Raw genomic sequence first — 71,130 nt, 5'->3', positions numbered from 1 at the left:
TGGACAGGACCCACTGCTCTGAGAAGGTGTCAAGGAAGACAGTGAATGCTACTGAAGGGAAACCATGGTCATTCTGCTTATTTTCTTATCTGTACTTAACTTACTTATTTTACTTTCATATCTCTACTAAAACGACACTTCTAATATGCATTATCTTACTCTTCTAGATACTCTGGATTTTCTTCATACACAACAAGTCTCAGAAACTGCTCCACTAAGAACCTTTTCTGGTGTTGGTTTGTTCCCGTGGGCTCTTACAACTGTCACTGCACCAAACTCTTTCATCCACTGACAGAGAAGGGAGGAATTCACCTGGTTTTGAGAAATCGATGCTCACCAGAATGTATCTATTAAAAGCTCTTCCTTTCCTACGTATACATGCAAATATAATATTACTATTATTTTAGTATACAGTTCCACCCCCAAGTTTCTGATTGGATGGTGGAGGAGAATGACATCTGAATGAACTATGTGTTTGGTTAGCATTTTCCTTTAGAAACATTGCACTAGTGAGGTAGTTTAGCTCCTCCACAGAGAATAGGTGGTTTGCTCTGAAGAGAGACAACTGGAGACAGGTATCAGATGGGACCTCCAGAGGAAAAAAAACAGGAAGGAAATTAAAAGAAACAAAGTAATCAAGAAGTAGATAGTAGCAAGTTCCAGTGGGAGCAGGAGCAATAGAATTAAAGGGTGTCTACACTTCGAGCTGGAGGGTGATTCCCAGCTTGAGGACACATATTTATGCTAGCTCTGATCAAGCTAATGCACTAAAGAGAGTGTAGTTATGGCAGCATGAAGGGCTAACCACACAGAGTACATGCCTGTCAGAGAAACCAGGTATGTACTTGTGGTGGTTAGCTCATCCCGCCGCTCACGTTGCCATGGCTACATTCTGTTTTTAGCACACTACACTTGGAGTTCACTAAGAGCTAGCCCAAGTATGTCTCCTTAAGCTAGGAATCACACCCCCAGCTCAACATCCATGTAGACATACTCAAATGTGAGCAGCCACACAGCAAAGTCAGACATACCTGAGCTAATGTGTCCTCACTGGTGCTGCACTCACCCCTGGGTCCTTAGGCGTTTGGGGGACATATCCCATGGTTCTTGGTACTGCTCTTCCCAGTAAATTGTGGAAAAACTTGTCTGTCCTTCTAGGCAATGGGGCGGGGAACATGAAGTACAGTACTTCTGCACTATAAACTGGGAGGGTTACCAGGCCAAGTAAAAGTGGCACCTGAGCTCTAACACCCAGCTAAACTGGGTTTAAAGCATCACTAAACTCAGGTCAGAGTATTTTGAAGGGGGGGGGACTTGAGGGTGAGATTATGGGCAACAGCTGATTAAGAGCCTGAGTTAACTCTGCAGGGACAACAAAAGTTGAAAAATGAACTGCATTTTAACCCTGTCAAAGGAGTAGGTTTTATAGTTATTTGTGCCAGATGTCACAGGGATAGGTGCTGCAGTAACACCTACAAATAAACCATGATTATCTGAAGGCTAATTATCCAAATTTGAGTTGTCTGGACTTTGTTTCTGTCTCCCATTTCTGCACAGTGAAATTAATCAGAAATACTGATTTTGTGAACTTTTTGAATGTTTGCTAAAATCTTTGAAAAGTAAGAGTTACCTATATAAATGTAAAACCATGTATAAGAGTGTAGTTGGGCCCTTAAAGCACATAGGAAGAGACAAGTCTTTGCCCAGGTCTCCACTAACCACAGCTTTGTTTGGGAATGATTGGGTATTCCCCATTTCAGGTCTTTCCAGGGTGGTTTGTTTCATTGACATTGAGGGCAGGGGAGCACAGCACAGAAGAAATATCTGCTTTTTATCTAAGCTATGTAGAGTGTGTCTAGATGCCACAGTTGGTCAGGAATTCTTGTGATAAAAATAATTAATTAAAATTAAAATAGCAAACTAGGTGTAAACTTAGCTCATTGCATGCAACCTTCCTTGTCCCTTCTCCAGTCCCCAGCCTAGCTCCTGTCTCTTGGGAAAAGCATATCTAGCTAATCTCAACATTGCTGGGTGAAACCACCACCAAATAGCAACTCTGTGCTTAGCAGTAAAGGAACACCTGGCTCTGAGGGCACGCTGAGTATGGCTTTGCTTACCTTTATGTCAGGGTTTACATGTGATGGGCAGGGGTTACACTGGGGGCCATGTGCATGCGTCTGTTTGTGGGTAACGTGTGTGATGGACCATGACCATTTGTCACCGGGCGTCACTGGTAGGGTGACCAGACAGCAAGTGTGAAAAATTGGGATGCGGGTGGGGGGTAATAGGAGCCTATATAAGAAAAAGACCCAAAAATCGGAACTGTCCCTATAAAATCGGGACATCCTGTCATCCTAGTCACTGGGGTGACACTGGTCCCTGGGGGAGCTGGCCCGGGGCTTGCCCTGTGTGGGACTCGCCGCCTGCAGGTCCCTTGCTCGGGTCAGGCCCGGCTTTGCTGAACCGAGGGCGCCCCCTAGCGGCCGCTCGCAGCCCGGCTTTCCGGGAGAGACGCCGCTTGGCCGCCCCCGGACCGGCTCAGGCGAAGCGGCCGGGAGCCGGCCATGAAATCGGCCTTTGTCACCGTGGGGACGACCAGCTTCGAGGAGCTGATCGCCGCGGTGACCGCCCCGGAGACTCTCCAGGTGAGGCCGAGGCGCCCTTCCCGCAGGCGGCGGGGCCTAGTGCGACCCTGGGCCTGCCGCGGCTCCCGGCTCGCGCCGCAGGCCCCAGCCGGCCTGGCTGCTCCCTGCCCGGGGGGGGGTGTGTGTCTGCTGGGTCCCGGAGCGTTCCCCTCACCCGGCGCCGGCTCGGCGCGGTGCTGGCCCCCGGGCCGGCCCAACCCAGCCCGCCTCGTCCCCGGGCCAGGAGGCGCAGAGCCCAGGGCGATGTAACCTCCCCCCCCCCCGTCTCGCTGTAGGTCTTGCGGAGCCTCGGCTACGGCCGACTCGTCCTGCAGGTTGGCAGAGGGGCGGCGGCCCCGGCCCCGTTCCGCACGGCGGCGTTTACACTGGAGGTGTTCCGGTTCAAGGAGTCGCTGGCTGAGGAGCTTGAGAGAGCGGATCTGGTGATCAGCCACGCAGGTAAGGCGGCTCCGTGGGGGGCGTTTGAGCGTCTGGCGGAGGCAGGTGCGCGGGGTCAGGGAGGCGAGCTCTGCTCTCTGCTGCGGAGAGGCTGCCTGCTTTGGGCCAGAGCGGGGCCACTCTGGTGAGCTGAGGTGCTGGGTTTGCTCTGGGGCAGGGGTCAGGAAAACTGACACAGCCTGAGGGGCCACTGCCAAGTTTTAGAGCTTTTAGCTTTGTCACTGTGATGAAGTGGGGATTGTCTGTAATAGTTTCATGACACCGGTGCGTGCCTCGGTTTCCCCTATATGCTGCATTGTTACCCAAGGGGTGGAAAAGGGCTCTTTGCTCTCAGGGCAGGCTAACGGTCATCGGTATGAATATCACCTGGCTGTCTGAGCTTCAGTGGGGCATTGGAAAAGGACTGGCAGAGGCTGACCCCATGTCAATGGAGAATTTGAGAAGATAGTGGCAAATCCAATCACCGGGATAGTGACAACTAACAGCCAATGACCCAGAAGGAGAGAGATTTCCCCACCTCTGCAGGGTAGCTCAGCAACATATCAGCTCAAGGACAAAGGATGGGAAAGCTGTGAGGTGGGGGATAAGAATTGATGGCTGAAAGGAGACATCTCTTAGCTGGGAACTGACTAAGGAGGTTAGAGAGAGAGAGAGAGCTTGAACCCTGTGGGTCACTACAGCTTGGCTGGACTCTGAGTTCACTAGAATGGTGTGTGCCATGGTTTAAGCTTCATTTCTCTATGCTGACCTAAAAACGTCCGATGCTGTGTTCCAGTTGACTAATAAACCCTAATGTTTTGACAATGCAGTTGGAGTATGTCTGCAAATGCTTGATGAGGTGCATTAATTCCCGAAGAGTGGACAAGTCCCCACCAGGACTCTAGCTCAGTTGGACTCACTGAACAGAGCTCACAGTGTGAAACGGGAGTGCTGGAGCCCCAGAGGTCGTGTCTAAGGAGGTGGTGAGGCCACAAGGCCCACCCTGTGCGGGAAGAGTGAGACCCCTTGGGGGGACTGGCATGCTGAAGGTGTTCCTCCTAGAGAGTTTTCCAAAGCTAGAGGCAGAGCACCAATTCTAGGGATCCGTGACAGTCTCCCAGTTAAAAATTTGTAAAATTTTAGTTAAAACTCTCATTCAAACCAAATGACAGTGGAATCATACAGCATAATGGGAGTATGACCTGAGTAAATACTTCAGGGTTAATTATGTTTTACTGCAAGAGTGTAAGGTGAAACTTGGATGCATATGTGCAAATACTGTTCATGTTACTGATTTCTTCTGTAGGTGCAGGCACTTGTTTGGAGACACTGGAAAAAGGAAAACCACTCTTGGTGGTGGTAAATGAAAAGTTGATGAACAATCATCAGCTAGAATTAGCCAGGCAACTATACAGAGATGGACACCTCTTTTACTGTACTTGTAGGTATGGCACATATTTTCATATCATTTGTGTCTCCTCCTAAGGGTACAGCCAATTGTTCTCACTTTGTTCCCTTAGAAGAAATTGACAGCAGCCATCCTGACTGAACGAGTATTATTATTAATAGTATTAAGGTAGTGCATAGGAGCCCTAGTCGTGGCCCAGGACCCCATTGTGCTAGACATAGTTTTCACAGTTTTATTTTACAGTGTCACAACACATAGATTTATTGGGGGGTGGGAGGGATCTCTTCTCTGCAACTGTACATCAAAGGCAAAAATCAGTAACTCTTCCTCAAACAGACAATGACTAGATTGGGCATAGCTCCCTCCAGAGCTAGTCTACCACTGCTACATATTTTTCCCAAGGTAGATTACTACTAGAGTTACGCTTGGTGCTACTTTCACCAAACGGTTGAAAATCTGGTTCCAAGGTTATCATTTTTAAGGGCACTACTGATTCCGATTAAATGACAAACACTCTAAACAGAGCAAAAGTGAAGGGGTTTGAGTTATAGTTATTCAAACTGTTCAGAAAAAAAAACCCCAAACAAATCCAAACCTCTGAAGTTGGTAGAAAGCAGTACTGGCCAATAGATCTAAGTAACGTACCTTGTAAGGTAAATTTAATAAAAGGCCCTGTCTCTTCAGAAGCTTCTATTTGAACTTATTTAGGTCTTCATGTTGAATACAGCCTTAAAACAACATCAGAGGTTTGGGTTGATCAACCACTATCCTACCCAGAAAGAGAGTTGTTGAATAACCATTTAGATCTGACACAAGCTCTCTTGTCTTGCACACTGATTGCTCCTGCTGTCAACTTAATTCTAACACCTGGTCAAGACTCTATATGGCTGTCTGTAGTCAGGAGATCTTAGGAAGGTAAAAAGAGGATACAGATTGGATAATGTGAAATGCATTCACAAGTGTCTTAAATTTAAGTAATCTTATTACTTATATAGTGCATGGTACTATTAATGAATAAAATAAGATGAAGTCCCTCCCTCAAGGATCTTAAACTTAATATATACACAGATAACACAATGAATATTATTGTCCTTCAGAAGTGAAAATCATTCAGGAAAAATTAAGAAGGGAGAGTGGGAAGGCTTTAGGATACATGTTGCATGTTTTATGATTCATGTTTGGGAACTTTGGGTTATCATAGTAATTTCTTATGTTTTGGTAAATTTAAAAGTACTTCATGAGACATAAATAACCAAATGTTTAGTGGAAGAAGAATTTTGAGAAGGGATCTGAAGGGCAGACAAAAAAGGGAGTGTACGGTGGCTTTTGACCTGGGACAGCACCTAACCCACTTTGAATCTGGGTCCACATTGAAAGGAAAAATCATTGGTCATGTTACTCCTGGGGGAATTCGGCAACAAAAAAAATCCAAAATTCTGCATATTTTATTTGTCAAAATAATGCAATATAAACACACCAGTTTCATTTATTTTGGTAATTTATTTAAACTACCATACAGGAAAAAAAAATCACAATAACTGTTCAGCATTTCCTAAACACATGAAAGTTCAGTCACAACTACTTGGTAGCCAAGACCCTGCATGCCAGTTATAATCCTGGATTTTCATTTACATTACTTTTATTTTGGTGTTCTGTAAAGTAGACTGCCACTTTAAATTGCTCAGACTTTCACACATGAGAGTCATACAGTTTGCTAATCATTGTTCTGCATTTATTTTAAATGGATAAGTAAAGTAGATCCTGAGCTGTAATCTAACCCCATTGTGCCTCTCTGGCATAGGAAAAAAAGGGAGAAAGCCCATAGACCTTCCTAGCTGAGGAGTCCGTTACTGTCATTTACAATAAGGCTCCTTTACATCACTCTGACAAGGTAAAAGACAATGGAAACATTAGCAGCCTGCCTGTTTAGTTGATACATTTCTGCTCTGCCTCAGGGACGGAGCTTGCTTCACACTGCCCTATGCCAGTCCAAGCCCAGGATGCAGCAATAGCGATGAGAGGGACAGAGTGAGTCTCTCTCACTCATTTGCACCACCTTACTCTCTTTCCACGGACACACACATACACACACACACACACGCATATCCAGCCTCCCTTCCCTCCCCTCAACCTCCCATGGTGATCTGCTCTCTGCTGCCGGCTGTTCCCAGCGGATGCGCCCGGGCTGCTGCAGAAGGGGCATGTGTTCCCCGCAGATTTCTTTGCTCCCCCATTTTTCTGCGGGGGAGTCAATAAATCTGCGGAGGGTATGAATTCTGCTCCCCCCACACGGCACAGAATTCCCCCAGGAGTATTGCTGAAATAGTATCATTTTCATTTTGCTAATTCTCTTTCCACCTATGGTGTCTCTTTTCCCTCTAATGTGTGTTCTTGTTCCTAATCTAATGCCAAAGGGACTCATGTGCATGCATGCTTTAAGGTAGGATTAGAAAAAATAGTGAAAGACAAAATACCCCCATGTGAAGTATTTAATCGTTCATGTTGCCTTTGGTTTTGCTTTGTTTTTATAGCACGCTTTTGGAGTCATTGAAGTCAATCAATTTGTCAACACTGAAACCCTTTCCTCCTGGACAGCCAGAAAAGTTTGCTGCATTCTTGGACAGAGTTATTGGATTTGAATAACTAATCCAGAAAAATGAAAACGTTAGTATGTGATCAAATTCTTCTAATGTCACTTCATTAATAGGAAAATCCACTTATTCGAACCAACACTTTTTGTATCAACTGAACATAAATATGCCTGTTCAATTTCAACTGACATTAAATATTTTCCCATTTAATGCCAATTTAAAATCTACTGGCATCATGCTTCAAGTAACACAGTAGAGGTATAGGGTTATTTTTTGTTTGACAACTCTATCTAAAGGACTTATCTAGCAAGAGCCAAGGAGAGCCAGAAACTAAAGACCCACAACTTGACTCTTGCAGACAAGGTCCAGATGGCAAATCCAGCTAACAGACAAAAAGATGTTTCCTTGCAATTTTCAGTCTCAACTGTGTGTAAGATCTTAAAGAGAAAGAGAGAAATCCTAAACGAGTAGCACAATAGTTCAAACTACAATCAAAAATGGCAATGGGTGGGGAAAAAGAACGGGGTAGAGGAGGCAATTCTGCGCTGGTTTGTTCATTCACATCATCAGAACACATCAATTACAGGCGAGTTACTGATCAGAAAAGCATAAAACATTGGAACAGAAATGGGACTTGAAAATTTTGAACCAGTCAACAGGTGGCTTTACTGGCAGAAAGCATGAACTAACATTGTATTTAAATGGAGCCACGGTGAGAGAGATACTGGTATCTGAACTCAAGCACTGGACAACAGATGTCCTACCTTCAGTCTTGGCCAAATTCTCTTTGGAGGACATTTATTGCTGATTTACTTTACAGCAATCCCAGAGGAAATTCTGGTCTTTAAAAAGTCATAATTAGCAGCAAAATAGCAAAGGAAAGAGTCACTGTTCTTGTGTGTGAAAGCCAAACAGGCAAAGATAAAATGAAAATTCTTGTGATTGAAAAAAGGAAAATGCCATGTTGTTTTCCTGGTGTCCCCTCCCTGTCTACGATCTATAAAGCAAACAGGAATGCATAAATGATTGTCATCAGAGTCACTGAATGGCTTATGAACATTGACCAAGAGATGAGGGGAAAACAAAGGGAAAATTGCAGTGATTCTCAATTGTTCAGCCCATCCTATACCGGAATTTACAAATGTGAAACTGAACTTTCTGCTGCCCTGTACAATTTCTCTACACCAGACTACAACTGAAGGGGTCATTCACAATTTAAAGCTCCATTATAGAAAGATCATGGTGCATAAAATCTTCATGCAAACTGATGGTGGCACAGCAAATGTGAGAAAGTCCACAAAAGATCTTGGTGTTTTGGATGGTGTTTATGTTGCATAGTACCAGGCTGGAGGTAACAACTTTGTCAGTTGTAACTGAAAAGTTGGTTTTGCAGCTGACATCAAGGAAATCACACTCTTATCTTGGAGGACTTTTCAGCTGAACTTGGTGAGACTTATGTCCTTGGCTGATTTACATGAATACTCTAATACAGATGCTGACCTTGAATGCTTAAGTCAGATGACATAATTAAGATCTTTGTAGATCAGTTTTGGAGCCTACTGAAGTGAACAAAACTGGGGAGGAAGATGCAGTCCTAAAACTAACCAAAGAAGCTGTTTTTAGAACAAGCTTTTGGTTGTAGTGAAGTGAATAAAATTATTACTAAATCCATTCTACAGTTTGATAAAGCCCCAGTCTCTGTCAGCATCATCTGATCCCATCTACAAGGCCAAATAGTGTTTTAACCATATTGGGAATTAATGTGAAACCAGGCCCTCCACCACAGCAGCTTCTTTTATAATATAGCCTGGTCCACACTTGGAACAGAACTGTACTAGTTACACTTATGTTGATACATAGTTTTTATCAAAGTTCTAACCACTTCTCCCAGATCACTGCAGTGTGGTTGGGTTTTGTTTTATACTAACAGTCACACGCAGTGGTACGCTGCTAAAAAGTTAGTCTTTGACAAAATTCACTAGCACAATTTTCAGGAGAAAAAGAATCCCTGTCCACACTGACTGACACCCTGCTAGTTACACCCATATCAACAACCATGTTTTAGTGTGGTTCTGATCACTGTAAGTAGGATACAAGCCAACCGAAGCCTAAATTAATGTGCTCTTCCTCTAAATGCTCTTTAAATGTGTTTGTATGTGAAAGCTGACAGTGATGCGGTTCCAAATGTCACAGTATATGTGAACACAAACGATTGAAACAAATTAATTTTATTTCATTAATGCCTATTGAGCTAGGCAGCATACATACTTAATAAAAAGACAGTCCCTCCTCCTAAACGTTTATAATTTGTTTTGATATTTTCCCCCAAATTTAGCTGTGTGATTTTGGACATGCAACAAATATGTGAAAGGGACAGAGCAGAACGGAAGCTTTTGTTTGGAGTATTAAAGAGCTGAAAAGAGGAAAATTGGCTCAACTTAATAATTTCCTAAAAAAAGTATGAACACACACTGTGCAACAGATTTCAGAATTCTTAATTTCAATTATGTACCTTCTGCTGACATCTTTATGTCAACAAATGTTTTTTTTTACATGTCATAGCATCAAAAAAGCAAGGCAAGGAATCTGATGTATTTATTCACAAAAATGTACAGTGAAGTAAGGTTTGTATTAGGGCTGTCAAGCAATTAAAAAAATTAATTGTGATTAATCGCATTAATAAAATACCATTTATTTTAAATATTTTTGGATGTTTACTACATTTTCAAATACATTAATTTAAATTACAATACAGAATACAAAGTGTGCAGTGCTCACTTTAGTTTTTATGACCTTTTTTTTACAGTGCAAATATTTGTATTTTTCAGTTCACCTTATATAAGTACTGTAGTGCAATCTCTTTATCATGAAAGTTGAACTTACAAATGTAGAATTATGTACCAAAAAAACTGCATTCAAAAATAAAACAATGTAAAACTTTAGAGCCTACAAGTCCACTCAGTCCTACTTCTTGGTCAGCCAATCACTCAGACAGAATAAGGTTGGTTACAATTTGCAGGAGATAATGCTGCCTGCTTCTTGTTTACAATGTCACCTGAAAGTGAGAACAGGTATTTGCATGGCACTGTTGTAGCAGGCGTTGCAAGAGATTTACGTGCCAGATACGATAAAGATTCATATGTCCCTTCATGCTTCAACCACCATTCCAGAATACATGCTTCCATGCTGATGACGGGTTCTGCTTGATAACGATCCAAAGCAGTGCAGACTGACACATGTTCATTTTAATCATCTGAGGCAGATGCCACTAGCAGAAGGTTGATTTTCTTTTTTGGTGGTTTGGTTCTGTAGTTTCCGCATCAGAGTGTTGCTCTTTTAAGACTTCTAAAAGCATGCTCCACACCTCATCCTCTCAGATTTTGGATGGCATTTCAACATCCCCAACAGTAATTTTCTGGCCTGGGAAGTAAGTCCTTTCTTGCAGCTGTTCGAACAGCCTGGAGTTCCTAAAGATACGAGCGTCATGCACCTTTCCCGGCCATCCCACATTAATGTTGGTGAAACGTCCCTTGTGATCTGCCAGTGCCTGCAGCACCATTGAGAAATACCCCTTGCAGTTTATGTACTGGTTGGCAAGATGGTCCAGTGCCAAGATATGGATATGCATCCCGTCTATTGCCCCACCACAGTTAGGGAACCCCATTGCAGCAGCCATCCACTATGGCCTGCACATTTCCCAGAGTCACTACCCTTGCTAGCAGAAGGTTAGTGATTGCCTTGGCTACTTGGATCATAGTAGCCCCCACAGTAGATTTACCCACTCCAAATTGATTCCCGACTAACTGGTAGCAGTCAGGCATTGCAAGCTTCCAGAGGGCTATCGCCACTCGCTTCTCAACTGTCAGGGCAGCTCTCATCTTGGTATTCCTGCGCGTCAGGGTGGGGGAAAGCAACTCAGAAAGTTCCAGGAAAGTGGTCTTCTGCATGTGAAAGTTTCACAGCCACTGGGAATCATCCCATACCTGCAACACTATGCGGTCCCACCAGTCTGTGCTTGTGTGCTGGGCCCAGAATCGGCCTTCCACTGTATCAACCTGCCCCACTGCTGCCATGATGTCCCAATTGCCACATCCTGTGCTTTCAGGAACGTCTGTGTCCATGTCCTCCTCACAATCGTCCTCGTGCTGGTGGCTCCTAGCCAGGTTCTGCACATACTGCAGGATAATGCGCAAGGGGTTTACTATGCTCACAACAGCAGCGGTGAGCTGAGTGGGCTCCATGCTTGCCCTGCTATGGCATCTGCACGGGTAACCCAGGAAAAAAGGCACAAAATGATTGTCTGCCGTTGCTTTCACGGAGGGAGGGAGGGAAGACTTGACGACATGTACCCAAAACCACCCACGACAATGTTTTTGCCCCATAAGGCATTGGGAGCTTAACCCAGAATTCCAATGGGCAGCAGAGACTGCGGGGACTGTCGGATAGCTATCCACAGTGCCCAGCTCCGTGAGTTGAAGCTAGCCATGGTATTGAGGATGCACTCCACCGACTTAATGCACTTAGTGGGGACATACACGATCGACTGTATAAAATCACTTTCTAAAGATCGACTTCTATAAAATCGGCATAATTTCATAGTGTAGACATACCCTTAAACTCCTGTTTTTCTACTCCAGACATAGCCTAAATGTTTTCTAGACTCCAGGTTTGATTTATTTATACAGCTGCAAGTCCGTGTCAGAGTTCATGCAGGTTGAAATGTAAAAGTGCCAATAATTCCACCAAACTGAGAACAGAAAGTACACCTATATCAAATAAATAAAACATTGTTTTGAGAGTATCAGCATAATGTATACATATGCACACATATACACAAAGCACCAATGAAATGCAGCATCCTCTAAGGTGGGAGTGTGGTAACCAACTAGTATACCGCACAGTGCACAACAGCTAAGGATGGAAATTTTAGTCCAAGCACACCAGGAAAAATCACTGCTATTTCAAGAAGTGTAATTGGTTATTTAATGTCTATGGAGAGAAAACAGGACTTCGTTTAAAAAAAAAGTTTAATTTATAATAAGCTATATTTTAAAATAATTTTAACCAGGGCTAAACAAGTTTTGTTAAACTCTTGGTCTCATATTCACAGACACCAGCATTGTTAGATGTGATCAAACCCAGCACTAAAAGAAGCTATCACTTGTACTAAGGCAGGCTGCCTCTAGTCTAAGGACTTGGCTTCCCTGCAGAGTTAACCTGAGTTATAACTTCAGTGTTGCCCTCAGATCAAATCCCATCCACACACAAAAACTATTAACTCAAGCATGGTAGTTCTTTTAACTTGATTTGGCTGTCCAGTCAATGGAGCTCAAGTGAACACAACTCAGCTGGCAATTCAATCACTACAATCTGAATGTTATTTTACAATGTGGCTGCTCTCATTTGAGTTAGGCTAATTTGAGGCTTTAACTGCAGTGAAAACCTGGGTTAGAAATTAACAGACTGTACAGTCACTGTGGCCAGCCAGTAGGGGTGGACAGGTGAAGTAGGCTCTCTTATTACTAGAGCTAGGTGGGAAATGGTTTTCCCATCCCATGAAAGTTTTAAAGATTTTGAAATTTATCCTGCCACAAATTGTGACAAATTATAAATCTCATATTTTTATGAACTGAACCTGAATTTTTTTTTTTTGGATTAGGTAAAATGAAATGTTTCCTTTTGATCATTCCAAAACTTATTATTTTTATTTCAACCTTTTTTAACCTTTCTTTTTGGAGATTATAAATTAACAGAAATTTTCAAAACAAAAAGTTGTTTCAAACCAAAAATGAAACTTTTTGTTTAGAAAATGTTGAAACAGAACATTTTGACAATTTGAAACCATTTTTTAAAATAAAAAATTCAGTTTGGGAAATTTGTCAAAGCCAACCCTTTCCCAGAGTTTCAGTTTTGACAAATAAGCATTTTCCAGTGAAAAATATTTAGTTGGAAAACTCAGATCATCTCTACTTATTACTTAGTTGTTCAAATGTCACAAAAAAGAAAAATATTGTTTGTATATCATTCTAATATACTGTATCATATATTCTCCTCCTTGCTCTGACCTGAGCTTTAGGTTGGGATGGAGACGGAAAAGATTTGAGATGATTCATTAACACTTTATAAAAAATGAAGTTATGTGCTTTACAATGTTTTTAGTACCTACTCCCCAAAAATTGTTCAGGTCTTTAACTGCTGGGACACTGTTCATATTTCATCCTGGATCATCTAAAGACTCGTAACCTTCTGATTTCCTATTATATGAATCTCTGTACAAGTCGCCATTTCTCTTCTATTGATCAGACACTCTAGTCATTTCTGAGCACTAGTATTTTTATGTCCAGGTCATGGCATTTTCATCATTTTTAGTTAAAGGAACAGTCTTTGATAAGTTTTTACAGTACTAATATTAATGTTTTTCATTTTTTTAGGTAAAAGGACTGGTTTGCTTTCTCATTGTAGGATTCTGGTAATCTTTTTGTAGTGTTTTCTACTAAACCATCAGAGGCCTCTACATTTGGGGGGAATCATGGCTTGTGGGATCTGGAAGTGCATTTAGTTTGCCAGTTCAAATCCAGCCCAAATCAATAGTAAACAAAAGTTTCAAAGAGGGTTATTTACTTTAAAGAAAAACAAAACCAGCAGAATAAAAGCATGTCCATCCAGGCTCTAGGTGATCTTAACAACAATTAAAAGCACAATCCAAAAATAATTACAAAGAAAATAACCAAATCAAAGTTCCATCCTGCAAGTTGCTCCCAGTGCAAGTTGCTCCCAAGCCTCCTATGCCTCTGTGGAGCAGCTGGCAAAATCAGCCCATAGCAGCCATCAGTCAGCAAAATTATTAAAGTTCCTACTCTACCCTTTCTCTTCAAATGAATCTCACTCCTCCTCAGATGTCTTCTCAGACAGGCTTTGCAATATACCTATTGCAAAGGAGTTTTTAGTCCACAACAGGAAGAGGGGCCCTCAGAGAACATATTAAAAATCCCCATTCAAATTGGTAGTATCAACATGGAGACCAAGGATAGAATAGGCATGCACACTAATGTTCTTCCACTGGTGAAAGTGCATTGTTAGTGTGGTGTAAGGCTTGCACTTCCATTGCCCCTGCAGTATTTGTTCTACAAATAAATAGAAGTCTTCAGCACTCTCACCATAGGCACTTACAGGAGCATGGAAAAAGAGAGTAAGAATGACAAAAATGCCAGCAAGAGGGCTTCTAGAAGGGTTTTCCCCAAAGGCAGGGGAGAGGGATTGGCAATACCACCCATCAATTACACGATACTACTCTGCCATTATTTTGTCCTGTAAATGTCAAGCAGATACAATTAAACCTGCCCCATTTTTTAAGTAAGAGTTGTAAGCCTTGACAATAGCCACATAGACTATTTTGTTTCTACTACTAAATAATGAAGTAATTGTGCAATTGGTATTAAATGTCACTCCTTTAAATACTGTTTTGCCTAAAATAAGTTGGTTTTTTTTTAAAGTTCTGCATGTAGTTGTTTGATGTCGTTACATCCCTTAACACCTGATAAACACAAATGACAGCTGTCTTCATAATCAAACAATTTGTATTCAAATACTGTACTGTAACCAGTTTATCTGGTGTCCAATGGCACAACAGTGAATTTTTCTAATCCCAAAAATTTTCTTCAACGAGATTTTCACTTCCTAAATTGGAACAGGAAACACTGTTTGGTTACCACTTTAGGCCCAACTCTTGCAATACCTAGTTCACAGAATCCCTATGAAACTACTTAACAGTTTTGGCTGAGTAGAGACTGAAGGATTTAACCCCTAGTTTGCCACATGCTATTTATAGTCATATACAGGCACATCAGAAAAAAACCTCTAAATAATCAATATGAACTCGGCCTAACAAGAAATCCCTTCTCTTCCTGGGGTGGGATGAAGAACTAGACAGTATCTCTTGTCAGTATTTTATTAATTTTAGTCAAAGAACAATCAATTTTAAGAAAAAAAAACTGAGATACACACATGGACCCTGAACCTGCATATGAGTAATTTTACATGGGAACAGTCCCACTGAGTTCAAGGATTTGCAGGATTGGGGCCTACAAATATAAACAAGAAAGACAAATGCTTATTACTAACTTACTCTACATCTAAAGGAGTCTAGTAAAACAGATAAATTTTCATGTTCTCCTCTCTGATGCCTCATTGGTTAATTGTCACTAGCTCTGTGTATTAGGCACCTGTTTTTGAAAAGGAGTAGAAGAGCCTTTGCACCTGCCAAGAAACCACCCAAATCTGAAGGGGGGGGGCGGCACAGAAAGGGCAATATAACCTACGAAAGACAAACCAGAGCAACTAATAGTGGAATTCCAAGGAAATAAAGTCTTTCTCTGTATTTTAAACTTTATTACATTTTGATGCATTACAAAAGACAAGTTAGACCACATATGCAAATCAGTCCTACATTATCTTCTATTATAGGCATATAATACAATACTACTTCACGCATAAGCTAAACAGCATGCATTTTAACACTACTAACAGTCCCCTGGAGTAGAAACAGCTACAAGGAAACACATTTACGGAAACACAGGACCATCCCCCAGAATCAACAGCGATTCTTTGTGTAGCTTTGGATTCGAAGCCTGTCCTTGGGGGCTGGTTCGGTTTTTAAACACTTGTGATTGTTTTCCCTCCCTTAGGATGTTATGCATGGCGAAGAGGAGTGAGCAGTCCCCAGGCCCGGACGCCAGTTCCGTAACTTTTACACTTTGCTCCTATGAGCAGCGCCATGGGGCTTGAGGCACCGATTGATTCCCTGGCCCGCTGCCCCCCCCCCCCCCGGGCCGGCTCGCTTTGCTATATGAGGCACGAGACCAGGGCCGATCACCAAAACGGGTGCAGGAGCATGGCCAGCCGGGCTCATTGGCCGCAGCTGGGCTTCCAGCAAGCGACGCCACGCGCAGCCCCGTGCGCCCAGGGGACTGCTGCGCTCAGCGGCGCTGCCGCGCGCCCCCTCCCCACTCAGCGCATCCCCGCCCCACCGCCGTCTCCCCTGCAGCCTCCCCAGCGAGCCCCTCCTCCTTCCCCCCAGCCCCACGGCTCCAAAGCCCCCGGGGCCACAATGCTGCTGTCCTCCCACCAGCCTGGTGCCTGCGCCTAGTCCTCAGGCTGGACCCGGGGCTCTTGCCTCGCAGAAGTAGGAGTTCCCCCTTCGCCCCAACCCGCCCCCGGTCGGAAGATGCAGAAAGGCTGGAAGAAATACTTCGGCCAGAAATCCCTCAGCGAGGTCACCATGGATGAGTATCTGGCCAGCCTGGGGCTGTACCGCAAGCTCACAGCCAAAGACGCCTCTTGTCTCTTTCGGGCTATTTCCGAGCAGGTAAAAGGAGTTTCATTCCCACCCCCGCCTCCCCAGGGGGGTGAAGTTGGGGGGCTCCAGGGGCTGCCCCTCAAGGCTCCTCGAGGGCTGAGCTTGTTCCCCTCATAGGCCTGACCTGGTCGTTTTCCCACCACCTCCTAGCTCTACTAGCTGCAGTTAAATACAATTTATGCCTTTGGGGAGATAATTTCACCTCTCCCTTCCCCCAGTTTTCCCGTCCCTTCTCTCCTAAAAAGAGCCAGATGAGCTTGTAAGTGGGGTTTGACTTGTTTTCTTTTGGGGGCAGAGGGTGGATGGGGTTGGCTGAGGTAAGGTATCATTTGCTAAAGTTATATTTTTGGCTTTGAAGTATCTGTGTTGAAGAAGTATCTTCATCTTTCTCTCCGTTCCCAAAGCTGGAGCAGCAGGAGTTGGATAAAAGTTTCTAGTTCTGCTCTGTCCCTTACACAATTGTGGGTTAGTTCTAGTTTTGCAAAATGAGCTGTGGCTGGGGTCTAGTTTACCTTTTATCCCAGCTGCCAAAGGTTGGGTTAAAGGTTCTCGTTTGGACTAATATTCTATCAATGGTTACCTAATTAACAATCCTTTATTTTCCTTTAGCATCTTCAAATTCTTCCACTTTAAAATGTATGGGCAAATAATATAAGGCACAGATGTGCTGCCAAAAAGGATCATGCTATATATTGAGGTTCTATTTGAGTAGCTTATAAAGAGTTTTATTAAATGACTAATCATTTTCTATACGCTGTTAGTCCAATGGGTCTAGAGGTTAATTACGACTATCTATCACCTAATGGTGTGCTTATAATTACCTATCGTATGTGGTGTTCAGGTCTGTAACGTGCTTATAATATAATCACCTTGTAATGTAAACCAGGGGTTCTCAACCTTTTTCTTTCAGAGCCATCCCTCCTCTCCCCTCCCCTGCCCCCAACATGATATAAAAACTTCATGGCCCACCTGTGCCACAACAACTGATTTTCTGCATATAAAAGCCAGGGCCAGCGTTAGGGGGTAGCAAGCAGGGCAGTTGCCTGGGGCCCTATGCCATAGGGCCCCCGCAAAGCTAAGTTGCTCAGGCTTTGGCTTCAATCCCAGGTGGCTGGGTTCAGGGCCCTAGGCTTCAGCCCCAGGCAGTGAGCCTTCGGCTTTCTGCCCTGGGCCCCAGCGAATCTAATGCTGGCCCTGCTTGGTGGACCCCCTGAAACCTGCTCATGGCCCCCTAGGGGGCCCCGGACCGCTGGTTAAGAACCACTGATGTAAACTATATGTAAAGGGAGCCTTAGAGTAAAGTGTAATTTAAAATTAGCTGCAAACCTTTCATTTCAGTGCTTTTAAACACCTTTTTTATTTTCTAGCTGTTTTCTTGTCAGATTCATCATACGGAAGTCAGGAAGGCTTGTGTTTCATTTATGAGGGAAAACCAACATAACTTTGAGTCTGTAAGTAGACTTGTGTATTTATGATATACAAAGTTTTATGTGTACACTTAGGAAATAACGGTGGTGTTTATACATAAACATATTATTTATGTAGATCTGTGCACTGAAAACCTACATCTCACTGTGCTTTGTTTTGTTTTTAGTTTATAAGTTTTGACCAAGCACAGGTTTAAAATAGTACTAAACAAGATGAGAAGTTGAGGGTAAAATGCTTGCTCATTTGCCTTACTCTGTATACTGTCCATTAGTTTCTAGTCAACTTTAGATTTGTTTCTAAACCTTGGAAATATATTTATATGGCACAACATTTTTATTTGTAAAAGGTAATACACATTTATTCTAAACATCTGATCTCTCATCTTAAGTAACTGTGATTACAGTACCATATAGACATTAATAAGCTATCTTTGTGAAACTGAAACTTCTTGTGTCTGTGAAACTATACATTTTGAAGTAAAACATGCATCTCTAAGGACCGTGGAATACTGCATGGCTCTTTAACCATGGTTTTATACGTGCTTTAATGTCACTGTACACTTTCAGTGGATGACTTCAACAACTGTAGAAGCCTGCTATTTTCACCCAGTGAAGACTCTACTTTAACTGAAGCGATAGAGGTCTGTGGTTTTCATTCAGAAGATCACAAATTCAATCCCTGCCGACAACTGCAGTGTCTTTATATACCTAGCCTCAAGTTTGTTACAATACTGCTGAATATTAGGAAATGTACTTGTTGCTGATGATGTACAATGGATCAGTGGTTGTCAGAAACAGGTAAACTTACCAGTATAGACAGGTCCTGTGACTGCTTTGAAACAACTTGGTCCTGGAAGAGCATTCTGAATATTCTACTGGCTGTTTGAACTCTAATTCACAAATGGCTTTCCCTGCATCCTAAGGGAACAATTCTAAATGTTTTATCCACAAAATAGATAGCAATAAACTAGCTTCTTTTAGTATTATAATACAGTCTTTCACATCAAGTGATATTTAAGTGCTTTGTACACTGTGTACATACCCCCACTTAAATGCAGCTACCATTGGGGTGGAGGGAGACATCCAGCTGGCTCAGAACATGCTGCATAATAGTGAGATAAGAGACTTTTTTTTGGTGACAGGCACTTGCACAAGTTACTACTCACAATTATTGCTGTGGTATTTTAACTTCCATACAGAGCAGCCAAGATTTTTACTGTCTCTCTCTTTTATTGGATAAGGCAAACAACATGACATTTAACATATTGGGCTCAGGAGGAAGGGCTGGGGTGAGCAATACTAGTATTTGCATTCATGTAGGATATCTACCTTTTCCCAACCTTAAGCTGTCCTTTTTCAACTAGAGGAGTAGATATAAAATTTGATGATAGCTAAAATTGTTACCTTGCAATTTAAAAACAAACATGCTTGAAAATCACTTCTGCAATGCACTGAATGGGAGCAGGTGGGGCAAACTGTTAAAATTAAACTATTTTCAGATTCAAGTATTAGACCCAGATATAACCAAATTGTACATTTAGTTGTGCATGTGCATGACATATCTGGACCTTCCAGGCCTTCTATATGATACAAGACATTCCCACATGCTTCCTTATATGTTTGAAGAAACACTGCTATAATTCTGACTGGGGGGGGAGTTATTTTTCTGTTTGATCTACTGCGTATAGATTAAAATAGCTTTTCAGCAAGAAGTTACCTCCTTTACTAAGCACATACATATGCAATTGTTCCTCAATGTAGGGGAGAGGGAGAAATCATTCATGATCAGGAAGGCTACTTGTCTTATGAACACGAAGGCTGTTGTGCTAAGACCACTGCTTATATGCTGACCAATATGGTTTCATTGTTTCCTTGTTGTCCTCCTGTCCCCAATTGTCTATATCTATCTGTTGTCTTACTTAGATTGTAAGCTCCTTGGAGCAGGGACCATCTGTTGTTTGTACATCACCTAGCACAATGTGGTCCTGATCCATGACTTGGTTCCTAGGCACTATGGTAATACAAATAAGAGAAACATTTTCAGTTTTTCCTCTACATTCTTTAAATACAAAGAACAAATTCTGACTCTTAATGTTTCCAGCAGATTTAGTAATGATATGCAACTGATTAAATCAATTATATCTTCTTTTTAAGTATGTGGAAGGTTCTTTTGAAAAATATCTGGAACGGCTGGGAGATCCAAAGGTAAGGCTAGATTCATATTCCTGAGGCTGAGCCCAAAAAGCTCATGATGTTTGCTGGAATGTGAGTTTGAATGTTGTTTCTGTTCTCCCTGCTAACTTTTACCTCAGTCCTGCTGTCAGATCCACATAGGCGGACCCTTGCACCTGAACAGAGCCCTGTTGATTTCAATAGGACTTTGTGTGGGTGCAGTAGGACTCTGGATCTGATGGCAGGATCAGACCTTGGTTCTTGCTTGTGGGTAAAAAAGGGGCAATGTCAAACCACAACAATGTAATTTAAGCTGAGGGAACCAAAGGTTGGTCCTGTCAGCCTGGACCTTTAAAAGGCTGTTACAAAACCGGGTGCATAATTCATAGCAAATGTTTGATAAATTTTGCATTTTTTCCCCCAGATTTGGGAAAAAACCCTGCTTTCTTTCTTAAACTTACCGTTTCTTGGAAGATTTTTAACTAGTGAACATGAGCAGGATACAAGAGTATCTAAAGCACATTTAGTATGTTTATCAAAGAAATATTTTGAGACTGCTACAGGTCTAGCTATTAGAGCTTAGCTGCAACTTTGCCCAGGATCATTGGGCCAAAAATTGAATACTTCATTGTCCCGTGTCAGTGATCTTCTCTTCAGGAATCCTCATGTCTTACAAATTTCCAGATGCAGAAGGAATCAGAATTTTGCAAAAGATGGAACTGAAGTATTTGAGGAGTACATCATCACTTCACTTTGATTCTCTTTCCTTCCTTCCCCCCCACCCCCCCCCTCTCTCTGCGCGGATTTTCTTTAGTGCCCACATAAATATTTTTAAGGCAGTCTCTGAGGGGTTTTACAGTTACCACTAACTTTTAAGGATTGAGGAGTAGACCCTTCTTCTCCTTGTCCATATAAAACAGTTATTGCAGAGGGCGGTATATTCAGATGTACTCCTTTATAGAGCTTGGTTTGAGACTTTTAGAGCTTTGAAGATAGGGGCTAAGAATTTTACCCAGTAGTTAGAGCTAGTCAACTTTTTTTTTTTTTTTTTTTTAAAAGCATTTTCTGAACAGCTCTATTAATGGTATAGTGAGAGCCAGTATAGAGTTCCAAGTACTGCAGTGCAGGCTCAGTGGTCAGCTCCATTACAGGTTTGATGAAGAACAGTTATTTTCGTACCTTCTAACATGATATCAAAATATTTTTATACACTTAGGAAAGTGCTGGCCAATTGGAAATAAGCGCTCTATCATTAATCTATAAGTAAGTCTCTTCCTTTTTTTTTTTTTAATTAAAATCTAATTTTGTAATATGCTGTGAATGGTTAAGTGTGCCAACTGTGTGGCCCAGAATCTCTTGATTAATAGATTTTTAAGGTTAGAAGGGACCATGATCATCTAGTTTTGATGCCAGCTTGGCTTAGGAGTGACTGCCTGTCAAGGCTGTATCCCCACTTTGAACTTTAGGGTACAAATGTAGGGGCCTGCATGAAAACTTCTAAGCTTAAATACCAGCTTAGGTCTGGTCCACTGCCACCATCCCAATGGATTCCCTCCCCTGGGAAGCCTTGAGAGACCTTCACCAATTCCCTGGTGAATACAGATCCAACCCCCTTGGATCTAAAACAAGGAGAAATTAACCATTCCCCCTCCGTTCTCCCATCAACTCCTGGTGAATACAGATCCAACCCCCTTGGATCTAAAACAAGGAGAAATTAACCATTCCCCCTCCGTTCTCCCATCAACTCCTGGTGAATACAGATCCAACCCCCTTGGATCTAAAACAAGGAGAAATCAATCAGGTTCTTAAAAAGAAGGTTTTTAATTAAAGAAAAAGGTAAAAATAATCTCTGTAAAATCAGTATGGAAAATAACTTTACAGGGTAATCAAACTTAAAGAGCTCAGAGGACTCCCCTCTAGTCTTAGGTTCAAAGTACAGCAAACAAAGATAAACACTCTAGTAAAAGGTACATTTACAAGTTGAGAAAACAAAGTAAAACTAACACGCCTTGCCTGGCTATTTACTTACAAGTTTGAAATAGGAGAGACTTGTTCAGAAAGATGTGGAGAACCTGGATTGATGTCTGGTCCCTCTCAGTCCCAAGAGCGAACGCACACCCAAACAAAGAGCACAAACAAAAGCCCTTCCCCCCACCCCCAAGATTTGAAAGTATCTTGTCCCCTTATTGGTCCTTTGGGTCAGATGCCAGCCAGGTTACCTGAGCTTCTTAACCCTTTACAGGGAAAAGGATTTTGGAGTCTCTGGCCAGGAGGGATTTTATAGTACTGTACACAGGACAGCTGTTACCCTTCCCTTTATAGTTATGACACTGCCATTCAATGTTTATTACATGAATGGGTGGCTGCAGACCAGTTCCAGGTAAAGAGGATCCCATATCCTGAAATGTACTGAATTGGCATCCTTGTTAAGTCTCACAAGAGGACAAAGACCTGGTGGCCATGGAGATTGAGCTAACCCTGACTACTGGAGGTTTCATTGCTGCTGCCCAGGCAGTACTGGCTCTGTGAATTATCAGAGGGCTTCAGTCTCTAGTGATGTCTATTTGGCATTTTGCATAACTATTAAAATCTTTATTTAAAAAAAAAAAGTTTACAGTGAGAGACGAAGTGATGTGGAGTTGTGTGCACTGGAAACATCTGATGCTAGCTATAAAAGTTAACTGCCAACACACAAGTAAAACTGTGCTCACTATATGGAGTGTCCTTAAAAATTCAGGAAGTGAGAAGTGCTGCTCGCAGTGTAAGTCTGGAAATGCATTTAAAATAAATTATAATTTCAATTGACATTTGAATCTACTGCAAGCACTGTCTGTCTTGCTTAAAAAAACCCTGCCACTTCTGAACAAACAGTTTAGGAGCCTAATGGCAGAGACACTAAAACACTTTGCATCCTGTTCCAGTCCAAAATGAACAATTAGACTTCTACAAGGTTCTAATGGCACCCTGTACTGAGATTTTAACCCTTTCGGAACTACTTCATTTAGGGTTAATTGCCTCACTATCTGAGCAATCTGTCTTGAGATCAGAAATACCTGACCTAATAAGATGCATCTTTTTATTATCTGAAACCAGACATAGTAGGTTTTACCAAATATTTCTTATTTCAAGTAGATGGTTCCACTTTGTGAATTTAGTTATTGCTTAAATTTTATATTGACATTCACTTGTTAGGAAAAATATTCTGCTCCCATTCTCTGTTAACCAACAGTGGATTCTTCAAACGTCTTCATAACAAGTATTTGCATTAAACGCGTGCTCTTTCAATTCTCTTGATTTTTTTCCTCTTCTTGCCTAGTCGAGACTTTATTCTGTACCGGTACCCTGGAAAGCCACCTACCTATGCTACAAACAATGGCTTTGAAGACAAGGTAAGGAGATGTGAGCCAATTTTCTACCCTCCCACTCTTAGATAACTCTAATTTCACGCAGTTCTAATGAGCTTGTCACTTCAGTTTTGCTCTTGTAACTCCAGTGAAGTCTCTGCACATTTGGCACACTTAAAAAACAAAACCAAAGCTAACTTCAACAAGGCTAATGCTCCACAAATGAATTATTTCACAGTTGAATACTCTCATTGCACAGTAGTTAACCTTTTGCTAGACTAAGTTCCTGTTAGCTGCAGGAGTTATAATATTACAGCCCAGGAATCTTCCCATTTGATCAACTTGAGCTTTTCTGGGGTGAGGGTGCTCGAATACAGTTCCCGGTGGCTATTTTTTAATCTCACTAGCTAGAATGAGACACTTGGATTGAGTTGCTAATGAGTAAAGGGAAGGTGGCAAAATTAGACAAATATATGGTGAAGAAAGGGCACTCTTCTCCCACCCCTAAAAGAGAGCAGACAAGATTTGGGGGTCTTTTGGGGTTTTTTTTTTCCCTCCTGGATATAAATTAATTAGCTTGATTTTTGTGGGTTGTGCATTGTTATGTAAAGCAGTAGATAGTCTAAACCCACTTGAGATTTTGATGCAATTAAAGGGTGTAGGGAAAGTTCTGTATTTAGCTTTTTCTTGTGAAATAGCTTTTCCTCTAGTTTGATACTAGCGGGCCAATAAGTTCTTGCTGTTTGGGGATTCTAAATGTAAGAGTGATTGGCATTTAACTTCTAGACCATTAGTTGTTCATTAGGTAGCTGACTCACAGTAAAGTCTCTCATATTTCACCTTCAGCAGTTCATGAGATGACTAAACAGTGTCCATGTGGGTAATAGGCAAATTTATTTGTACACTTGCTACAATCCCTTTTATAGGGATCAACTCTGTTTCTAACACTGTTTGTGTTTATACTAAGCATACCCATTGTTTGGACAGCGAGTTAAAGCATTGGCCTTACAATAAGTAAAGGATTTGTAGTCTCGAGCTAGAACATCAAATAGAAAACGTTTGGTTTTCTTTCATTTTTTTCCTCAAAGCTTTTTGTTGTTTTTTGTTTTTTCAAGATCTTGCTGTGTTGTTCCAGTAACGGCCATTACGACTCTGTGTATACAAAACAATTTCAGGCAGATGCTGCTGTTTGCCAGGGTAAATTAACTGTTACTTCAAATACACTATTTTTAATAGAGTACCGTATATACTCGTTCATAAGCTGAATTTTTTTAGTAAAAAAGGGAAGCACCAGAGAAGGGGGTCGGCTTATGAACAGGTATAGAGAGGGAGAGGTGGGACACAGCCACTCCCCCCAACAGAGGGAGAAAGGAGAGGCAGCACAGCCAGAAGGGAAGAGGCGGGGCCAGAGACTCTCTGCTTCTGGCCATGCTGCTCTCCCCCCAGCCTCCAAAGCAGGCTGCGGCCGCGCCGCCCGGTCTGGCCCGCCGGCCCTCCCCAGATAAGGTGGGAAGGGATGGGATGGGGAGAGTGTGGGGGTCCTGGGCTAGGGGTGGGGTCATGGGGGGTGGTCACAGGGGTTACTCCCCTGACCCCCAGTTTCTCCCCCCTACCCCCCCCCCAAAATTTCCCCACCAGTTGCTGTCCCGGCCCGTCAGGGACACTTTGTTTACTTAGGTTTACCTCCGTGCCTGCGGACACTCAAGGTAAACAAACCATCTCGGCCGGCAGCAGCTTATCCTGATGGCCTGTGAGCCAGAGTTTGCTGACCCCTGAATTATAGGGTTGGCTTATGAACGGGTCAGAAAAAATTTCCATTTTTACTTATCCATCTTTGGGGGGTTGACTTATAAACAAACCGGCTTATGATGAAGTATATATGGTACTTATCAACGACGTCTCTTTTTTGGGAGGAGAGCGGAAAGCTCATTAACCATTATTAATGGAGTTTAGTGTAATTGGTATGTTGTGAAAGTCTACAATGTGCACATCTGCTACTCTAAGGTCACCTGTCTCACACCAAGTCAAAACCATTGGATTCTGTGTGCTTTGTTTGCCCAGCTGTCTTGTACGAGATCCTATACAAAGATGTGTTTGACATGGACGAGGAGGAATTGAGAACTGCAGTTGAGATGTTTCGAAGTGGGGCCAAAAAGAACAGAAACAGTGTCTCTGTTGGAAGTGAGGATGCAAGCTTTGATTGCCTTCCTGAGAAAGTGTCCAAAACTTCATCAGAAAGGAGGTATTAGATTAAAAACAAAATATCCTGTGAATGGTAACTGATCACTTAAAGGTGTTGGAGGGACTAGCCTATTAGTTGTGTTCTGAGCTGCCACGTGGAACATCTGTGTCCATTCTCCAATGTCATGGTACTGAGCCAGTGTGAGCATATTGTGGAAAAGGCAGCGTGCTTTCCCTGGGACTAGGAAGTGAGGTGGCTGAGCAGCAACCTCTCCCACTGGCTATAGTCAACTGATACTATCAGATGGCACATTCTTACTGAACAAATCATGAGTAATCAGAATCATTGGCTTACTTTGGTGAGAAACTATTATACTTTAATTCCGATTAGTATGGCAGCAGCAATGCTGCTATGAGAAAATGAGCTGGATTCTATTCTGGCTTGTATATCGTTAACAAAACTATGCCCTAAGTTTAGGACCAAACCCTACCATCAGTCGCAGTGCCACTGTGTAGCCCTTTTGTTTCTGATGGGGTAGTAACCAATGGGATTGTACAGATGAGAGGACAACATTTGACCTTATCAATGGTGATGAAGTGCAAGCCAGAAAGAATCCAACTTAAGTTGCTGGCTCTGGCAGTTCTTAAACACTTGTAAATTAGACACACTTGTTAAGGAGTCCTTGAGCTTTTTAAAAAAAAAAAAAAAAAAAGTGTGGGGGGGAACTCCATAATGCCCATGAGTGGAGCAACTGAAGGAGTGTTTAAGTTTGCAGAATGGAACTGGGCTGACCCTTCCTTAAACATAAAACAATGTTAGCTGCCTCTGCATGGAAGACCTGAAATTGAAGGGATTGGGGGGAGAGAGCATTTTATTTACAATCAGGAAAAAGTTTAGTGTGCTTGAGTGCCGCACGTGCAAAACTTCATATTTGTACTACATTATAATAGTGTTAGGTTCTGGCTTGTATCTCATCACTTGATGGCGCCATGGTTCTTCTATAAGTCATTCAACCAGTTTGATCTTGTTGATTTCAGTGCTGGCCAGAAATCTTGCACTGTATTTTATAATCCTATTTTTAAATTGCTTAGAGTGGAAGACTGGGAAGGCAATGATACTGACAACCCACCTGAAGATAAACTCAAACAAGGCACTGAAGAAGCGAAGGTTTGACAATTAAGGGAGAATCCTTTAATTCTTTCCCATTCCTGTTCACGATACTGTGATTAAGGTTGAATCAGCCCTTCCTATTTTAAATGCTGCTGTTGGGGATTTACACCTTTTTATTTCCTCAGTCTTACATGTGCATGTTTAGTTTTTAGCCCTGGTATTCTTTATCTCTTCTAAATTAATTGTTGAGCCTTTTATCATATAAAAAGCTTATTTCTGAGACTCTTGTTCTCTAGCTAGCTTTAAAAAAAAACAAGTTTTAAAAACAATATTTGGCAAACAGTCCCTGATCTGGACTCTTACCTAGAAACCATCTAATTTATCTTATTTAATCTACTTTTATTTTAGACACATGAACATTGCTGTTGTTCTATTTTACCAGACCTGGCTCAAAACACTGCTCTAACTAACATTCAAGGAGCCGGTGAGGAGAGGGGGGGCGCATGGCTACATTTGCAGATTTGGAGCGCAGTAGGGAAAGCGCTGCAATCTGACCTAAAGACTTGTTCATATTCTTCTTAGATTCTGAACTTGAAACAAACTAATTACATGTCATAGTGGAACTGAAAGAGGCAGGGAAGACACAGTGTATATGCTTGTTTAAAATAATTAGAACCACTGCAAGGAAAGAAAAGTGTGCCATATATTTACAACCCTTTTAATTGTAGTCCATTTTAACTGTTTTAGCCTCCAGAAAATCCGTCAAAGATGCCTTTTCCCTATAAAGTGCTAAAAGCCCTGGACCCTGAGATCTATCGAAATGTAGAGTTTGATGTTTGGTTGGACAGCAGAAAAGGTACCTTAAAAAAACCCTTTGTATATTTTGTAAATTCCTGGCTGAAAGTAAAAGTTTTATTGAGGCTCAATGATTTTATTTTATAGACTGATTTACAAGTATGTTGGACCTGCACAGGGGCTTGAGCAAATAGACATGTACCTGAAACTTAAAGGGTATTGTCTAATCCAGCAAACATATATCTGTGGAGCATACATCCTGTTACCAGGCAGAAACTTCTTATTCTCATCTCTAAGCAACCAGTAGAGTACTTCCAATCTTATATGATGTCTGTCCATACTCCTGAAATCTGTTCTGTTGAGAAAAATATATTTGGTTCTGGACTAGAAAATGTGTGGTTTCAGGAAAGCTAAGTGCAATAGCAGAATATCGTCTTATAATGCTATTTTCAGATAGTGCTCAAATGTAAAATGGGGGCTTTATTATTATTTTTTTTTTTTTACTTTATGGTAGTGTCTGCACAAAGGCTCGTGTTCCATAAATGCGTTTGGGTTCAAAGTAATAGTAAAGGATGGGGGTCACTTAGCAGTTAGTGTGCACTCTGAACTGCCAAACGAGACAAGTGGTCCCTTCCTCTCCAGCTCTCCAGGGGCTTGAGCACAAGGGAAATGTTAAACTCTCCCCACATTTCATCTTGCCTGCCAAAGAATCCCAAATTGTGAGTGCAACAATGGGTTCACTTCACTGATCACTGAAATTCAGTCCAGTCCTTTCTGGGACTAAACAGAGCAGCCGGTTCCCAGTGTGCAGCAGCACTATACAGAAATTTAGGAGTGATAAAGGGAGAATAATTCTTCAGAATTTTCCTGTCAGGGAGATTTAAGTAGATTACAATTATCCAGATACATCCTGTCTTACAAAATGATCACAATTGGTCAGCATTTGGTGTTTTCATCTCTTCCATCAGCACAGCAACCCCTAATGCCCGGCTGGGCTTTTGACTCTCAATATAGCTACACTGCATGCGCCTTTTGGATCTCTACTTGCACAAGCAGTGCCTCTCCGGTCTACAATGGTGCCCTTCTTCCCCCTCCCCCCCCCCCCCACAACTCTGGGAGCCTTTCTGTGCTGCAAGGGCCTGCCAGAGCCTTTCCTCACAGCAAGGAAAGGCTCTGGCAGGAAGGAAGTAGTAGAGAGAAACTCTGGCAATTCCCCACTGCCAAGCCTTTTCCCCACTGCCTCCCCCCTGCCAGAGCCTTTCATTGATGCATGTAGCTACACACCAGTGTGGATGCAGCCTGCTTTTCATTGTGATGTGTAGCTACACATACCCTACACGCCACTGCAAGTGGTATGCAGTGTAGACATAGCCTCAGTGCTGAACCAGAGGAAAGGGACATTCTTTGTTTCTGGCCCAAAATTTCTATATAGTATTGCTGCACACTGGTCCCAGAAAGGACTGAATTTAAGTGATGAGCAAAGTGATCCTGTTGTTGCATATGTATTTTGTAAAGTGTTTTGGGATTCTTTGGCATGCAAGCCAATCTGGGAGGCACAATCTTCCTCCAGAGCCCAGCTGCCGTCAGTCATATGAGACTTGTCACTATTTGTGGCATCCCAAGTTGTGGGGAGAGTGCAATGTATCCTTAGCGCTCAAGCCTTGGAATGGACTACTTGTCTCATTTGGTAGTTCAGAGTGCTCACATAATGATGTCCAGGAAAATACAGGAGATAATTCACTCATTTCAGCCTATAATATTTACCCAGAATTGCACTCAAGGGAACTAATAGGTAAAAATGAAGAACAGTACCTAGCTTAAACTTTCACTTTGATCTCTTGTAGAACTTCAAAAAACTGATTACATGGTGTTTGCTGGGAGACAGTACTATTTAGGAGACAAATGTCAGGTTAGTACTCGAAGCCGATTCAGTAATGATGAATTATTAAAGTTGCTTTAAATAAGTTTTATGACTTAATATACATCTGAACTCATAGGTTCTTCAGAGATTTCTTCTCTCATTCTAGCTATTAAATATGATGATGGGGTCATCTGAATTTTTTTTTTATTATAACTTTCTGTAAATTTAAAACAAGCACAGGATAATACATGGGAAAGGGTGCTTGAAAGCGGACCATGAACCAGTGCTATAAATCCTGAAAGTAGAGGAGTTTAAGACTGAACTCTTCAAATACACAGACGCCACAGTGACTGGCACTGTACATGAACCTCAGCAGAACGGCGATGAAAGAGGGACAATAAGAGATGTTTTGTGTGGTTTTTGTTCTGTGTTTTGCAGTGCCTAGCGCAGTGGGTCCTGTTTAGTTTATTTGTTGAATCATACAAGGCAGTTTTGGTTCTGACCTGTCCCCTCCCTGCCTTTCTTCCATCCATGAGGCCTTCTCTTGTTCATTTTTCTCGTTGTTTGTATCTGTTCCTGCAGTGTCTCTCCCTCTGCTGCCCACTCTTCTACTGTCTCTGTTGGGTAGGGCAGGGAGTGCTGGGCTGAGGCATTCCAAGACTCTCAAGCTAACTCAGTGGTATGTGAGCAGCATGAAAACAGCTCCTATGTTACCAGCTATTGCGGGGGGAACCAGAGCACCATTAACGCGTTACCATGTGTGTTTACCTACTTCCCCCTTTATTTCCTCAGGTACGTCTGGAGTCTGGGGGTAAGTACTACAATGCTCATATCCAGGAAGTTGGACATGATGGCAACATGGTGACAGTGTTCATTGAAGAGCTGGCAGAAAAGTAAGCAAGCTGGAGACAGCCTTAGACCTGTGTCTCTTATTTGCTGAAATCCTCCTTTTTGTTGAGTCTGCACATACACACCTCTCTCCCAACAGATGTTTAAATTGTGGCTGTCAGAATGTTTTGAAACCCTGGGTTCAGTTTCTTTTCAGAATATAAAATAAAAAAGAACCCAGTTCTTTACCAGTTTAACAGCTTGGCAGTAGCTACCATTCCACCAGTAGCAGATGGCAGGAGTCACACCTCTTGGGTTTTCACTGAAAACATTCCAGGTATAATCTAACTACCATGCGGATAGAAAACAGAAGTCTCCTGCTGGTTGGGCTGAGTTCATGGTGAACAATGAGTCTACACAACTGGCTTCTAGAACTTCTTAGGCGTGGGACTTGCATCGCAGCTAAATAACGGGTTGCTTTTAGTCCTTGAAGTTTGTGCTGACAACTCTTATTCAAATTCTCTCCTTGTCCCTCCCCCTTAATTTTGGGAGTTTTGTAAATGCCTTAAGATAAGTCATACATCTAGCAAAAATGCAACTTGTTGGCACATCCCAAATTTACCTCTGATCTGTCTGTATTGTTCTCTGTAAGATTAAAAAATGCAATTCTGGTGCTGTGTGCATGTTATAAGTAACAGGTATTGCAGCGTACCCTTGAGTTAAACAGTGTACAAGAGTTAGACTGGATTAAAGATAAATTAAAAACAATTCTCAGAGTAGCTAGCTAGTCTCTGAAAACCAAGACAATGCTGGGATCCAAAAAAATTTAACAAAGGAAAAAAAAAACATTGACTAGTGTACAAATTTTACATTAGTATGCATGTTACCAGTGCTGTTACAGGGATGATTCTGCCTGTGACACTGGGTCTGTCTCTAAAGGATGAAGTTGCCATTGATGCAAGTTACATACCTATAGCAGAGGGAGTCTTGTTTCGCCCTCATCTATCTCTGAAAAATCTCAAAGTAGGATTACTATACGCATGGATTAGAATGATAAAAAGCTATATTTTAACTGTCCCCTGGTTTTGGCTAACACAGATGTACATAAACTTCTAAACTCTTTGTTTTTATATGCTTCTTATTTAAAAAAAATCTGTTCAGGAAGATCTGCTCATACTTGATGGCAGTCATTTTTATCTAATGTGGCACTGTCGGGGTTCCTTCCCCACTCTGAACTCTGGGGTACAGATTTGGGGACGTGCATGAAAGACCCCCTAAGCTTATTTTTACCAGCTTAGGTTAAAAACTTTCCCAAGGCACAAATTCCACCTTGCCTCGAACAGTATCCTGCCACCACCAAGTGATTTAGACAAAGAATCAGGGAAAGGACCACTTGGAGTCCTATTTCCCCAAACCCTGCACCCCCCTTTCCTGGGGAAGGCTTGAGAATAATATAGTCATCAATTGGTACAGGTGAACACAGACCCAAACCCTTGGATCTTAAGAACAATGAAAAATCAATCGGGTTCTTAAAAGAAGAATTTTAATTAAAGAAAAGGTAAAAGAATCACCTTTGTAAAATCAGGATGGTAAGTACTTTACAGAATAACAAAAGACTCAAAAACACAGAGGATTTCCCCTCTAGGCAAAACTTTAAAGTTACAAAAACAGGGATGAACCTCCCTCTTAGCACAGGGAAAATTCACAAGCTAAAACAAAAGGTAATCTAACGCATTTCTTTGTCCCAGTCTAAATACTTACTATTTTTGCAAGATTATATGATTAGTTCAGATATGGTTTAGGAAGATGTATTTTCCCTTCCCTGTTTCCTTGTTGACTCTGGGAGACACAGACAAAAAACCTTCCCCCACAGATTTGAAAGTATCTTCTCCCCTTATTGGTCCTTTTGGTCAGGTGCCACCCAGGTTATCTGAGCTTCTTAACCCTTTACAGGTAAAAGAGGAATGAACCCTTTACAGGGTAAAGAGGGATTTTATGCTACCCTTAGTTGTATGTTTATGACAGTCACTGCCTTGCATTAGCATGCATTCCTGTGGCACTACTTACACTAGTATTTTTCATGTAGACATATTGTTCCATTGGCAAACTTAAAACCAGTGACACAAGTGACACCTGTCCCTGCGTGGAATGTGGTTCCCAATCGAAAAGGAGGAAACTATCAGAAAATAACAGGCGGCTATGTTTCAGAAATAGGTTTGTACACGGTTTCAATGAGAATCTTTCCCTTTTTTGTTGTTGTTGTTTGTTTTTGTTTAGGGGAATGAAGGAGGTTTGTAGCAGTCTTCAGATATTGCATATGATTGAATTCAGTTGGTAATATAAAGCTCACTTTAAGGGGGAAGGATTGAGGAAAACTCTTTGAAGAGGGGATGAATGGAAGTAGTTGAACTTCTGATGGGTATTTTGCTGGGGCACTTACAAATAGCAAATCCATTTAGAATGTTTTGTTTTAAAGTTAGTATTTAAAACTTCACAGACAATGTAGAAAGGCCAGGTCCCTTCACCAAAGAGATTATCTAATTCTGTTATAAGAATGATGGTAACAGCAGAGAGGGAATGAAGTGAGCAGGGGCAGGGCTACAACGATACAGTTCCATAGTAAAGCAGTGTAGACTTGTGTGCCTCTTGATTCAATAAAGGGTTTTATCATTGACTTGTTCCCTATGGGAACCACAAAGTAAGGTCTTCAGGGTGGGGGGTTGAATGATGAGTACTGGCTTGGCCTAGCCAAAACTGGGAGGCCATCCTGTGCATAGGAAGCTTATTAAAGATTCTGCTCATCTACCTCTAAAGGCTTAAATTAGTACTTTAATAAGCTCACACATTTGGCTGCACTTTTATGGGTGGATGAGTGTGGTGGTGGGTTTTTTTGTTTTGTTGTTTCCCCCCCATACTCCATATCCAAATATTAATTTACAGAATTTCTCATATAAAATTGTCTACCACTACTTTATAATCTGAATGTACCTCTGGAGTTTACCTTAAATAGAGAAATAAGACAGTCCTGTAGATCCATACAGATGTTTAACTGATCTAACTCCTCTTTTCCACTCTCACCCCCGTGTGTTTTTGTGCTGCTTTGAAATTGCAGAAATGGATATGAAATCACGGAAGAGACTGTTTAAGAAAGTTCGGGGGAAGGAAGTTTACATGACAGTGGCTTATAGTAGGGGTCAGCCAGTTCTTCCACCCCGGCTACAGCACAATGTTCCTTCAGGTCGCTCTTCTCCAATTAATTGCTCTCAAAGTTGTGGGAATATGGCATCCTATGATCACTACCGTCCTCAGAATTCTCCTCAGAGGCATGGCAGGGGATATGGAATGCCCAGGTATGAAGCCTTGGAACCCTGACAAAGACTAGTATTCATTCCCTGCCACAGTTCTGGCCCTAGTTAATCTTCAGGTATTTAATAGATGACACTACAGGTGAGTTTCATCTGAGAGACTCTGTAGGCACTTCTTGGTAACTGGATTTTTTTTTTTTAACCCTTTAAACTTAGGGGATCTGCCCGATTTATAAACAGGAACAACATGGTTGGCCCTCAAATAGCATTCTATCCGGGTCCAGGGAAGAGATGTTATCAGAGCTATGACAATTTCTCCTATAGGTCCCGGTAAGTGAGTATAAATTTCTTTACAAAACATTGTACTACAAATAAGGGGAAAATAAGCTTTTTAAAATGGCATGATACTGAACAATGGGTAAATAGCACTTCTGCCAACGTATGTAAGGGCATTTCCAAAAGAAGTATAATTAAAACTTAATAATGGAAATATACTTAAACCTGTGTGTGTGTGTGTGTGTGTGTGTGTGTGTGTGTGTGTGTGTCTTGATTTTTCTCTAAAGTTCATATAGCCGTAGTCGTCGGCAAATGCAGTGTGTCAATAAGGAATGTCAGTATGGATTTGTACCAGAGACTGGGGAGGAGCCTCAGGGTTTGGAAGAGACCATAACTTTCTATGAAATTGAAGAAGGAGATGAGGCTGCTTTTCCTGCTTTACCAGTAAGTCATGAGCTAGAAGTTCATTTAGAAATGTTTGCCGAATGAAAAGGAAATCCTGTACAAATGTGCAATGTTGGGGTGGGTAGTTAAAACACACAGCTCATATTTCCTGCAATAGGCTTTTCAGACTTGGATGTGCAGCATTGAAAGATGTGGAAGGGAGCTCTCCTCTTGTTTGCCATGCTATAGTTAGAATCTCTTAGTTAAATAACTATGAAAGCTGTAAAGAGATATGGTAGAGATTCAACTCTTATGAATTTCCTACAACTTTCTACAGAAAGTCTTGCCACTCACCTGTTGCATCAACATCTGCATTTATGCGTGGTATTAGGTGACAAATGGTTGTGATATTAGAGAACAACACACTAACACTCAGAAGCTACTTTCTTCTGCAAAAGAAAATAGCAACAACCTCCAAACTGACTTTTTCCTGAACTCCTCTTTGCACAGCAAGTGTCTATAAAATGAAACATACTACAGTATGTGAATCCCATTGTAGGCACAAAGCGACAGAGTCCTGTGGCACCTTATAGACTAACAGACATATTGGAGTATAAGCTTTCGTGGGTGAATATTCACTTCGTCAGATGCATGTAAGCACAGTTATTCCCCATATGAAGACCAATCCAAAATGAAAAGTTTTAAATTCTGCAAGTAAAATGGAAGAATTGAGCATCCAGTCTAAGTTGTGAAGCCTAGCCCCTTTGGTGTCTACTCTTTAGAAATAACCCTTTTATCAGTCTACTTGCTTTTCCAAATCCTGTTGTAGGTTTAAACTAAACCAAAGTGAGTGTGCTAAAAAGTCAGTCAGTATTTAGCTCTCTGGGCTGGAGTTGAGGCATAAAACTACTTAAATGCTGACAATTGTGAATTCAGCCGTCCTGTCTTCCAGAATTTTTTTGCCACTGCTATTTTGATATAATGAATTTCACAAACATAGATTTGGAGTATAAATTGGTATCTTCAGTGTTTACATGCCAGAAGAGAAGGAAAAAACTCAGGATTATGTTTCAGCAGCCATACTTTAGTCCCTTCTTCTGTTCTGGGCTCAACCTATGACCTTTTGCTCAGCGTTCTTGGAAGAAAACATTCGTTAGCAACTTAGGCTGGGTCTACACTACCCGCCTGAATTGGCGGGTAGAAATCGACCTCTCGGGGATCGATTTATCGCGTCCCATGGGGACGCGACAATCGATTCCCGAATCGGCGCTCTTACTCCACCAGCGGAGGTGGGAGTAAGCGCCGTCGACGGGAAGCCGCAGAGGTCGATTTTTGCCGCCGTCCTCACAGCGGGGTAAGTCGGCTGCGATACGTCGAATTCAGCTACGCTATTCACGTAGCTGAATTTGCGTATCTTAAATCGACTCCCCCCTGTAGTGTAGATGTAGCCTTAGACACACTATTCTACAACTTCCCTTTCAGATTCAGTAGCGTTTAGCAGAAGTGTGTGCATCCCATTTTCCCATCCTCCCTGTATGTTTGCCTGTAGCTATTATTGGATTATTTCTCATGTTCAGCCATCTATTTTGTATTACTTTTTCTTTCATATTTCTTTTCTCTTCACTTGAAGTACTTAACGGCAGTGCTGCAGCACTTCAGTGTAGACACTGCTTTACACCGACTCTCAGTGTAGGTAGTCAGTCTCCCCGAGAGGTGGTAGCTAAGTCGATGGAAGAATTCTTCTATCGTGCTGTTTACGGTAGTGGGGGTAGGTCATCTTAACTATGCTGCTCAGAGGGTGTGGATTTTTCACACCCCAGCGTGAAGCAGTTAAGCCGACTTAATTTTCTAGTGTAGACCAGGCCTCATTCTCCAGCCCAAATGTACACAGCTGCCTGCTAAGACAGGGAGAATAGAGATCAGAGGGACGTGCTCCTCCCTGGACAGAGAGGAAGAGGAAGGCCTTAACTTCAGACACTCCCACCAGACTCGTTTCTGTGTCTCTCACCAGAAACGTGTGTCACTCCTGCTCCTCTCTCCCCAGAGTCCTTTTAATTACTTACTGTCCCTTGAATCTCTAGGCTCCAAGCCTTGGCAAAACAGTGGTGTAACTTGGGCTGGAACCTGGAAGTGTGCCGTTGTCTTGGAATTGCCCCCCAAGTGTGTGTTTGGAAGGTTGTTTTATCATGGTGTTGCTTTTCTGCTTTTTTCCCCCAACAGCCCCCTATTGAGTTTAGACAGTACATTCATATGTTAAAGTCTAATTGCCCTATATGTGGTGACTTTATCTCACTGACCATGTCCCATACAGTATTCTATAAAGTTTTATTACATTGCAGCTCCATGTCTGCCACGGGAAGCTAAAGCCCAATTGCCATCGGAAAGCTGCTGACTCTCTTGTTTACTATGCAGTAGTAGTGTTTGCAGATTCAGGGTAATGAAGAACCACTTCTGCCCAAGCCAGGGTTAATATAAATTTGTAAATCTGGAATTCAGCAAAACTTTTTCTGTGAGCAGTGTGGCCTGTTCCAGGCCTCTTGTTCTGAGTCCCAGGCTAGTGCCCAGACCACTGACCATCATTCCTCTGATCAGTAACCAGGCAGTATTGAAAGGGGTGTGTCATTACATTTGTGAGCTCCGAGTCACAAAGTGAATGACTCGCTATGAAGGCAGCACTGGCTTTGGGCCCTGCTACATTTCAGCTGGGAGAAAAGGGAGCAGGTTCCGTAACCACCAGGAAGATTTCAGGGTGGGATATCTCTGATCTCGTGAATGGTGAGTGACACAAACACACACTAGTTTCAACTGAGTTTAACACTGAATTGAGGTTCATGTGAATTTAAACTCTGCTATTCCAGCTTATGTTCATTTAATATAGCTCTGAGGTGAGCGTGAAACAATTTGTATTATGGTCCAGCCTGGAGACCCCAATTAGGGATCAGGGCCATTATATACACACAGAGGGAGAAGTTGGTCTACGTATATTACGCGAGACACCTGGTGGATACAACACAGAGGGAGCACAGGGTACCAATGAGATCATTGTCTGTGTAATAAGTAGTGTTTACAGCAAAATTGTTTTGCCAAATCTGATTTCAGGATGGTGAGAGAGCCTGCCCCATGGCGAGTTCACTTTGTTCTAATAAAACACATTTTATCTTGTTTCCTAGAGTCAGGGTAGTCCTGCCCCAATAGTCCCTGCCCCTGCAGGATTCTGGGTAGCTAGAAGAGGCCCAAGCCCCATTCCACCCAGCAAACAGACTCTGAATTCCTCCGAGGAGGAAGTCGATGAACCAAGTGATAACGGTAAGTTCTAAATAGTCCAACACATAAGTGTTCTGATTAATCCAGAATCTCCATTTTTGTGTATTCCCATTCAATGTTTGTTTGTGCAGCCTGCGAAAGCAGATCCCTTTAGCTCTGCTGCTGATCCCCGTTGCCTTACAGTGATGTTCACTGGGTACACAGATGCCTTCCATTTTTCTCGTGGGAAGCCCAGCTTTAGGGCAAACATCTGTTTCAAGTACTTTGAGGTGTTGCACATGTGCATGCTTCTGTTTTTATTGCATGGCAAAAGGGTTCATCCATTTCATTTAATAGCTTGCCAGACTAGTGCTGATGTGACTCTGCAGGAGTGTAGCAAGACAACTCATTGCTTGAAACATACAACCTAGATTCCATTTGGTGAAAGTTACTATGGCCTTCGGTGGAATGGAATAAACTAGTATCTTTATTTTCTTCTGACATTCCTCACAAAGTAATAAATTTAGTTGCTTTGATTTAGTTTGTATATCATTAGTATGCTTTTAGCAGTAGCCTTGGGTATTTGCATCTGCCTTATTGACAAAAAGGAGCATGTCCAAGACACCTTAGTAATCTTTCTAAAAGTGCCAATGGCTCCTTTTTTCATCAATCACGGAAGCCAGGAAGGGCACCCAGTTTAATATCTCTTGATTAAAAATGAGCGGTATTGGTGAGTGTACCAGTATAGTTCGTTTCTCATTTCCCTATCCCTTAATCCTCTCTCAAATGCGTTGCCTATTAATTACAGTGTATAAGGAGTAAAAGGTGCATTTTTTTCAGATACTTCATTGTAGATCTATTTATACATAAAACACTTAAGAAATAGTGACTAAAGGATGATAGGAATTTAGTGTTACAGATAACTATTGTTTAAAGGATTTTGCATTTAAAATCATTATGGGAATGCAACTCTTGAAACACTTGTGGCTTTTTTCTCCATGTGTTCTTTACTTAACTGTCTTAACCTTAACTCCAGTTACACAGAGGTGTATTAAATTAAGCTATAAATTTAGCACTACTTTTCAAATGAATGTAAACTAGGGCCAAATTCTTAGATACATCTAGCTACACTTCATTCTGCACATCTAGATTCAAATTCGGGTCTTCAGGGACAATAGATGATGTGTTTGACTTTGGACTACTTCATTAATGTCCCTTGAGCTGTGAAAGAGCTGACCACGCAATGGTAGATGTTTGTAGGAAAAAGCGGAAACGGTGCAATGTTGGTGTATCCCATTCTAATATCCTTTTTTTCTTAAGATGGCTCAATTCACTTTTGCTGGTGACTGAAATGTAATTCTGATCTTTTCAGTGTTTTAACTTCTTTCTGAAATGAAGCTATCCATTTCCTCTTTCCTAGGGGAATTTCATGAAGAATATATGTACGCCCCTTCAGGTCAGTAAGAATTGGACTCTCCCATATTACACACAGTGAATGTAAAACAATAGTTTATGATCTCTCACAAGTTTTTGAAGGATTAGATTTAATACTCCTGTTTCAATTAATTTTGCCCATGCCCTCCAGATCCAGACTGTGAAACTCCAACAGTATTTAGTTCAGCAGAGACTACAGCAAACTTGGTAAGCTTTAGTCACTGTTTGGATTAGGCTTCCTAGAAACACATAACATCCTTCAAAGAAATTGGCCCTGGAAGCAAGCTTAGTGTAGCTGCTCAGGGGTGGTTTTTAGGAGGAAGGAATAATAGTTCCATTTATATTTCACATTTCTCCAACACTCTCCCTTTCCCCCTCCCCCCACCTTTTCAGCTAGATAGTGAATGCTTGTCTCTGAAGGGGATCCTATTGAAATGAGACCTCATTACAGTATCATTGTAAGGTTGGTCTTTAAATCAATGCACAGTGCTTATCAAGTATATGCACATCCTGGTGGTGGTTTTTACAGTCTGAATTTTATTTACAAGAGTTCTGCTCCATGTCTGTCCTCACACTTTTGTGGGGAGAAGGGAGGTGGAAAATCATCTGTTTTTTGTAAAGCCCTGATTCTTCCCCCTCCTAGTTCTGTTTTATACACTACTCTTCAAGTCCCACACCAGTGTATGCTAGCCTTCAGAGACAGGACTGGACCAGACCTTGTGTTTGAAATCAATCAGTTTGTTAATGGGCTTGGAGAGGCTATTGTTTAGTGAAACAAGGTGTTTTCTCTTCTCTACCCCACGCCCCTGCAGCTTGCTGGTCCACAGATCAGGTAATCAAGTGCAGTTATAGAAGACTACTCTGCACCTGCCAGTGCAGAGAGCAATTGTGAACTGGCCTAACTCCAGTTAATTTAGGGGTTTTTTAAGCAAACTGCAAGATTTTTGAGTATATTTTTAGAAAATTAAAGAATAACTAAAAGAGTGTTGGGTTTCTGGCACCCCCGCCCCCCCCGCTCCTTTTCCCCACAAATCTTGTAGCCTTGTGGCTTCTCTACATTTTAAACACACCGTTTTGCTTTGAAATCTCTTCAGGATGGAGGGACAGGCTCTGTCTCACCTCAAGATGGAGTTGCTTCATACAACTATTCCCAGAAGGTAATCTCAGTCATGGACCATTAAGTCACATGTGACCATGGAAAGTTGAAAAATTAATGAAGGAAAACAAAAATGAACCTTTCTGCTATAAAGAGGTGGTCTGCCTACCTGTGTGTACAGGGTTGGGGCTAAATCCTACTTGCTTTATGATGTGAGTTGTCCCGTTGACTTTGATAGTCCTACTTGAGGTCAGTGAGGAAGCAGGATTTGGCCTTAACTGCATTAAACTTAGACACCATTTGCTCGCCCCCTCCCCACCCCCACCCCCACCCACACTCTCTCTTTCTTTCTCTTTCTTGCTGGAATACTTTAAAAAAAAAAATCACACAGTACTGTAGCTTTTCACTTGATTTAAACACTAGAAGTGAAGTGATATTGCTGATTACTCAATTGCTGCATGAATTCCTTCAGAATATATATGTGAACTCTCAGTATAGCATCTCTGTGTAGTGGATGTATTGCACTTGTTCATTTAATATTGTAAGCCCTCTCATGGAAATGGTGAAGTTTTTTGCTTAGCATTTTATGATGTAAAATGCCATGTAGAATCCTAGAATCCTAATGTTCATTATTCCATATTCTCTGTAGTATTTTCAGCCTAACTCCTTTATGCTCCTCTGAGTATCTCAGCCTAAACATATATGAAAACTACCAGACCCAGGTACAGAACCAGGGCGACTTTAAGTGAGGAGTTAAACGTTGTTACGTTGCTGATCAATTAGGGAACATGCTCGTTTAAAGTTGTGTAATGCTCCCTTCTAGCATTGTTTGGCAGCCGCCTGCTTTGTCTACTGCTTGCAGGAAGAGCAGCCCCTTGCAGCTAGCTGGTGGGGGCTTGGAACCAGGGTGGACCGGCAGCCCCCCGATCAGCTCCCCGCTCCCCTAAGTTCCCTGTGCAGCAGCTGCCTGCAGTTCAGCTGTGTCCCTCCCCCCACTGCCATGTGCTGCTCCTGCCCTCTGCCTTGGAGCTGCTCCCCGAGACTCCTGCTTGCTGTGCCGGGGGTGGGGGGAGGGAAGAAAGGGGGGGGGGCTAATGTCAGGGTGTCCCCCTCCCCCTGCTCCTGCACCCCGCTTACCCCATCTTCCATAGAGCAGGGCTCAGGACGGAGGGAGCTTGCAGCAGCTGCGGTCTCAGCAAGCTGATCTAATTAACAAGGCAGTGTACTTAAGGGAAATGCGCATCTCTCCCTCCATTCCTGCTGCCTTGCAGAGTGAGAGAGTTAACCCTTGAGGGCTCAGCCAACTGCTAGTTCTTCATTTAGCAGTAAGGGAAATATCCCACCCTCTGACTCCTCCACCTCAACCCAGCTTCACAACCATCATCACTGTGTACCAGTATTAAAGGAACATAACTACAACGTTAAGTGAGGAGTTACTGTAGTATTTCAAAGACGTGTGTGGGGGGGGGTTTAAATCAAAGTTGGCAGTGTATTGAAAACTCTCCTGGCTCTTTTGCAGGTGATGGTGAATTCTTCAGTGATCTCAACCTCCTCTTGTGTTAATAATGCCCCAGCAACAGTCTTTTCCTCCAGCACGGCAGCAGCCACTCAAGCCAATGTTACCACATCCATTCCCCCCCAGACTGCAGTGCAGCCCATCCTGGTATCCCCTTCTTCTGCTGGAAGGCCAGGTAGAGTGTTAGATACAAAACCGTAAATTTCAGGTTCTACTTCTGTTTTCTCACGTCTCCCCTCTCACCACCCAGAATACACACTGATGAGTTCTTCGGGGTATTTCCATAGAATGTGGTTCACTTTGCCATGAATCTTTATTACCCTCACTGCTGACTTTCCTCATATGGATCACATTTTGGAGGGAACACTGACAAGCAAGGTTTACAGCTCCTTGGAGTCCCCCTTCAGCAGAAACAAATATAGATGGCTCCCTAACTTGCATAGGAACTGCACCCATCTAGTCTGGTATCTTGTCTTGGACAGTAGCTGGTTCCAGATGTGGGTTACTCTGCCCCCAGCATCAGGTCCCATCCTTGTCTCTAATAGAGATTGTCTTAAGCACGAAGTTTAATATTGTTGCCTCTTAGCACAAGTGTCTAGCCAATATGCAAGGCCTTGCTGGGTTACTGCTGTAAGGAGTTGAAATTGGTGACATGGGTCAGGTATTTCTTCGGTGCAATCTCTATTTACAAAGAATGTACACAATGTCCTGTTTCCCTGAACACAGTAGGAACAAAGCTGACACTTTGCGTGCTCACAATTTCCAAACTTACCTTTCCAGCCAAGCAGCTCTGTCTCTGCTCCCCACAACTGCAACTCTGAATTCCTGCTCACTTCCTCATTTTTCTGCCTCTCGTACACACAGCTGCAACCAGTTAATGTCTCAGTCACTGTACTTGCAATCAATCCCTGGGGAAATCCCTCAGCCCACATGGGTTAGCTGCTCATTGGCCTAGTACCTCGTGGTGGCTTCCATTGTCTCCAGCTACCTAATTCCATAAAAGAGCTTAATGGCTTTTTCCACTTAGCCTGAATGAAGGCTGGCTGGCATACCCATCAGCATTAACGTGGTCTCTGATTGCCTTGTAGATCAAACAAATGCTTGATGGCAGCCATCGGCAACTTCCAACATAACAATATCCCACCAAAGCTTTTATCATAATTCTGGATATTTTTATATCCATATAAATGTCTAATCCCTCTTTGAACCTTGCTGCTACTTTGCCTCAGTGACTTTCTGTGGCAATGAGTTCCACAGCCTAACTATACATTGTGTGATGACATATTTCATTTTTCAGTTTTAAATTTGTCACCTTTACCTTTTGTTCCCCCCCCCTAAGTTATGAGACAAGGACAACAGAAGTTCCTTAACTACCTTCTCTAGATCATTATTTTATATAGAGTGCATTAATTGTATCCACTCTGTCATGTGCTTTCTATGATAAACAATCAGAATCTTTTCAGTCTCTTCATATGAGCGTTTTTCCATGCTCTCAAATTTCTGTACGCTCTAATTTCATTCACCTTCCATGGATTCTAACTTTTGCTCTAGTCTCATTCCTTTTCCCCTCTCCCATACCAACCATCTCAATTCATAGTGGTGTGTTTTTTTACAGTATGTTTAAGTTACTTTATGTAATCACTGCAGCTTGCACTTATGATTAACATTGCATTGTGTGGGTTAGCCACTTGGTGGTGGTGTGACAAATAAACTTATACAAACAAATACACTTTTTGTTTCAAGGGGCACGGGCCACTTGGAATCTGGTTAGTTTAAAAAAAGTGTATACAGTAGTTTAACTACTACCCCACCCTGAACCTTGCAGTCATTTTTTGACTTTCATAATCACACTTCCCTAACTTTTTAAAAAAACGGCTGCTTATGCCATCCCTTGTGGCTGTGGGGAAACGAACTACAGTAACTGACTATGCAGGGGAAGAAGTGAAGCTGACTATACACAAAGGCTCACATCCTTAAAGGTATTTAGGCACCTAACTTCCACTAGGAAGCCTTAAAAATGCACAAAATAAACTGCAGAAATTTCTTTTATTAAGTTGTTTGAGTTAGTCATGTCTCTTGTCTTGACTGTAATAAGAGTAGGTAATACATTTCAAACCGAAGTGAATTTAACTACGCAAACCATAAGACAAAAGGGAGATTTTAAAAAATCCCAAAGATGTTTTTAATTTGTCCAGAAGGAATGCTAAATCCTTAGAACAGAAGCTGATAACTATACATTTAGAGAGCATGATGGCAGTTCATACTAACTGCACTGGCTAGTAGCTCACTTGTTTTAAAACTGTTGAAAATCTGATTCAAGACTGAATTTATTTTTAATTTTTTTAATTTTTTTTTACATAGTAGTGATTCCGTCAGTTCCATACCCATATCATCCAGCTCCCCCTCCCCCTGTCAGCGAGGTGGGAGATAGTAGCAGCATTCCTCCGCCTTACTCATGCGATCCCAGCGGCAGTGATCTACCTCGAGGTAAGAGGGATGCATTCTCCAACACTGTGCTCTTTCCCTTGTGTCAGCTGGCGCTCTCCTGATTTGGAGACCACTGCTGTAGGATATACAATCTTTTTACACACAAGATCACTTGTTAAATTTAAGTGCAACCCAGGATCTACCCCACCCCTCACCCGCTCACTCCATTCTCCCGCTTCCCCCACTTCCCCCCCCAGTCGCTCGCTCTCTCCCATCCTAACTCACTTTCACTGGGCTGGGGTAGGAGATTGGGGTTCGGGAGGGGGTGCGGGTTCTGGGCTGGGGCGAGGGGTTCAGAGTGTTGGAGGGGGCTCTGGGCTGGGCCTGGGGTTGGGGTGCAGGAGGGGGTTTGGGGTGCTGGCTCTGGGAAGGGGCTCAGGGCTGGGGGAGGGGAGGTTCAGGGTGCATGAGGGGGTATGGGTGCTGGTTCCAGTAGGGGGCTGGGGATTGGGATGTGGGCTCCCGCCAGGCAGTATTTGCCTCGGGCAGCTCCTGGTTAGCAGCGCAGTGGGACTAAGGCATGCTCCCTGCCTGCCCCAGCCCCACGCTGCTCCCGGAAGGGGCCAATGTGTCCCAGTGAATCCTGGGGGGGGGGAGGCACGTGGCTCCGCGCACTGCCCTTCTATGTAGACACCACCGCCGCAGCTCCCATTGGCCACAGTTTCCCATTCCCAGTCAATGGGAGCTGTGGGAGCGGTGTTTGCAGGCAAGAGCAGTGTGCAGACACTCCTGTCCCCTCACCTCACCCCACCCCACCCCACCCCCTGGAGCTGCAGGGGCATGCTGGCTGCTTCTGGGAGTGGCATGAGGCCGGGGTAGGCAGGGAGCCTGGCTTAGTGGCAGCCCTACTGTGCCACCAGGGACTTTTAGCGGCCAGAGATTGTGATAATCTGGGAGAGTTTCCAGGATCAACCAGTCAATCGTGATCGACCAGTTGGTGACCACTGTCCTACAACAAGCTTAACAGAGAATATTTGTAGTGAGGAAACACGACTCTGTACAGATGATGCAGAAGAGAAGGGACTATTAAGGTTGGTTATGGGGTTGGGGTATGCTTAATTTCACAATTTGGAAAGAAGCTTGTGCAGAGGTCTCAGGAGTGTGTTATGGAAGATTCAGTGAAGTAATTAACTTGTGGAGAAATAATGGGAAGCCCGGAGTTGTTTCAGCTGAGAGAGTTGTTTTCTGTTGTGATTTTTTTGTTGTTGTTCCACATAAGAAGCCAGTGAAGAATAAGTTAATGTTCCTGCCATAATTTTGAGAGTAAAGTATAATATAGGGGAAATCCTGGCCTCATCAATGTGAATTTTGCCATTGTCTTTAGTGGAGCCCAGATTTCATCCTATGGCTTTATCAACTGGAGTGTATATACTTCCCAGTATACAGCATGTTCATGCTCCTGTCCCTGATTATGCTGATGTCTTTTTCAGATATTAAAAAACAAAACAAAACAAAAAAAACCTTACTACCAGTAGTAAACATGAAGAGAACATAAAGTTTTGGCATCAGCCTTCAAGTTTTAGGCAGTGGTTTGCATCTTCTGGCTTCATTTCTTAAGTGGTAATGTTTACATCAGTCTGCTGTGTCCTGTCTTGAGAATTTCCATTAACTGTGCGAGATCACATTATACTGAGCAGTTTGGTAAATGACATACAAAATACTCTTTTTATGTTTGGAGTTAGTACCTAATAAATATCTCTCTCCTCCCTCCTGCCCTCTCCATACCTCTCAAAACAAAGTCAGAAATACATAATGCTTGCTAATCCAATGAATGGCCTGCCCTCAATCTCTGGCATTGGCAAAATGCCTCACAGTCCTATTACCAAGGGTGTGAGCACAATGGCAAGCTGTTCAGCATATATGGAAACCCTCTGGATGCCCATTTGTGCTATATACCGTATACCATGTATATCTACAGTTGGAGGCTAATGAAGCTGATGATGAGCTGAGACACAATGTGTCTTGTCAAAGAATTCCTTTATCATCTGAGTATATAGGCTGGGCAGTTTAAATAAACTCCTCCCTCTTCTCTTACTCTTTTTACACGATCCTTTGATAATGTCCTGCCTTGTCTTGTTTTGGGCTGCACAGAGGTTAAGCCTTCAGAGGAAGGGACTAGAGAAGAAAAATCTGTCAATCAAACTGCCTGTCCTTTTGATACAGACCAGCTGACTCTCATGATATAAAGAACATAGGCTGGAGAAAGCTAGAGCTGTGTGTAAAATGCAGGCACATGGGCGAAGGGTGTGACTTGAATTCTGGCTATAGCTGTACGTACGCTGATACTGCAGCACATACAATAGCTACAGTTATTTCTGCCTTCTCTGACTGGTAGTGAGCACAGAGGGGAGGCTATTTTTGGCAGTAATGAAGCCAAACTAGAGGTGAGCCGGAGTGTTCTCTAGAGAGCAACAGTGTGAGTTAGCTAGCAGCTTTGGGGTTTTTTTAATTTTTTTTATTTGATTTTATTCGAATAGAAAATTTCTGCTCATGGGTTGGTGTCCTCATTTTTTTCTGCTGGATTTTTAATAAATACACTGGGAACCTGGGATATGTTACATCTATGGCTACCTTGGTAACATTCCTCTGATACAGGAGATGACAATAGTATAGGTTTATACCGCTGAACTCATTCAACAGTATCCAATTTTATCTCTGTGCTTCCATTGAGGTTTTGGTAGGGAAAGCGGCATGATGCTGCACCCAGATCTATCTTTGCAATGTATTGAACTATCTAATGTTGTTCAGGTCACACAACTTCTTGTGTCTGCAGCTTCTTCCAGCTGTCCCTGAATTTCAAAGACATTTTAGTACTTTACATCAGAAATTCTGTCACTTTGGTCTCTACTAGAGAGACTGCCCTCTATGAAGACTGAGAGCTGAAGGTGAACTGGCAGTAAATGTGGCTTTCATATTATTTATCTCAACATATTGCTATCTAGGGAAGCAACTTAATTTTTTAGGTTGTTTTCCCAATCTGGCAGCCACTTTTGACAATGAAACAGACCTAGGGGGAGGAGTCTGCTTTAGGCAATTGTCAAGAGTGGCTCTTTCATCTTGAGAGAGCTGTTAATGTAATGTTCTCCTGGTTCTTGCATTCAGGCCCCGTTCTAGTGCACTGGGACCTTCAGGCCACTTGACCCTATAATATACTTTTTCTGAGCTGTCCTTTGCAGCAGTTTGACAAGTGTTGAGCAGTCATGCTGCCATATTTTGCAGTGTCCATGTTCTACAATCTGGAGTGGCTGCCTCTTGGACAAGTGCCCTCTGAGGTCCTGTTTTCACTTCTTGCAGTCTTGAATTTCAACTTCTCGTTTGCTTTGTCCTTTTGCAGTACATTACAGAATCAAGCCCATGCTGCTTGTGTCCTTTAACTCCCGCTGAAGAAAAAAGGAATGGAGGGTTAAGGGTTTTCAGCACTTTTATAGAATCAAGTGTTAAGTGTGCGGAAGAGAATCTGGAGCAGATATGAGCTAAAGATCTTTTCCATAGAGGGCCAGCAGTTCTGTATTTCTCTCCCAGTTCAACCACTCCACAGAATTTTTTTTGAGCTTCCTTTGGGGAAAGGCTCCAGACTTTTTTTTTTTTAATATAGTGTCTAGTATGGATTTTAGGGGAGAGGACTACAAATGAGTCCTGTGTAGTTTTAATATTAAGTATTGTGGTAAGTGGGCATGTTGCCTTAGTTTGTAATGGTTATGAAGCTTTCATTAAGGCATCTATAGGTCTGTGAGCAGGGAGTGACACAAATATTATATTGGTGTGGCAGTGCCTTTATAGTTAAGCTTGTGCCCCAACTTCTGTTTATAGGTCAAGCTTTCTAAGTCCTCCAAAGTGGACGTGCTTAGTTGGAGTCACTTGAATTTGATGTGCCTCTGGAGGGTGCAGGGCAGCGTAGGGGACCCAAATTTGAAGCCATTGGAGCCAGGGGTTCCAGAGACGTCTTCCCAAAATAGTCATTTTAAAAAAATTTCTACGTGGTGGTGTGTGGTTTTTATTTATTTGCACAGGGCTGGAGAGTAAACTATTGATATGACATTAGTCAAAATGGTCTGTCTTTCAAATTTTACCCAATATAGTGCATGGCACCCGCTAAATCTTTGGATGACCCAAATTGAGAGCTCTAGTTAAGAAAACATCTTCCTTTTTTTTTTTTTTTTAACACACTATGCATGAACCAATAGAGAAATATGGCTAGAGGGTTTCCATTCTCACCACCATTTTATATGCTCTAAAGCTCGACTCTTGTAAGTACTGTAAAATTTGAATGGCTAATTGGATTGCTTTGAAATTTGGTGTGCCTCCGTGGCAGTAGCATTCGTGATTCAAATTTGGGGTCATTGAACCCAGGCGTTCCCAAAGAGCAGCCCCTCCCACCCAAAAACCGGATTTCTTCTGCTGCCTTGTATTGAGTGATATGACTGACTGACTGAATCAGACCTCCTGATGTCTGTTGAACTCACCCTTCAATTAACTAAGGAAAAGTTAATTACAAGCCCCCACCAAAGACAAAGGGCGTTCTGAACTGAGTGACTGGAGGTTGCTACAGTTTGAGTTGTGGGTGGCAACTTGAGTTTAAGAGGAATATAATCAAAGGATTTGGGGGAGCGGGTTAGAAATTTGACGTGTGAATTCTTCCTGTGAAGTGTGAAAGTTTCTAGGTGGGTTGTGGTTTTTCGGGGCAGGGGGGGAGGTTGTGTGTAGACTTAGAGATCAAACTGTTGATGTGATGTGGGTCAGAATGGTCTCAATCCATCAGTTTTTACCCACGATAGTGCATGGCAGCCACTGAGTCTTTGGGAGGCCCAAACTGTGAACAGCATTTAAGAACACGTTCACTTCACCTACATAAATGTGCAGCCTGGAAGGATTATAGTGCATATGCACCAGTGAGGAAATGAACGGTAAGAAGGTTTCTAAGCACCCACTTCATGCTTGCCTGGGTAGTTTGAGGGAATATGCGGATGCCACTGCCCTTGTTGAGCAGCCTGTCACGGATGTTTCTAGTCAGAACCTTTCTACACCTGTGCAATAAAGATTTAATATCTCATGTTGCTTGCTACAGGTTGTCTGTTATATTACAGCATGGATTTTACTTTGAGGCGGTTTACTGTGAACACAGCAAAATAGCTGCTGGTCTAACCAAAGTTCATGTTGTTGGGAACAATAGCGCTAGAGACAGAGGATTTTCTGTGGCGGGGGTGGGGAATGGGACGAGGGAAAGGGGTTGCAGCTGCGGAGGGCAATATGCATGGGTGATGGGCAGCTCTCTGGTTGTTTGAGAACATCTGTATCTTACTAGCCCCTGGGGTGTATGGAGAGGTGGCTAATTTATTTTGGGGGCAGATTAATGTGGTGTTTCCAAAGACATGTCGTGCGGAAGTTTGGAACTGACAGCACCGATACTTTGACTGCTGAGGGAAAAGAAATGAATGCACTGCCAAGATTGCCAGCTTATGAATCCTGGGTGGTTCCTGGCTCACGAGGATGCAAAAGTTTGCAGGAGAGTGAAGAGTACCCCTTGAAGTGGGGCTTGCTGACTGCAGGCTGCTTTGGCTTGGTATGCAGATTGGGGGGCATGATACAGACACTGCCTAAATGACTACTAACTCCTGCCTATAATATATCTTTTTCCTGTTTAAAAAAATGAAAACAAAACAACTAGGAAATTCGGTGGCAAAAAATGATGAAAAAAGAGTTAATATTGGTTGGCGTGTCATCCCTTTGCAAAACATTAAATTTAAGCAAAACTCAAATGTCTGAAAACCAGGAAATGTGCAGTTAAGGTGGCTCTTGTAACCTTAACTCTTCCCTCTTTCAACAGTGTCCCAATACATCCTGCTAACCCGCACACCTTTACTCTGCCATCCCTGCAGTTGCTGAAATGTAAAAACTCCTCACTTCCTTTTACAGCTCATTCAGTCTCATTCACAGATTCCAGCTAGCACTATTAAAGGACAAAACAGAAAAAAAAATGTGGTTTTGCTCTATTTATTTTTGTTTAAAGCTTGACTGAACAGATGTGCATGTTACGAGTGTTCCTCTTGGTGTAGGTTGGTAGTCACTGCAAGAGTCCGAGAGCGACCCAAGTGTTCTTTAATGACTGTTTCATACATCCACGTCTCTTTGAACTTTCAGAATCTGTTCTGGATTCCCCTCCCCACAGAGTTAATTTAGGATGCTTGCATGCGCACTCTCTTCCTGCATGCACCATTATATTTATTGAAGTTGTCAATGTCTGGTTATTTTGTGAGTCCTGTGTTTGAGACAGTTTCTCCCTCCCTGCATTAGCATTCCAGACAGATCAGAGACTGCACTAGTAAAACTCTTATCCAGAAAACTATTTCTTGAGGTCTTGTAAGGTGATGCTAAATTCTTGGTGACTATGATTGTCTTGTATTTATATATGAAGCTCATTAGCCTCACAGCTACTCTGTTTGGCAGGTGTCACATTGTGGCTATATTTTACTGACTACTATTCTGGTTTCTGTAAACGTAAAAGAGCATCGTAAACAAAAATGGGCCCCCTCCTGCATTTGCTGCTGTTCCAGTGTTCCATGGACATCACTATCATAGAATCATAGAATCATAGATTATAGGACTGGAAGGGACCTCGAGAGGTCATCGAGTCCAGTCCCCTGCCCGCATGGCAGGACCAAATACTGTCTAGACCATCCCTGATAGACATTTATCTAACCTACTCTTAAATATCTCCAGAGACGGAGATTCCACAACCTCCCTAGGCAATTTATTCCAGTGTTTAACCACCCTGACAGTTAGGAACTTTTTCCTAATGTCCAACCTAGACCTCCCTTGCTGCAGTTTAAACCCATTGTTTCTGGTTCTATCCTTAGAGGCTAAGGTGAACAAGTTCTCTCCCTCCTCCTCATGACACCCTTTTAGATACCTGTAAACTGCTATCATGTCCCCTCTCAGTCTTCTCTTCTCCAAACTAAACAAACCCAGTTCTTTCAGCCTTCCTTCGTAGGTCATGTTCTCAAGACCTTTAATCATTCTTGTTGCTCTTCTTTGGACCCTTTCCAATTTCTCCACATCTATCTTCAGTATTAGCCTGTCATTTCATTCTTCTAGTGTCTTATGTTCTGTTATCTTCACTATGTAATGGCTGCTCCATTCAGCGCTTAGAACTGATGCTTATTTTGCATAGATTTGCATAATAATTGAAAAGTAAAATTAGATTTTTTTTTAATTTACCCTAAATATGAATGAGTCTGCTGCTAGATACTATAGAGAAAGCATTTATGTTGCTCTTTCAGCATACTTTAATGCTTCAGTATTGTTATGGTTAACATTGTCACAGCCAAAGCAGTGTCACTAGGATGGCCCTCAGGGCATAAACTCATTGCCTGCAGGGATGGGGAAGAATTCATGCATACGTAGAACAGATAACTGGATAGATTATGGTCTGTTTTGAAATGTCAAATAATGAGGGGTGACCCTAGTGGGGGTGGAGGAACTAACCATCTTTCATTCCATTCCATGGTCAGGTTTTAATTCTTTCTTTTTAAAAAACTAAACAGTCTCAAAACCCTGTAAATATCAATAAAATTAGGGTTACCATTCGTCCGGATTCCCCCGGACATGTCCGGCTTTTTAAGCTAAAAATAGCGTCCAGGGGGAATTTGTAAATGTCCAGACTTCCCCCCCCCCCCCCCCCATGCAGAGCACGCGCGGCTAACAGTGCTGCCGGCCGGACGGTGTCACTTACATGGGGCTCCGACACTCAGCCAGAGAGAGCTCCTCCTCCCTCCCTCCCTCCCTGCATCGCAGATCGGCTCCGGCAGTTTGGAGCTCCTCCCCCGCTGCTGCCCAGCAGCTCAGGCAGTTTCTGAGCAAGTTCACCAGACATTAGGTGAAGAAAGGCCAACAACAAGGGGGGCAGGGGGTCGGAGAAGGGGCAGGGAGGTTCTGGAGGGGGCAGTCAAGAGACGGGGGGGGGGTCGGGAGTTCGGGGGGGGCTTTCTGGGGGTGGGAGTGTGGATAAGGTTTTGGGCAGTCAGGGTACGGGTAGGGTCCTGGGGGGCATTTGGGGGGGGTCTTAGGAGGGGGCAGTTAGGGGATAAGGAACAGGGAGGCTTAGGTAGGGGGTGGAGTTCTGGAGGGCAGTTAGGAGCAGGGGTCCCAGGAGGGGGCAGTCAGGGGACAAGGGGGGGGGGGTTGGGAGTTCTGGGGGAGGCTGTCAGGGGGCAGGAGTGGGGAGAGGGATCGGAGCTGTCGGGGGATAGGGAGCAGAGGGGTTTAGATGGGTCGGGAGTTCTGGGGGGGGCTGTCAGGGGGTGGGGAGTGGTTGGATGGGGCATGGGAGTCCCAGGGGTCTGTCTGGGGGTGGGGGTGTGGATAAGGGTTGGAGCAGTCAGGGCACAGGTAGGGGGTAGAGTCCTAGGGGGCCAATTAGGATGGGGGGAGGGTCTCAGGAGGGGGCAGTCAGGGGACAAGAGGCAGGGAGGCTTAGGTAGGGGTGGAGTCCCAGGAGGGGGCAGTCAGGGGACAAGGAGTGGGGGGAGGGTTGGGGGTTCTGAGGGGGGGAAGTGGGAGGGGCAGAGGCGGGGCTAGGGCAGGATGGGGCGGGGCTAGGGGAGGACAGGGGCGGGGCTCCTCCCGTCCTCTTTTTTGATTGCTGGATTATGGTAACCCTAATAAAATGAAATCCTGAAGTACAAAATTAAGTGGGGTTTTTAGCCCCATGGTCCTGCCCAAACAGATTTCCACTAATATTTCTGAAAATGTGGGAGGTGTAGAACTTTTTCAGGTCACTTTTAGAGATTGGGAACAGAAGCAGTAGTTGACATTTTCTTAAAATAATCAGTAATGTGTGAATATCTTGAGATTACCTGTTTTTAGTGAGTCCATATGGAGCTTTGCCTCCCTTTCCTCTTTGCCTATTTTCCTGGATTGTGTGTGAAGCACAGAGAAATAGCATCCTGATTGCTGCAAATCACAATAAACCAAGTGCTATGCAAGTTGGCATGCAGTGAAGAACCCTGCAGATCTGAGCTGGTAATACTCTCCTGTTCTCACAAAGCATCTGTCTATTTCAGATAAGTGCTATAGCTTTTTTCTTTGCTGTATTGCTGTAGAGGGCTGAGAGACTAGAAGGAATTTTCATTTAACTTTAATGTAGGCCCCTAATCTGGAACTAAAGTTACCCATTTCTTTCCCTAACTCTCTGAAATATAGTCAGTGAGACCAGCCAAGAATCTCATGTTTTACTGTTGCTCCTACCCATTTCCAAAACTGCACTGTAGAACAAAAAACTGTGTATTCCTGCCAGAATTGCAAATTTGAATATTCTAGACCATTTAACATTTGGGAAGAAGAGGTATGTTTGAGTTCAAAATCCGATTAATTCTTGGTGAACAGTTTAAGGTCATCCTCGCTTTTGGGATTACTCCTTAGTATACCATATAATTGCCCAGGACTATATTATCTCTTCCCTGGGAAGGAAGCAAATAAATTGGAAAATGGAAGTTGGACGAGTGCAGAAAACTGGATGCATTCTATCCTTCCAGGTGTCAGCGTCTGTGTAGAGAGATAGGTGGCATGCTTTTTTTATTGCATAGAGCTAGAAGACGTGGGGGAATCCTAATTTACAACGAATCTTGGTACTGTGTGGAATGCTGCCCCACCATGCTACTTGCAGGTCCCCACTTCCCTTAGCAGCACGTATATCTTGGTAGCCCTGCAAATCTTGGTGCCTCAGAGTAACAACTGCAGAGCAGGAATTAATAATGGGTAGAGACAGTATTCAGTTTTGGCTGTTGGGGCCTTGTCATACATGCCATAACCATATGCACTTCTGTATGTGTAGAGTGGCTGCAGATGAATTATTGCTGGTTTATGATAAGGCAGCTTGCAATGTACTCCTTCCTCCTCTGCATGCTTCCAGACTAGCATTATGCAGTTGTCTTTCCATAGTGAAAATGGAGGGAGCACAGGCCCTTGGAGAAAGGTCTGTAGTATTCTTGTTTGCAGAGAAGATGCTTATCAGTCAAATCAGTTTGGGAACATAGTATTTTAGTGACCTTTTCGTTGTTTGCATTACATAGAATGCAAAATTTAGTTTCATTGAGCCACATTTTGTGAAGCAATTTTCCCATAGAATGTCACTTTCTGTCTTAAATCTATCTGTGGTAGTAAAAAATTATCAGTAAATAATTGTTGGCAACAAACCTAACCAATCTGTAATCTAGTATCTGCCAATAATATCAGATAATGGATGCATCTTTCCATACCTTTTTACTGTGATCAGATACATGCTAAATTCTGGATTTCATATTCTGTGTGCATGGTGTTGGAAGTCCATAATAAGGAACTTTCACCTTGTCTCCTAGAGAGACAAGGTGGGTGAGGTAATGTATTTTTATTGGACCAACTTCTGTTGGTAAGAGAGATTTCGAGTTTACACAGAGCTCTTCTTCAGGTCAGGTCCACACACTCACGTCCGCTGACATTTCATAAGACTCTTGTGTCTAAAGTACTGTTTTAACAGAAGTAAAGCAGAGTACATCAGAACCTCGTTTATCCATTCTAATTGGGATCAGGGCCAGATCGGATAATCAAAAATCCGGATAAGCTGGAGAATGGGAAAGTACAATGCTGCATCGCCATCTAGTGGCCACAGCAGACATTTCCCCCTTATGGACCTGTGTGTGCTGGTTGTCCTGTTAACACTGATGGCAGGTCTACACTATGGGGTTAAGTCGACCTAAGTTACGCAACTCCAGCTACATGAATAACGTAGCTGGAGTTGACAAAGCTTAAGTCGACTTATTGCAGTGTCTACACCAAGCTGGGTCAATGGGAGAAACTCTCCCATTGACTTACCTTACATTTCTCGTTCTGTGGAGTACCGGAGTAGACGGGAGAGTGATCTGTGGTCGATTTTAAAGGGTCTTCACTAGAACCGCTAAATCAATCCCCCCGGTGGATCAATTGCCGCAGCATCAATCCACGGTAAGTGTAGACATATCCTGAGAACTAGGTAATGGAGGATCAAATAAAACAGGATTCTGTTGTACATGCATAGCAACACTTCCTACAATTATCCCCCTTGCCCAAAGAAACAAATTAGTTAATATGTAAAAACATTAATTTAAATTACAAATCTTTTGGAAGTTGCTTCCAACATAAATTTTACGTCCACGTTTTCAAAAATGACTGTTTTGGGCCTTAAATGTTGGTTGCCTAATTTGACAAACTTTGTTAGGTTTTGATTTTCAGAAAGTGTTTGAATACTGAACCTCTGAAAATCAGGCCCTATTGAGTGCCCAAAATAGCTAGTCACTTCTGGAAAGCTAGGCCATAGTAATTTATACTTTTTAATATATCATCATTTGTTTTAAGATTTGTAATAAGTTGATGGATTATAGTCATTCTGTGAAGAGCATCATTGAACAAACAATTTATAGCAATACATTAATTTTAGTTTGGGCTTATTAATGTTACTTGTTAATGTATTACTTGTCAAAATGTTTAATCCAGTTTTTATTGCGCTAAACTACATTGTTTACACGTGTGCTAACTTCAAGAATATCACCTTTGAAAATAGTCAGATTCTGTATTCTAAAAATACATTCCGAAAAAGAATTGCTGTCTGATTGAACAATTTTATTTTTATTCATTTACATAGCTTTAACAAGACCACAAACAGAGGACTGTTTCTGGGTGGTTTTTGTCCACAATCCTCAATGATAGTATGTTTTCTAATTTCAGATACAAAGGTATTGCAGTATTATTTTAATTTGGGCTTGCAGGTAAGTGCTTGTCAGATATGGTATGGTAAACCGCTTGTACAATATCACCTGTCTTGACAGATGCATTGATGTGTCTGAACAGGGCTTTTAAGTGTTCTGAATTTGCTTCCTGTGCACTTGGCTATTAGTACGTACATGTGTGCATGGAAGAGACTAAATTTACAGTGCAGGAAGTTTGAGTTGTAAATTGTGAAGCTCATAAAGAGCATCTACATGTAGTGAGTTTCATATCGGTGGCTTTATGCAGATGGATGGGTAAATCCTTGTTCTTACCATCTATATGGAAAGGGTAGGTAAAGCAGAGAAGTTCAAGGTTAAGAGCCTGGTCAAGTGCCTGTTGAAATCAGTGGGAAAATTCTTCTGGGTTCCATGTGTTTTGCCCAAGACAATTGAGGAAGTCAGCAGGAACAGAACCCAGGTGCCAGATTTTGATCTCTACTACAACAATTAAGTCCATGGTAACTCCTCACTCCCAGCTGATGCTCAAACAGCCATGTGATCTAGTTGACTTTAGAGTTATTAATAATCCAGGGGTGAAACTTGAGCATTATTATCTAGGTATGGGGCCCCAGTGTTCAGGGTTCCTACCGACTCTATGCCCTTACCACCCACCCTATGATGATAGAGGGTTCTTGGCACCTGTCCGGATAAGGACCTTACAGAATGCAATAAGACATTCTACATTATAGAAATTACTAATAGAGACTAAATTACTGGCAATACCTTTTCTATATTTATTAGTATGTGGCACACCAAAAAAGGTGGTATGAGATGCTATTGCTCAGCAGGAGGGAACTCCAGTACAGGAACTCCTCACTTAAAGTCGTCCCGGTTAACGTTGTTTCGATGTTAAGTTGCTAATCAATTAGGGAACATGCTCGTTTAAAGTTGTGAAATGCTCCCTTCTAAGTCGTTTGGCAGCTGCCTGTCTTTCAGGAAGAGCAACCCGTTGCAGCTAGCTGGTGGGGGCTCGGAATCGGAGTGGACCAGCAGTCCCCCTATCAGCTCCCCATTCCCCTAAGTTCCCTGTGAAGCAGCTGTCCCTCCCCCCACTGCCATGTGCTGTTCCTACCCTCTGCCTAGGAGCTGCTCCCAGAGACTCCTGCTTGCTGTACGGGGAGAGGGAGAGAAAAAGGGGGCTAATGTCAGGGAGTCTCCTCCTCCCCCCTGCTCCTGCACCCCGCTTACCCCATCTTCCATAGAGCGGGGCGGGGGGACACACGACGAGGGAGGGAGCTTCTAGGCAGTAGCTGCTGTCTCAGGTCTCAGTAAGCTGATTTAATTAACAAGGCAGTGTACTTAAGCCTGGGGTCAGCTACTTAAAGGGGAAATGTGCATTTTTTGTCTGTCTGCCCTCCCTCCTTTCCTGCTGCCTTGTAGAGTTTTGCAAGGTTAACCCTTGAGGGCTCAGTCAATTGCTAGTTCATTTAGCAGTAAGGCATTCCTTGGGAAATATCCCACCCTCTGACTCCTCCACCTCAACCAAGCTTCACAATCATCATCACCGTGTACCACTATTAAATTGTTTGTTTAAAACTGTGTGTGTGTGTGTGTGTGTGTATATATGTATATAAAAAAATTAATTACACACACACATACACAAGTCTTTTGTCTGGTGGAAAAAAAATTCCCTGGAACCTAATCCCCTCATTTACATTAATTCTTATGGGGAAATTGGATTCACTTAACATCCTTTTTTTTAAAGTCGCATTTTTCAGGAACATAACTACAATGTTAAGTGAGGAGTTACTGTACTAGAATTGCATCTGCCCTCTGATTCTGATGGAATAGATAATACTGATATGTTGCAAACTAACACCTATGCCAGCCTCTTCTGCAGTAGAAATTCCTCAAAATGCCTTCTCTTCCTGTATGTTAATGTTTTTAACACTTTTAATTCTTCAGGAGGGTATAAATACAGTTAAGAAAAGTGCTTTGGGGGGGGGTGTTTTGGTGACTTTCTGGCAGTCTGCAAAATATAATTTGTGTACAACATTAAGTGCTACTGAGGTTGGGGGAGGAAAGTGCACACGGACCATAAAACTTCTCTCCTTACTTTGAATTTCCTAAGTATTACCATCAGAGCTATTGGCATTCCATGGTGTACATGCAACAGGTACCGCCGCCATCACCTGTAGAAGCTTACTCAGCATACACTGAGCCTGCCCCCATGGTGGATCAGTCAGTACCTCAGCTGTACACTGACGTTGGGAGGAATGATGTCCGGCAAGTTCCCCTGGAAACAGCAAATGGTTAGTATTTTAGGCTGACCATTTTTGTATGCGAGTGTGAGCCATTAAGTAGAAATGGGCATCCTATTGTTGATTTACCAGTTGACACGACATAATTGATATGGTCCTTTTTCCTTGCTTTGTCAAATGAAATTGCAGACCAATGTGACTAACTGCTGTAGCTCACTGGAGTAGTGTAATGGGCCTGTTTACATTTCCCATTAGATGAGACAAATGATGAATTGCATATAATGGCCTCTGGAATTGATGAAAACTTGTGTGTGTAGGGAGGGTTAAAATAGAGTACTGATGTAAAATGAGGATAGTGTATGATCTGTCTAGGTGGGTGACAGGAGATAGTCTTGTATCATTTTAAAAATGATTGTTCATTATCCACAGCCAGGGATAGATGCTGGGGAAAAAAATCAAAATTGACTATGTGAGCCCTGCTCCTTTATAGGTTATCTTAGGGTTAGGCGTCTGCTGTTTCTAATATATTACTTAAGTTTGTGATTTAGAATTGCTGATATTCAGGGCTAGGTAACACCATCAAGAAACACAAATAATATTTTTGGCTCTACCTTGGAAGACGAGCTGCTTTTCTAGAAAGCTTTTTTCCCAAAGCTGTGCGGGAGGTTGAGTGTTTAAAAAGTTTACTTTTTTTTTTTTTTGGCTGACCCACAGCAAACGAAAATGATGCTTGTATTTTTAAAAAAACAAATCCTACATTTTGAGTACTAGTAGCTTTTTCCTTTGTCCTTTTTTTTTAAAAAAGGAATACTGGAACCATGGTTAGTGGACTCTATTAGATGTCTTGGCTATCTAAACAGCCATTATCGCTGGCTCTCTCTTCCACTGTGTATGAAGTTACAGCAGGGGTCGGCAACCTTTAAGAAGTGGTGTGCCGAGTCTTCATTTATTCACTCAATTTAAGTTTTTGCGTGCCAGTAACACATTTTAACGTTTTTAGAAGGTCTCTTTCTAGAAGTCTATAATGTATAACTAAACTATTATTGTACGTAAAGTAAATAAGGGTTTTTAAATGTTTAAGAAGCTTCATTTAAAATTAAATTAAAATGCAGAGCCCCCCAGACTGGTGGCTAGGACCCGGGCAGTGTGAGTGCCACTGAAAATCACACGTGCCATAGCTTGCCTACCCACTGAGTTACAGCAACACTTAGCTCAACCCAACAGTTTTGTAAGAGGTATATAGGTTTATTTGGAGTTGGGAGGGAGGGAGGGAAGGGGCTGTGTTAAATGAGTAGAAGATGTCAAAGGTCAGATGTCTGGCCTCATTAAAAAGTCTCTGATATTGTGCTAATTGAGTAAAAATGGTGGAAACTGGCATATCTTTGTCACAGTATCTTGCCAAAACTATTAATTGATCAATGACAGTTACACCGGCTTGCAGTTTTGCTGCAATTATAACCTATTCTATTAAGTATCAGAGGGGTAGCCGTGTTAGTCTGAATCTGTAAAAAGCAACAGAGGGTCCTGTGGCACCTTTGAGACTAACAGAAGTACTGGGAGCATAAGCTTTCGTGGGTAAGAACCTCACTTCTTCAGATGCAAGTAATGGAAATCTCCAGAGGCAGGTATATATCAGTGTGGAGATAACGAGGTTAGTTCAATCAGGGAGGGTGAGGTGCTCTGCTAGCAGTTGAGGTGTGAACACCAAGGGAGGAGAAACTCTGTTTCTGTAGTTGGATAGCCATTCACAGTCTTTGTTTAATCCTGATCTGATGGTGTCAAATTTGCAAATGAACTGGAGCTCAGCAGTTTCTCTTTGGAGTCTGGTCCTGAAGTTTTTTTGCTGTAAGATGGCTACCTTTACATCTGCTATTGTGTGGCCAGGGAGGTTGAAGTGTTCTCCTACAGGTTTTTGTATATTGCCATTCCTGATATCTGGCAATATACAAAAACCTGTAGGAGAACACTTCAACCTCCCTGGCCATACAATAGCAGATGTAAAGGTAGCCATCTTACAGCAAAAAAAACTTCAGGACCAGACTCCAAAGAGAAACTGCTGAGCTCCAGTTCATTTGCAAATTTGACACCATCAGATCAGGATTAAACAAAGACTGTGAATGGCTATCCAACTACAGAAACAGAGTTTCTCCTCCCTTGGTGTTCACACCTCAACTGCTAGCAGAGCACCTCACCCTCCCTGATTGAACTAACCTCGTTATCTCCACACTGATATATACCTGCCTCTGGAGATTTCCATTACTTGCATCTGAAGAAGTGAGGTTCTTACCCACGAAAGCTTATGCTCCCAGTACTTCTGTTAGTCTCAAAGGTGCCACAGGACCCTCTGTTGCTATTCTATTAAGTTTCTTTACCCCATATCCATCACCATGGTATCTGGTCAGAGGTTACAAAGAGAGGTGTTCTTTCATTTTGTTTTTTAAATCCCCTACTGCCCACCAGAGAAGTTCAAAAGGGAATTTGCCCTTCCTCTGAGCCTCAACAAAATGAAATACAATCAATAGGCAATGAACACTTAAACAGACATGGGACACATCTGTGAATGAGCAGGTTGCCTTCCAGACTTATTAAAGAGCCGAGATGGTCTCCTTGTCAGTGTACACATCATATGGGCATAAATTGTTATTTATCGAGATAAGTTCTGTGTTGTCAGGGTCTACAATTGTTTTAGTTGTAATGAAGGACTGCATATTTTTGCATAAAAATGGCCAGAATGTTAAAATATGTCATCTATGTGTTTTCAGGTACTTTCCAAAATGTAGAGCCTCCACCTCCATCCCATGGAACAGTATATTATCCAGTAGTGACAGATCCCTATGGCCAGCCACCATTACCTGGGTTTGACTCTTGCATCTCTTTAGTACCTGCCTATCATTATGTTAGCCCTTGGCATCCTGCAAGTCCATCATATGGTAATTCTTCACGGCTTCATAATACTGTAAATCCTGGACAGTTGCATCAAGTCAGCTATGTTACCTCACCTAATCCTGTATCACATTATGTACCTCAAAGTATGTAAGGCCAAGTGATGTAAACTCACTTCTTGCACTAAAGTTTTCTTGTTTTCTCTGTTAGTATTGTTTCAGTAGTGGCTGGTAAGCTGTTTTGTGTGTTTCATTTACATGTTTCTCTTTTGGTTTATATTAATGGTAAAACTGTTGTTTTAGTAGCGTATATTGGAAAGTAAAACTATTGTATAGCAAAGAACACGAAGCTTATATTCAACTGTACATAATATATAACAATGCAATTTGTCTTTCATGCCAGTATATATAAATTATCACTTACCTTCATCAACAAGTACAATGTATGGAGGAGTTACTCTTGCACAAGAAAATGATGTATCTTACATATTTTACCAGTTTGCTTGTAATGGTAACCTATTTCATTACTTAAGCAGGAGAAAGGTTGGGTCCCAGTCCATTTGAGGAAAGTCATTACTATTGAAATAGGCTGCTTTTCTCAGTTCTGAACAAAACATATCAGCCAGGTGTGTTCTCCAATAGAAACTACTTATTTGTAATAGTTGCTCTTTCTCTGTTTAATTTTGTTTAGTATAGTCTTGAGGTGTTAGAAGGTGGGAGAGTGCTCGGCATTGTCATGTTCTGCTGTATACGGTTGTATTTGTGAGAGAGCCTTGCTTCATGAAAGTCACCCTGCACAAATGGTGGTAGAAGTGGTGTTTGACTTGCACTAAATAAACAAAAAAGCATCTAACCTATGGAAATGAGTCTTCTTTTCTGACCAAAAAACCCTCCTTAATGTCCCTGCGAAGTAGATTAAGAGGCTTGTGTTAAGAAATCCACATTCATTCATTTTGAAATAATTTTATACCTTCTCTGTTGGTCCATTTTCTTCTAAAGCTTTGAGCGTGTATTGGTTATTGATGGGCTGACACAGCTTGACATCACAACTGCAGTGAATACTCCCTAGGGTATGTCCCTTTGGGAGAATTTTCATTAAGGTTCCCTGTGTAAAATTCTCTGGAAAATAGTTTCCTCTTCACCAGCCTCAGGGAAAAAGTGCTTTCCACCATTAGGGGTTTTTAAAATACCCTAAATTTCTTTTGCTCTAAATTTAGCTGCTGCTAATTGAAGATTAGTAATTGCTGAAAGTAGACATCCCTCCAGTAGGACATGCTACCGATCCCTATTTGGACAAAGGAGTTTAACGTTTTTTAATTGGGTGACTTTTTGCAATGTTCTCCTTTTTCCCCCTAGCCCCACCCCCACCACCTCAGTGCCATAGCATACAAAGAATGGCAACTGCACTGCGAAACGTTTGTCAAATTCTATAAGGATAGTCCTAGTGTAAGCAGATATTAGAGGACATGGCCTAGAATTAATTCAGAATGTACAAACAGTTCAGAGTTGTTTATAGTTAAACTAGATAAATTTTGATTCTCTAGAATTATTTCAGAACTTCTAGGCCCTTTGATGGGTAGGAGGCTCTAACGAAGCCTTATCAGTTTATAATGGTAAAGACTTGACTTTGAGACCTTTAAAGATGAGACTTTAAAATAATGGGTAGTGGTTGTCTTTAAATCCCCTACTCGGACTAGAAAATCTTAACTTTAAATTCTAAACCACAGAAGTCAGTGGCTTTTTGTTTTGTTTTAATTTGTATCTGTTTTGTTGATTTTATGGAAAATGCCTCAAGAATATAATTACTCAGACTCATAGCAGGATAAGCTAGTACATCACTTCAGTACCTCTGCAACATCTTGCTTAGATTATAGGATTATTCTGCTTGAAAAAGGAAGATTAGTTGTGGCAAATTTAATGGCTTTCAATGAAGATGAGTAGAGATTTAGATTTTATCAACTCTAGCTCTAAAAAGAGTTGCTACTGTTCCTTCTCTGGTCAACTTGCCAAGTCTTTGGACTGAAACTGTTGAAGTAGCTGCTTTGCTGCAAGAAATCATATTGATACTTAGATCTCAAATCTTTAGTAGCTCAGAACAGTAAGATGGCATCACAAACAGGCATGGCTATGGTTTGCCATCTTAGTCATTTTGGTACCCTGAAATTTAGCCAATGAAGGTGCAAGCATGCTGGTTGAGCTCTCCAACGCCAGTTAGGGGATTTGGATGTGCAGTCCTCATTCCCATTAATTTTAATGGAACTTGAGTGTCCAAGTCCCCTACCAGTTTTTGAAAATCAGCTGTTGAATCTTATTACTCGAAACGTAGACACCCCAACTTGAAATCTAGTCACTCTTTTTATACATAAATATGTGTATATGTTCCTGGTTACCAAACACTTGATGGAAGCTTTGTATCTTTTGACATGCAGCTTTTCCATTTTCTTCTTCCTACTTGCTTGTTTCAAAGAGCACATTGTAATATTCAAAAAGGTACACGCACATTCTCTCTTCCCCACCCTCCCTCATAGGAAAGGAGAAGGAAAAGAGGTTACCGCTACACAAACCATTCCTCCTTGGAACAGGTTTTTTTTTAGTTGTTTAACCTTTTGAGTCATGTGACTGACTTGCTCTTTTGAGTGCTTTTTTTTTTTTTTTAACCTGCCTGATCTTTAGAACACATTATAATGTTTGTATCATGGAGACATCAAATGCTTTTCCATGTCGGACAGCAACTCAGTCCATCACAGACACCATCTATTGCAGCCAAAGACTGAATGGGATTCCTCGGAGCTGCTCAATTCTTCCTCTTTATGGTCATTGTTGAGCAGAATATGGAACTCCTTTACTTTGCCTTGTATCATGTACACCACCACCACCTTGCACCGTCAGTGAGGACTGAACCTGATGCATCCAGCACCAAAAGCACAAGCCTTTTTCACCTTAGCTAAAGGAGTAATTGTTACTTAGTCGTGGTAATAAGCTGTTGTTCTCTCTGTGACGGGTTGGATCACAGAAACCCCCTTGGGAGCTGCCACCCGATGTGCAGAGGCTACCTCTGCTCCTGTTTTCCCCGCCAGCTCAGGACTCCAGCACCCTGTCTTGCTGAGCCAAACACTCCCGTCTGCTCCAACACAGACCCAGCATCTGAATCACTTGCCCCGAAGCTGCAAGTTTACCTGAAAACAGCTCACAGACGTGTGCTTGTCTTGAGCACTCCGATGCTCATCTCCCAATGGGGTCTAAACCCAAATAAATCCGTTTTACCCTGCATAAAGCTTATGCAGGGCAAACTCATAAATTGTTTGCCCTCTATAACACTGATAGAGAGATTTGCACAGTTGTTTGCTCCCCCAGGTATTAATACATACTCTGAGTAAATTACTAAATAAAAAGTGACTTTTATTAAATACAGAAAATAGGATTTAAGTGGTTCCAAGTAGTAACAGACAGAACAAAGTAAGTCACCAAGCAAAATAAAATGCACAAATCTATGTCTAATCAAACTAAATACAGATAAGTTCTTCACCAGTTCCAGAGTGCTCCCTTTTACAGGCTAATCTCCTTTTAGCTGGGGTCCAGCAATCACTCACACCCCCTGTAGTTACTGTCATTTGTTCCAGTTCCCTTAAAGTATCCGGGGTGGGGTGGGGGTGGAGTGACTCCTTCCTTAGCCAGCTGAAGACAAAATGGAGGGGTCTCCCAGGGGTTTAAATAGACTCTCTCTTGTGGGTGGAGACCCCTCTCCTCCCTCCTATGCAAAGTCCAGCTCCAAGATGGAGTTCTGGATAGGGTTACCATATTTTAATTTTTAAAAAGGAGGACACTCCATGGGGACCTGGCCCTGCCCCAACCACCCCCCTTCCCCACCCTCGGCCCCGCCCCAACTCTGCCCCCTCCCCGAATGCTCCGCCCCCTGTTCCTCCCCCTCCCCTGCTTCCCGCGAATCAAATGTTTGCGGGAAGCCTGAAACAGGGAAGCCCAGCGGGGTGCAGCGCGGCCCAGTCCGGCCCCCCTGGCCGAGCGGCTTCCTCTGGCGGCCGGCCAGCCCAGGCCAAGAGGCTCTGGCCCCGGTGTCTCCCGTCTGGCTTGGCTCGGGCTCTGGGACACTGGCCCCCAGCCCAGCACCGTGCTCCCGGCCCGGCCTCGCGACCCCGGCCCCGCACCCCCGGCTCCTGCCGAGCACCGCCGGCCCCAGCCCCAGCGGCCCCGGCCGAGCACCGCCGAGCCCTCCCTCCCTATTTTCCCCCGGATGGGGATTTGAGCCCCAAAAAGCCGGACATGTCCGGGAAAATCCAGACGTATGGTAACCCTAGTTCTGGAGTCATCTGGGCAAGTCACATGTCCCTGCATGACTCAGTCTTTACATTGTTCACATGGTATCTTGCTCCTGGATTGGAGCATTCCAAGATGCATTGTATTTCCTGATCAGGTACTTAACCTGCCGAATTCCTTCCTAAAGAAGCTGACCTAATGCCTCACAAAGCTTACTTAGAAACCAAGCAAGCATACAGCCCATGTTCTTAACCTCAAGTAGAAGATGATATATATGTACAAATAGGATGAATAGATCTAGTAGACCATAACCTTTACGGAGATATGTTACATGGCACAGGCAGCACAAAACATATTCCAGTTATGTCATACATACATTTATAAGCACCCCCCCACAAAGCCTTATGGGGTATGCTGTCACACTCTCTGTAGAGTGGCTAGAAGGGGACATGAAACATCCAGCATGTTATACTTGGAAATATGTATGACTTACTACCTATGTAACTGGCATATGTAGTTATTGGAGGGGAGGCGGTTCCTTGAACATGTAGTCCAAGTCTGGGCATGAAAATAACTTGGCTTTTAACTCTTCCATAGGGTCAGACAGCACCTTCACACTTTTCTATTAGTAATCCGGTAGCTCCTGGGGTTATTTTTTTCCCCCCTTTTAATGTGTAGCGTAACCTGGACAGAATGTTTTGGGTATGTGTTTGCGCACCTAAGTGATTTCACCTTTGGTAGGAAGGGGAGCAGAATAACTTAGTACTGATTTTCAGCATGAGCAATTATTTTCCTTAAGATTGGCTGTCTCTTACCTGCGTGCTCTCTGAAGTACTCAGCATTATGTTGTATTTTTAAAGTGAGTAATTACACTTGACACTGGTAATAGTATGTGTTGGGTTGGTTTTTTTTTTTATTCTGCAGCATGTTCTGGCAGAGAGTAGGACCAGAGGGCTCCAAATCTGTACGAGTTTATGCTTGCCTTGTAGTTTTTCACACTTTTATATAAAAGGCAGAAGGCCTACTGTAAATAAACTCAGCCACTTCACAAAAATTGTATGTGAACAACCCTGGACCTTAAGAAAATTCAGATCCAAACATCTCTTACTAAAGTACAATGTTAAAACAAAGTGATCAATAGGGAAAGGTCCTGCATTGCTTGTACTTGAAGTAACATATCAACCGCACATATCGTATATTTGGAGTGAGCAGGCTATACTTTTGCTCTGTATCTTCACCTCGTCACCAGACACTAGAATGGATTTAACCAATTAGTGGGCTCTGGGAACCAGATTCTCATTTTAGTTACTCTGGATTTACAACAGTGTAACAATGCAGAGTAACTCCACTGGTGTTACACCTAGGGTGACCAGACATCCCAATAAAATTGGGACTGTCCCAATTTTGAGCTGTTTGTCCCGCATTCCAACCGATCTCTGGTTGGGATGCAATTTTTGTCCCGATATTTTGCGCTGGCTTTTTTTTTTTTTTTTCTTTTGCTCTCGGCCGGCCGGCAGCACTTGGCTTTTTTTTTTTTTTTTTGCTCTCTTTCATGCTCCCCTCCCCCCCGGTGTCCCAATATTTTCTTCATCTCATCTGGTCACCCTAGTTACACCCAATGTACCTTGCCCCATGCCTGTACCCTGCACAGGTGACTTTATGTGGAACCTTAGTGCTGCTTGCAGAACATCTGTTAAAGCTGCTGCCTAATCATTGATGATAGCTCAAGTCCTGGTTCGATCTTTGCACATTAACATCCATAACATTCCACACCCTTAGAGGCACACGTCTTTTCAGAAGTCTTTCAATTTTAAAATTCATCCATTATTAAAGACAATTATCATAAATACTGCAGAAAAAAAATCCCCTGTGTAATTCTGTGTGCCTGTGACATTAGACTTCACTGTTATTAAAGATCAGGCTACAGCACAGTGTTGGTTTCTCCCCTCCCCCCCCCCGCACAGGAGCACTAAACCAAAGGTCTTACAGTAAGTAGCATTTTCAGATCAGTTATCTGTTTTGCTCTGTGCCAAGCCTTCATTTTAATTTTTCTGTCCTCATCAGTATCTCCCTGAATATGATGCAGTCTTTTCTCATTATATATTATAGAAATGTGCTCCCAGCAAAACCTTTGATCCAAACCTTGAAAGGTGTTCAAATTAGAAATCCAAATCTATATTTTCCAAGTGGCTCCTTTCTTCATAATGGAAGGAGATGATAACCGTGGATCCAGACTTTGGGTGGTCTGAAATTGGGATCCAGACTTTTTTTTGCAGCTTGGGTTCCTAGCTGACTGTTTTCGTTATCTATCTGAGCCTGACCGTTAGGGTGTTTGGATTTCAGGGGTGAAATCCTGGCTGTATTGAAGTCAATGGGAATTTTGTCACTGACTTTGGTGCTAGGACTTCACCCCAACATACCAGTATTTGCACCCCTCATTGCATATGGTGTTACAAAATGGATGTTATAGCTACCAGACACTCATTGGCCTAGGTGCTCAGTTCATAAACCTAAGCACATGCACAAGTCTCCACAGTATCACAGGCTTGGAGTTCTCCCAACAGCAATATACCAGAGTTGAATGTGGTTTGGTGTGTGTTAAACCTTCGCAAAGGTTCTGCTGACCATGGTACAGATATACGGATCCATTGCTGTTCATAAATATTTATTATCAATAGGCAGCTGGAAATGTTACATCTGAAAAGATAGAAACACCTTGAATTTCATTAGACATACATTTTTGGAAAAAAGTAAATGCTTTTTATTTATTTTTCAGTTTACAATTAAGCTAAAAATACACATAAAATATTTTCATTTGTTATGTACATCATTTCTCTTCATTTTTACATGTGTTTGGGAATGATACAGAGTTTGCACTGCTGGCAGAAAATAGATAAGTAGGTAAAACAAACTGTTTGTTTTTTTTTCCTCCAAGGAGGCTATTATTTAATGGCCAAATCCTGAGCCCTCGCTTAGTTTTTACACAGGCAAAATTTCCACGTAAGGGCAACAAGATTTTGACCAAAAGTTTAAAAAACCAAAATTCTCCCACCTATTGTTTTTAATCCTCTGGAGTAAAATGCCATTAAAATAAATATGTTTAGATACCAAACTGTTTCTATGATTAAACTCGGAGAAGATGCAATTGAATGATAAAGACATTGCAAAAAGATGTTATTTGTCAAAATAAGCCCATTCCCCTTGGGCCTGCCATGTAGGAAAATAGAATACTTAAACTTCCTTTACTGTCCTTTCCCCTTCAACAGATCAGTCTATAGTTCCCAGACTATATCATATACATAAATACAGCTTAGCTTTTAAATGAAACTGCATAATACCCCCAAGTAGCTACACTTAAAAAAAGACAAACCTCAAAAACAAAGAATTTTACTCTTAATAGTCAAAAAGGCATCTCCTCTGAATTTTGTTGGCTAAAGATATCACAGTGTTTTGTTAGCTAATTGTGCTAGGAAGGGTGGTTCTTTGATCATCATTCTGTATGTGTGTGTGAGAGAGAGCAACCACATCTTGTCACTCTGTCCATGCCACCAGTGTGAAAGTGAAAAAACAAACAGTGATGGAGGAAGTATTCAGAAGTGGTCTCTGAAGACCATTAGAGGTGCTGTTTTTCATAGCTGCTAAACTGTTCACTAGACATTGATCTCTGGAAGTTTTTCTGGAGGTCACTTTCAAGGTGGTTTCTAACAAGTGAGTTCATGTTCTTTTTCCTCTCCTTTGCTTTGCACACCTTTAAAAATCGAAGGAAGAGTGATGGTCCTTTATTCAACAGGAAAACTAAGATTCTGAAAATAAGGATCCACCACTTCCCCCACATTTCAAACACCTCTGAAGATAAAAGACATTTTCTTTCTTTCTGCATCATGATTTGACTTGGAACATTAATCACTCCTATGGCAAAACACATTATGAATAAAAACACAAATTGATTTAGCCTTGTACGAATGGTACTGTCTAAAACAGGGAAAAGAGTTGTAAGCTAATTTGTACAGGAAAGGGAATAATATAGCCAGATAATATAACATAAAAGGAGTAAAAATGCTTGTTTTGAATGGCACAAGCCAAAAAAAAAAAATCTTGTTTTAGTTCTGGGAAATGATTTCTAGTAATTGGGTTTCATTTAACATGTTTAGTAAACTACAGACTATTTTGGGAACACTTTATTTTAGAAGTTCCATCATTGAGTTTGTTTATTATTTGCTGTAGATTCACTGATTCTAATTAATTTCTCCATTATGCATTTGAGTCTCACAGGTGCTTCCCTATGGGTGCTCTGCTTCGACATGACAGCTACACTTGTGCTACCTCCCTCTATGACATAAGGCTGCAATATATTGGTGAGACTTGATGTCCATTGAAACCCACTCTTGTGAGGAGAGGAAGGGATAAATTATGTCTTGTCTATTTCAAAATTGGCAGAAGGCATTTTTTGTTAAACAATTTCTTTTAGTAATTCCAGGGTTTTAAAAATGGTTCAGACTTGTTTTCCCATGTGCCTAACCAAACCCATCTAAAACTAGTTTTTAAATGTAACATGCCACTGGACTGGTAGAAATACTAATGTATTTATGTGGAAATCAGCCATAGAGACTGCATAATGTCTCAAAATTTACGCCTGTGGCAATGCTAATGAGCTAAGGAGTAGGACCATCTTGGCACTGAACCAAATTCACCAACATTTAACCTTTTCCAGCTAACATAAAATATATATATATAATTTTTTTCTTCTAGATTCCAGTTTTGGAGCAGAAAGGGGAAATGCTGGAAAAGCAAAAGCATTGCAATCCATCCCGAAGTAGGAAGTACTAGTAAGCTCACGAAAATAGCTGGTTCTTGCACAATTTTCCATTTCAGTTTGAAGCCCCAGGAAGAAGTCAATGCTTATCCAAATTAAACCCAAATTCTAAGTCTTTTGCCATTTGCCCATTAGTATAATGCACTGTTCACTTCCCCATAAAAATTCTCAGCACAATCCCAGTGTGAAATGGGCCATATCTTACAATCCCTCTGCTCATTCAGTGTAATGGAATGCTAAACTGTATTGTACTGTTCAGCCACTAGCTGGAACTGTGTGTAAAATACCTTATTTAGAGCCAGCCTTAGCCATACCTGGCAGAGTATTAAAGGATCTTTAATGAACACATCTGGTATATATAACCAAGCTCTGTAGTCAGTCCATATCTGGTACAGGAACATGACATGGCGTCAGAAGTAAACTAAGAACAGAAAGAGAAGGAACAAAGCAACAAAGGTTACAGGATCTCATGAAACAATGTTTTGCAAGATTTTGCATTGCTACCAAGCTCCACAAAGAAACTGGAGATATACAGGTATCGTCCTTAATTTATGCTATAGGGAAGCAGGCAGAGTATATCTTTAAAGCCTTTGACTTTACTGAAGACAGTCACAGAGATGACTATGAAAGGGTCCGGGTGCTGTGTTTGATGTGTACTATATACCCCAGAGAACTGTGGCTTATGAAAGAGTGTTTTCAACAGAGAATTCAAGAACCAGGAGCAAAGGTTGAATGTTTTATAAGAGCATTGCATACATTGGCTGAAAACTGAGATTCTGGGAATGTAAAATATGAAAATATCAGAGACAAGCTCATTATTGGGTTAACATAAAAAATCTTTCCCAACAGGTACAATAAAGAGAGATTGAACCCTAGCCACAGCTATGCAGATAGCAAAGCAGTCAGAATTAGTCAAACAATGAAACAAAAGGTAGGAGCAACTTGAGAAACCTGAAACTAGCTTAGAAACTGTAAACAGATACTGGAGTGTTAACAGCAACAAGGTGTTAACAGTTATCATAAAACCCCTGAGGCAAGGAGAGAGAACAAAGAGGGACAAAATCCAGCCTACATGCACAAGATGTGGAACAAGTAATATCTCAAGAGATGATGCATGTCCAGGCAGAGGCACATGGTGTAATAAATGCATGACATTTTTCAGCTGTTTGCTGCACCAAAGCAGTCAGGGAGTGCTCATATTAGAGACAATCAAGATCCATTTTTTCTGGGATCTATCATATGTGACGATGGAGAGCCTGCCTGGAGAGTGAAACTGAATATTCATGGCAAGACTATTGACTTTAAAATTGCC

The 71,130-nt window shown here is 42.2% G+C and overlaps 2 protein-coding genes across 7 annotated transcripts; both read left to right on the top strand.

Moving 5' to 3' along the window:
- Positions 1 to 2,402: 2,402 nt before the first annotated feature.
- LOC112059807 (UDP-N-acetylglucosamine transferase subunit ALG13 homolog) lies at positions 2,403 to 10,010 on the top strand. 4 transcript variants are annotated; one of them, XR_010590429.1, is made up of 5 exons: positions 2,403 to 2,645; positions 2,921 to 3,083; positions 4,369 to 4,503; positions 7,002 to 7,134; positions 9,397 to 10,010. XR_010590429.1 is itself a non-coding variant. In XM_065557264.1 (5 exons), the coding sequence occupies exons 1-4, from the start codon at positions 2,565 to 2,567 to the stop codon at positions 7,111 to 7,113; spliced, it is 495 nt and encodes a 164-aa protein (XP_065413336.1). In that variant the 5' UTR covers positions 2,478 to 2,564; the 3' UTR covers positions 7,114 to 7,134; positions 9,397 to 10,010. The 4 variants fall into 4 exon arrangements, 3 of the variants coding, with proteins under 3 accessions (XP_065413335.1, XP_065413337.1, XP_065413336.1); XM_065557264.1 differs by having other exon boundaries at positions 2,478 to 2,645; positions 4,369 to 4,507; XM_065557263.1 differs by having other exon boundaries at positions 2,437 to 2,645; positions 4,369 to 4,507; positions 7,002 to 10,010.
- Positions 10,011 to 16,001: 5,991 nt separating this feature from the next.
- On the top strand, positions 16,002 to 61,590 carry LOC101934505 (putative bifunctional UDP-N-acetylglucosamine transferase and deubiquitinase ALG13). Of its 3 annotated transcripts, none has more exons than XM_065557261.1 (24): positions 16,002 to 16,425; positions 17,784 to 17,867; positions 19,998 to 20,048; positions 21,232 to 21,278; positions 23,332 to 23,404; positions 24,475 to 24,556; positions 25,421 to 25,601; positions 26,633 to 26,708; positions 27,399 to 27,507; positions 29,291 to 29,355; positions 30,100 to 30,200; positions 32,222 to 32,349; positions 33,248 to 33,485; positions 33,657 to 33,770; positions 34,004 to 34,160; positions 37,271 to 37,406; positions 38,764 to 38,799; positions 38,929 to 38,984; positions 39,872 to 39,934; positions 41,393 to 41,564; positions 43,754 to 43,876; positions 55,610 to 55,650; positions 57,722 to 57,902; positions 60,614 to 61,590. In XM_065557261.1, exons 1-24 carry the CDS (start codon positions 16,285 to 16,287, stop codon positions 60,886 to 60,888), a joined length of 2,730 nt encoding a protein of 909 aa, XP_065413333.1. In that variant the 5' UTR covers positions 16,002 to 16,284; the 3' UTR covers positions 60,889 to 61,590. The 3 variants fall into 3 exon arrangements, with proteins under 3 accessions (XP_065413333.1, XP_023962541.1, XP_065413334.1); XM_024106773.3 differs by having other exon boundaries at positions 43,751 to 43,876; XM_065557262.1 differs by lacking the exons at positions 38,929 to 38,984; positions 39,872 to 39,934; positions 41,393 to 41,564; positions 43,754 to 43,876 and having other exon boundaries at positions 16,136 to 16,425.
- Positions 61,591 to 71,130: the final 9,540 nt, after the last annotated feature.

This window comes from Chrysemys picta, chromosome 9 (assembly GCF_011386835.1).
Source record: "Chrysemys picta bellii isolate R12L10 chromosome 9, ASM1138683v2, whole genome shotgun sequence".
In the NCBI taxonomy this organism is placed as follows: domain Eukaryota; kingdom Metazoa; phylum Chordata; order Testudines; family Emydidae; genus Chrysemys; species Chrysemys picta.
This window is presented reverse-complemented; position numbering and strand designations above follow the sequence as displayed.

Bases quoted from the DNA above. Each gene is read 5' to 3' on its own strand.
- LOC112059807 (XM_065557263.1), top strand. From the start codon at position 2,565: ATGAAATCGGCCTTTGTCACCGTGGGGACGACCAGCTTCGAGGAGCTG. The intron at 2,646-2,920 runs GTGAGGCCGAGG...GTCTCGCTGTAG, and splicing joins CCGCCCCGGAGACTCTCCAG to GTCTTGCGGAGCCTCGGCTA. The intron at 3,084-4,368 runs GTAAGGCGGCTC...TTTCTTCTGTAG, and splicing joins TCTGGTGATCAGCCACGCAG to GTGCAGGCACTTGTTTGGAG.
- LOC101934505 (XM_024106773.3), top strand. From the start codon at position 16,285: ATGCAGAAAGGCTGGAAGAAATACTTCGGCCAGAAATCCCTCAGCGAG. The intron at 17,868-19,997 runs GTAAGTAGACTT...CTTCTTTTTAAG, and splicing joins ACCAACATAACTTTGAGTCT to TATGTGGAAGGTTCTTTTGA. The intron at 30,201-32,221 runs GTAAGCAAGCTG...TTTTTCATGTAG, and splicing joins ATTGAAGAGCTGGCAGAAAA to ACATATTGTTCCATTGGCAA.